The 69,491-nt window shown below is 49.0% G+C and overlaps 3 protein-coding genes across 5 annotated transcripts; 1 reads left to right on the forward strand and 2 right to left on the reverse strand.

Moving 5' to 3' along the window:
• Nucleotides 1-4,811: 4,811 nt before the first annotated feature.
• EXTL1 (exostosin like glycosyltransferase 1) lies at nt 4,812-20,559 on the forward strand. The gene is made up of 11 exons (XM_003415405.4): nt 4,812-6,587; nt 12,842-12,932; nt 13,243-13,350; nt 14,267-14,386; nt 14,973-15,105; nt 15,302-15,408; nt 16,196-16,291; nt 17,078-17,164; nt 17,601-17,761; nt 18,827-18,998; nt 19,166-20,559. Exons 1-11 carry the CDS (start codon nt 5,812-5,814, stop codon nt 19,340-19,342), a joined length of 2,028 nt encoding a protein of 675 aa, XP_003415453.1. The 5' UTR covers nt 4,812-5,811; the 3' UTR covers nt 19,343-20,559.
• Nucleotides 20,560-25,161: 4,602 nt separating this feature from the next.
• SLC30A2 (solute carrier family 30 member 2) lies at nt 25,162-32,839 on the reverse strand. 2 transcript variants are annotated; one of them, XM_003415406.4, is made up of 8 exons: nt 32,790-32,839; nt 31,874-32,094; nt 31,014-31,160; nt 30,171-30,324; nt 29,225-29,399; nt 28,356-28,461; nt 27,072-27,206; nt 25,162-25,779 (listed from the first exon to the last, which is right to left on the reverse strand). In XM_003415406.4, the coding sequence occupies exons 1-8, from the start codon at nt 32,837-32,839 to the stop codon at nt 25,634-25,636; spliced, it is 1,134 nt and encodes a 377-aa protein (XP_003415454.1). In that variant the 3' UTR covers nt 25,162-25,633. The 2 variants fall into 2 exon arrangements, with proteins under 2 accessions (XP_003415454.1, XP_003415455.1); XM_003415407.3 differs by lacking the exon at nt 31,014-31,160.
• A 6,549-nt stretch (nt 32,840-39,388) lies between these two features.
• TRIM63 (tripartite motif containing 63) lies at nt 39,389-55,709 on the reverse strand. Of its 2 annotated transcripts, XM_010595098.3 has the most exons (9): nt 55,417-55,709; nt 53,949-54,121; nt 50,648-50,816; nt 49,754-49,849; nt 48,446-48,679; nt 47,678-47,700; nt 47,227-47,351; nt 44,944-45,006; nt 39,389-43,885 (listed from the first exon to the last, which is right to left on the reverse strand). In XM_010595098.3, the coding sequence occupies exons 1-9, from the start codon at nt 55,573-55,575 to the stop codon at nt 43,875-43,877; spliced, it is 1,053 nt and encodes a 350-aa protein (XP_010593400.1). In that variant the 5' UTR covers nt 55,576-55,709; the 3' UTR covers nt 39,389-43,874. The 2 variants fall into 2 exon arrangements, with proteins under 2 accessions (XP_010593400.1, XP_023410152.1); XM_023554384.1 differs by lacking the exon at nt 39,389-43,885 and having other exon boundaries at nt 43,892-45,006.
• Nucleotides 55,710-69,491: the final 13,782 nt, after the last annotated feature.

The raw sequence follows: 69,491 nt of genomic DNA on the forward strand, positions 1-69,491 counted from the left end.
GAGATGCTCTCCAGGGGAGGGAAGCCCAAACCCCTGGTTGTGTCTAGGTGTGGCTGGTTAGAAGGTAGCTTTGGATTGACTGTAATTATTCACATGTGTACATACCTGTTCAGTGTACCAAGCCCTTTACCACATGTTATCTCATCCAACGAGCCCCACAATAAGCCTGTTAAGGACAAATTAACTTTGTGATGCAGTGAGTCAAGTCTAGGTTCTGTTACTCACTGCCTGTGTGGCCTTGGGGCAATTACTTCACCTCTCTGAACCACACTAACTTTGTCTGCAAAATGGGAGGGAATAGTCCCCCACCTAGGCAGTTTTGCTGTGGGGCTTAAAAGAAATTATGGATCTAAAAAGCTTAATGGTGCCTGGCACGTGGTCAGCAAATGTGACAGCCTCTCTTTCAAATTCTCCACTTCACAGAAGAAGAAAATGAGGCTGGGTGAGCTATCAAATTATAGTTTTCTAAATGTTAAAAGAATTGTCACACAAATACACAGCGGGCACCTGTCAAAGATGTGTTTCACGCATACATGGGGGAACCATCAGGACCAACTACAAAGCTTATTCAGAGGATTCACTGATGATAACCAGTCAAACCCAGAGAATGCTGGGATGAAACTGTCAGTTAGATTCAAAACCGGTGACTGCCCTACGGAGCGTGACCTATTACCTTTGGGGTTATCTTCTCTGCTGGTCAGAAGTCATTTATATCATTATGGGACAAAAATCATTTGTAATTTATCTGTTTCCTACAAATTAACATTTTACTTCTCAGACTTATCCAATGCCTGGGCCCTAATCCAGAGTGCATAAAAAGTCAAAGTTGTCATCCCTTAGGGCGTCACATGACCCTGGGTGGCTTGTTAGACAATGCCCCAGTGGGACAATGGAGGTCACATGGTCTCCTCATTTTCTCACTTCCAAGTTTTGGATACTTTTCCTTAACGAAGTTCAGTGTTGATTGGATGGGAGGGGGAAGGGTTGACCTTCAAACCTGTGTCAGGATTACTTCTGAGTAAGAATTTCAGAGCATTTTTGCTCTGAAAATCCCAGAAGATGACCTGGTCCTGCTACCACTTTAAGCTGATGGTAAAAAAAAAAAAAAAAAAGAAGACCCAAAAAAGGGTGTAACTGGTCCAAGGTCACACGGACATACTTGGAGGAGGAGCAGGGGCTGGAATTTGCTTTCCCTGACTCCCATTTTGGAGTCTCCTGGGCTGGGCCCCTGGCCTTGCCCCAGGTAGGGTCCAGGTATGAGTTATCCACTATGGGCAGGATATGGGCTCTGCATCCTGGTGGGAGCCACGGCAGGCAGACTTACTTGAGCTGGAGCTGAATTGATGCTCCAGGGCCCTGTGAGGTTCCTGGAGATTTGGGGTTAGCTGTGCTTGAGAAGGAAACCCTGGTGGCATAGTGGCTAAGTGCTATGGCTGCTAACCAAAGGGTAAAAAAGGGTAGGCAGTTCAAATCCACCAGGCGCTCTTTGGAAACTCTATGGGGCAGTTCTACTCTGTCCTATAGGGTTGCTATGAGTCGGAATCCACTCGACAGCAAAGGGTTTGGTTTTGGCTTTTGGTGCTCGAGAATTAAGAGCTCGGCTGCTAACCAAAAAGATCGGCAGTTCGAATCCACCAGCTGCTCCTTGGAAGCCCTATGGGACAGTACCACTCTGTCCTGTAGGGTTGCTATGAGTCAGAATCAACTCAATGGCAACAGGCTTGGGGTTTGGGTGCTCAAGAAAGTGAGAGCTGAGACTCCAGGGCTCTGGCAGCCTCTAGCCCCACACTCGTTAATTCTGCTGTGAGACACCTAGACAGCCTAGAGCTGGAGGAACAAACAGCAGCAGACAAGAGGCAGCAGATGGGTTTCCACAATGATCGCCTCTTGGAGCTCCCAGTGTATCTTTTCTTCTGGGCAGGGATGGAGGTGCAGCAGAAATAACATGGGTGCAGATGGAGGAAACCCAAGTCCTGTCCTGATTGGTCCCAGATGGACAGCTTGATGCCCTGGGCAAGTTATCTCATCTCCTCTTGGGTCAGGGACAGAAGGATACCATTTGTTAAGTGTTTGCTCTGTGCTGGGCAGGGCATACCGAATGCTGTGCATTCATTACCTCATTGAATCCTCCTCCCAGCAAGCCTTTGAGGGAGGAGCTATGACTATGCTCATTTTGCAGATGAGGAAATGCAAGCACAGAGGGATGAAGTAACTTGCCCAAGAACACACAGCTTCTAAAGAGCACTAGGGCTGTGCTCTTCACCACCAGCCCCCTTTCTTCCTGAAGACTAGATCCTTTCCTTTTGGCCATTTAGGGGCCCAGCCCTGGGAAGGAAGGGAGGGAGGCAGAGAGGAAATACTTCAAACACAGTATTGTCATTCCCATTTTCGGCCTGGGTACCTTGGCCAATCTGACACCTGACACCTCAGGCTGGGAGCAATCCCGTGTTCAGGCAGCCCCCAGGTAGCCCCCAGGCACCCACGACACCACCACGGCAGTGACACAAACACTGCAGTGCTCAGAGGCTCTAGGATGCCATCCAGAGTACCTTGTCCTCAAATTCACCCCAAGGCCTGCTTTGACCCTGCCCTGCAAGAAACAAGGCCTCTGCCTCCTCTGGGAAGCCTCCCGATGCTGAACCAGTACCCAGGTCATTGCCTCCTCCTCCCTGCCATCCACTACCTCCGGACCTGCCCCAAAGTGTCTGCTTCTGTCACATCGCTTGTAGACCAGGTATAGGACAGAGACTCCTGGTGGCTTTGACGAGCTCTAAAGAGCCCAATGGAGGCCTCAGAACCCTTGGTAGAGCCCAGAGATCTATTTTTAGGATAAGCCCTGCTAGCCCTGCCTGCCAGGATTCCCTGCTTTCTCTTTCTCCATCCAAGCCTCAAGGGTAACTTTGTGAATCACAATCCAGACAAGCCCAGGCCTCAGCAGGGATGGAGGTAGGAGTGAGCTTGTGCCCTGGGATAGGGATAGGGGAGCTGGAGCAGGATCAGGCACCACCGTAAGCCCTTCACCAGCCATCCTTGTCTTCCTAGACCTCCTAACTTTTTCCATTCATCCATCCGTCAGTCTGTCCGTCCGTCCGTCCATCCATCCATCTGTCCATCCATCTATCCATCCACTCATTCAAAAAGCCTTTACTGGACATTTATCATGCAGCCCTGGTGGCACAGTGGTTAAGAGCTTGGCTGCTAAACAAAAGGTCAGCAGTTCGAATCCACCAGCTGTTCCTTGGAAACCTGTGGGGCAGTTCTACTCTGTCCCATAAGGTCGCTATGAGTTGGAATCGACTCCAGGCAATAGGTTTTTTTTTTTTTTTTTTTTGGTGCTGGGGATGAGAAAGATGAGTGAACATGATTCCTAACCTCAGAACTGAATTCCCGGTCTTCTTCCCCACATTGCTCCTCTTTCAGTCTTGCTCATCTCAGCCGATAGCAACTCCATCCTACCTGTGCTCAAGCCAAACCTCACATCCAATCAGTCAGCACATCTGTCGCTTTGCCCTGGCTCAAAACATATCCAGATCCTGACCACTTCTCGCCTCTTCTGCCCTCTGCCACCCTGGTCCAAGCCACCGTCATGGCTCGTGTGCATTATGGCCATGGTCCGACAGGGCTCCCTGCTTCTGTCCCTGTCCCTGTGATCAACCTTTTCCCTACAGTCTGAGTGGTTTTATGAAAATAAGGTCGGGTCATACCTCTATGTCAGTGCTCTCCAGAATGAAAGCCAAACCCTTTGTAACAGTCTACAAGGCCCTACAATTCTCTGGCCTCCTCTCCTGCTTCTCCTCCTGCCCTCACTGTGCCTCTTGCATGGCAGGCCTGTTCCCCCTCAGAATCTGTGCCCTGGCTGTTCCCCCTGCCCAGAATGATCTTCTCCTAGAAATACACTCCGCTCACTCCCTCGACCCTTCAGGATTTTGCTCAAATGTCAGCTTTTCAGTGTTCTTGTGTGTCATCGAGTGGATTCTGACTCAAGTGACCCTATAGGACAGGGTAGAACGGCTCCATAGGGTTTCCTAGGCCATAATCTTTACAGGAGCAGATCATCAGGTCTTTTCTCCGGCAGAGCCAACTGCTGACCTTTAGGCTAGCAGCGGAGTGCTTAACCATTGCACTACTAGGGCTCCTTAGTAAGAGGTAGAGGCAGAGCTCAATTCCAGATCTGTGGACTCCACGGGGCCTCCCTCATCAGGCTAGAGCTCTTGGTAGTCAGGGTCTGTGTCTCCCTCATCACCCATTCCTTGACTCCTCTCACAGAGCCCAGGCCCAGGACCAGGGGAGCCCCTCAATGGAGCATGAATTAATGGAGAGTCAAATTCAACCTCGGGAAGAACCCCTCACCAGGACTAGAACAAGCACTAAGCCTTTCCCTGCAGAGCTCCAGGCAAGGGCAGACCTGTGTGTCTGAATGAAGGGGGCCAGGAGTGGGCCCTAAGAGGCCAGAGCTAGATGGAAAGAATGACTGAAGCAAGAGGGGACCAACCATGGGGAGAGTTGGGGGCGCCTTTCCCAACGTCCCCAGCCCCTTAATTCCTTCTCACTCATCTCATCTGTTGACTTTCCCTCCTGTTAATTTATAGACTCCCCATACTCACATACCCAGTAGGGGTAGCCAGTGGGAAACTCTAAGGTTTAGGGTCAGATGCTCAGAGTTGAAATCCCCACCCTACCACTTTTTACCTGGGTCACCTTAGGAAGATTCCATTCCCTCTGTGACTGTCACTTTGTTCATCTGTAAAAAATGTCTGTGATAAATCTCTGCCTTAGAGAACTACTGTGAGAGCTCGAAGAGATGAGGCTGTGGCAGCTCCTGACAAACTGTAAGGTGTGGTTATTATTATGAAAAATCGAAGAAACTGGTTTGGAAAGGGTTAAGTGGAGACTTTGCCTTCCAGCCAGAAGCGAATCAGGGCTGGCAGGGGAGGAGCCAGGCTGCCGCTGGGAAAGGAATCCAGACCAGCCAGATGCAGCCTGGAGAGGGAGCAGAGGGAGACACTGGCAGGGACTTGGGGCTTGGGGCAGGGGCTGGGGCAGGAGACCTGGCCTCTGCACCGTGATAGCTCCAAGTCAGAGGGTACAGGGCCAGCTGCCAGTGCTCAAGGGAGAAGAGGCAGCACTACGGGAGTGGGGACAGTGGCAGGGAGGAAGATGACCAGGACCCAGAGCCCTCCCAGCCCCCCAGGCAGGGGGCACCAGCCGCACCAAGGCCCTGACCCCAGCTGGCCCTGATGGCCTACATGGGGTGCAGGGTCTAATTTTAGCTCCAACCGCAGGGACCACAGTCCAGGAGTGCCTGCCAGCAGGCACAGGGGCAGCCAGGGCTGCCTAGGCAGGAGTGCCCTGAGGAGACCAGCCCTGCTTCCTTCCAGCCCTGCACCCTGGCCAAACTGCCCCCTGGGGAGTCCTCACGGGTCCCCCATGGCCTGGCAGACAGCCCTCCTCTCAGACAAGGGCAGAGTCAGGGGGTGCAGCTGGAGGGACAGAAGGCCACAGCCTTGCAGCCTGGACAGGGGTTGCATCAGCCTGAGCAGTGCCCTGGAGCAGGGGGGCTGTGGGAAGGGCAGAGGCTAGCTTGGCTGTCCAAAGGCCAAGGAAGCAGAGTGCTGACCACAGGAAGGCAAGGTCAGGAAGCTGGGTCTTACCTGGCCTCTTATGCCTGGCCTCAGTCTTCCTATCTGTACAATGAGGGCGCTGGACTAGAAGACTGATCCTAGCACCGGCCACCCACCCTCAGGCCCCTGCTCTTTCTGCTTCCTAGCCAAGGCCTCCTAGCTTCCCCCAAACCAGGCTGTGGGTGGCCACATGCAGTCCTGGAGAAGAAAGTCCCTTTGGCTGGCACTGTCAGCCTCCTGGCTCCTCCTCGTCCTCCTGGGGGTCTCCCCACTTCTCCGCCTGGCTGTGCCCCCGAGACCTCTGCCAGGAGCCCCTCAAGGCTGGCCCCGCTGGCTAGATACGGAGCTCCTACAGAGCTTTTTCCAGCCTGGGGAGCTTCCAGAAGAATCCCCTCGACCTTCCCGAGCCCCCAGCAGCAACGGCTGCAGCTGGGAAGCCTGCTTTGACACTTCCCAGTGCAGGGGTGGTAGCCTCAAGGTGTTCGTGTACCCTGCGGCAGAACCAACCTCTGAGATTCATCGCCGGATCCTGGCTTCCATCGAGGGCTCCCGCTACCACACATCCAACCCTGGTGAGGCCTGCCTCCTCCTTTTCCTCAGCCTAGACGCCCCTGCTGCAGAGGCCAGCCCAGTGCCTCCACAATGGAATGGGGGCAAGAACCATCTGGTCTTCAGTCTCCACCCAGCCCCCTGCCCCAAGACCTTCCAGCTGGGACAGGCCATGGTGGCTGAGGCCAGCCCCACAGTAGACACCTTCCGGCGTGGCTTCGACGTGGCTCTCCCACTTCTCCCTGAAGCCCACCCATTTCGAGGTGGGGCTCCTGGCAAGCTGCAGCAGCATAGCCCCCACCCTGGGGAGACCCTGCTAGCCCTGGCAGAGGAGAGAGGTGGGTGGCGCACAGCAGGCACCGACTCCTCCACATGCCTCTGGGATGGGCGCTATGAGCAGGACCCTGGACCTACGCAGTAAGTGGACTTTTCCCCTTTGGGGCTGTGGCGGGAGGAGGTGTGACAGTATGGAGCCCAGAGGCCAGGGTAGAGGGCAGGATTGAGATAAGAGAACCAACTAGTTCTGGCAAACTCAGGCCTCAGCTGCAGCAGGAGGGAGTCAGGTTAGACAACAGAGAACACTTCTACCAAGCTGATGATATGATGCAAGGAATGTCAACCACAGGTTTGGGAGTTCTTCCTTGGGGTTCTTTAAAAATGTAAAACATGACTCATCCCTACTTTCTCCATTTCCCTCATTCCAATCTCTCCTTCCCTGATATATTATTTAACATACATTTGGATAGTGTCTGCACTTTTATAAATACTAACTTTTTCTAAAATAATGATGATAATAAAATAATGTGAATTGCTATTATTTGTTTGTATACCAAACACTGAAGCTCAGAGAGGTTAAATAACTTGTCTGAGGCCACACAGCTAGAAAGAGCACAGCCAGTGTTTGAGTCCAGAATTGTCTGTTACCAAAGCCCTCAGAATTAGAATTCTGAGTTTTGAGAGAAAGTCTATGATCAGCCAGTCAAATGACTAAGAGGGGCCATGGAGATAAGTAATTGGTCACAGATGGAAGCTGCCCAATGTCTAATTTGGAATATTAACCTCTCAAGGAAGTAGTATTTGGTTATAGCAAGTATGACTTAGGTCAGACCTAAAGAAGAACTTCCTGCCAGGGAAGGTGCCTGAACACTATATAAGGAGCATGGGAGCCTGTACTCCTTGCCATTGAGTCGATTTTGACTCATAGTGGCCCTTTAGGACAGAGTAGAACTGCCCTATAGGGTTTCTAAGGCTTTAAGTCTTCATGGAAGCAGACTGTCACATCCTCCTCCAGTGGAGCAGCTGGTGGGTTCCAACTGCCCCCTTTTGGCTAGCAGCGGGGTGCTTAACCACTGTGCAACCAGGACACAGAACTGTAGGACGTGGAAAACTTGTTCAGAAACTTCTGTCCACTGCAGCTAGTTGGTGACACACCTCAGGTAACAAAGCAGCTAAGCCCTGAGCACTCTCTGCACCCCCTAGGAAGCCAGTAGTTTCCAAAGGCTGACTGGGCAGGCAAGAATTCAAATCAAGTCCTTCTGAGGTTGCCCAGGGCCCCCGCGGCAAAGGCTTCCCTCTCTATCTCCTGGGGCTGGCCCAAGTTGGAACCTGTCACTCGTATCCTACCCCAGCTCTCTCCCTCAGGTACTCCCCATCTCCCTGTTCTCTGCTAGAACAACAGAGGCTATTCTGAGCTTCACTTCCCTCCCAGGAATTCTGCACATGACCAAGCTCCTTTTATGCCTCTGCTTGGGGCTCCTGGGAGATCTCCCCAGGCACTGCCAGCTCAGAGCTCAGACAGAAGCTCACCTTTGGTGGCAAGTTTCTCCGTTTACCAGCCTCCCCCCTTCCCCACACTTTTCTGGCTATGTTGTTGTTGTCTTGTGACATCGAGTCGATTTTGACTCATAGTGACCCTATGTAACAGAGTAGAATAGCCCCATGGGGTTTTCTCGGCTGTAATCTTTACGGGAGCAGGTCTCCAGGTCTTTCTTCCGTGGAGCTACTGGATGAGTTTGGGCCACCAGCCTTTCAGTTAGCAGCTGAACACTTAAACGCTTAGCCGTTCTTGCTTACAGAAAGACCTTTTGGCTGACTTTAGTTACAGGTAAATGCAGTGAGTTATTGGTGAATCTGAAAGCTATTTTAGTCTGGATTTCTCTGAGAAGCTGAAAGTTAGGGACGCTGCCTGCATATACACACAAACACATCAACACACACGTACACACACATATCTGCGTGACCCCATTGAGAACCAAGACCAGACTTCAAGGTAAGACCCCAGATCTAACTCTGTATCCCCAGGTGGCTGGACATGTAAACCAAATGTTTGCGGATTGATCTAAAATTGCCCAGAAAACCGGCCAGGTTTTCTAATCAGCCTGGGCCACCCTCTGAGTAGCACGTTTGATAAGTCTGTGTCCGTGGGGTGAAGCCGGGCGGCTCTAGGGGTCCTCTAGAGGAACTTCAAAGAGTTCTATCTTCGGCCTCAGCCCCCCTTTGGGTGACAGGACTTATAATCTCTAGGGTAGCTTGAGCTTCAGTTTCCCTAAAGTGTCAGGCAGCTACCTGGACCAGACCGAGAGAGAAAAGAGAGTACAGGGGCAGAGTGAGAGAGAGAGGTCTACAGCCTCAGGGCCAGTCCCCAGAAGGTGGCCTGAATAAACAAGAGCTGGCTGAGAAAGAGGCAATTCACAGTCCCCTCCGCAGGCACAATTCACTCCGCTAGCACTGGTGGGAAAGTGGGAGGGGAGAGGAGGAAGCTAACATCCCCCGGGCCACACGGTTTGCCAGGCACTTTATACAAGTCATTGCCAATTCTTTCAAGCACCCTTCAAAAATGGTATTACCTCCATTCCAAGGAACAGGAAACTAAGGTTCAAAGAGGGCCTTTGGTGACAAGGTTCTCAATCCAGCATGGCCCTGCTCACTTCTGATCAGACACTTGGAAGCAGTGGAGCTGGGATCCAACCCTGCACTTCTGGCTCCAAAGCCCATGTTTTTCCACCTTGGTTGAATAGCCTCCTGTTGCTTTGGAATAAGTTCCCACCCATTTAAATTGTTACTTATTCATTTTTATGAAGGGGTAATTCATTGACCTGGTACAAAATTCACAGTGTACAAAAAGGGACACAGTAAAAAGTCTTCCTCCCAGCCTGTCTCCTGGCCACCCAGTTCTCCTTCTGGAGGTCAACACACAGTTTCTTGTACTTGTTTCCTGAGATGTGACTGTACAGGCAGTATGCATATATGTTCTCCCCCACTTTTTTTTTTTTTTTTAACATAAATTCAGTGTATATTTTACAGTCTCCCTGCCTGTATCGTTAGGCACAGGAGGCACAGAGCCTAGGGCACACGATACTTTTAGGGGCCACACAAATGTGTTCATTTCTTCCCAGATCAGGAAAAAAAAAAAAAAAAAGGACTTCTAGCCAGAAGAAAATGTTTTAATATGTGATATTATTTGTCTTTATACCGACTAAAACCAAACCTGTTGCTGTCAAGTCAATTCCGGCTCGTGGTGACCCTGTAGGACAGAGTAGAACTGCCCCATAAGGTTTCCAATGCTGTAAATCTCTATGGAAGCAGACTCACATCTTTCTCCCTCAGAGCGGGTGATAGGTTCAAACCTCTGATCTTTCAGTTAGCAGCCAAGTGCTTTAACCACTGTGCCACCAGGGCTTCTTGTCTTTATACCAACATAGTTATAAAATATAGTTTTTTTTTTAATAATTTTTATTGTGCTTTAAGTGAAAGTTTACAAATCAAGTCAGTCTCTCACATATAAACTTATATACACCTTATTACATACTCCCGTTTACTCTCCCCCAATGAGTCAGCCCGCTCCCTCCTTCCAGTCTCTCCTTTTGTGACCGTTTTGCCAGTTTCTAACCCTCTCTACCCTCCCATCTCCCCTCCAGACAGGAGATGCCAACACTGTCTCAGGTGTCCACCTGATACAAGTAACTCACTCCTCATCAGCATCTCTCTCCAGCCCATTGTCCAGTCCCTTCCATGTCTGATGAGTTGTCTTCGGGAATGGTTCCTGTCCTGGGCCAACAGAAGGTTTGGGGACCGTGATTGCTGGGATTCTTCTAGTCTCAGTCAGACCATTAAGTCTGGTCTTTTCATGAGAATTTGGGGTCTGCATCCCACTGCTCTCCTGCTCCCTCAGGGGATCTCTGTTGTGCTCCCTGTCAGGGCAGTCATTGGTTGTGGCCGGGCACCATCTAGTTCTTCTGGTCTCAGGATGATGTAAGTCTCTAGTTCATGTGGCCCTTTCTGTCTCGAGCTCATAATTATCTTGTGACCTTGGTGTTCTTCATTCTTTGATCCAGGTGGGTTGAGACCAATTGATGCATCTTAGATGGCTGCCTGTTAGCATAAAATATAGTTTTAAAAAATATTTTTAATGGAGGGAAGGGCCCACAGAAGTCACAATAGTGCCTTGCCCAGGGCCAGACCCCACTAGAGCCCTGGAGCCATGGGCTGTGACCTGGCTTCCTCCTTAGCACTGACAGCCCAATTCTGGGGCAGATACCTTGCAAGACCACAGATTCCTAAGACTTCATCAGTGGTCACCACCCACCCCAGCACCAGGTAATCTGCTTGTTTACTTCCACTGACAGGGAACTCACCACCTCCCGAGGCCACCCTCTGGCTCCATTCCCAGACAGCTTTGCTACTAGAATTTGTGCTGAAAATGTCCTCTTGAACATTTCTATCCATTGGCCCTGTGTCCATCCTCTCATGCCACATGGAGCATTCATTCACTTAACACTGATTGAGAAGCCAGTCTCTGTCAGGCACTCTGCTAGGCTCTGGGGGGTACTGGGATGAGAGAGGCACAGCCTCTGCTCTCAAGCAGCTCAGTCTTATTGGAGAAACAAACAAATCAATGGTTATGACATACATTGTTAAGTAGACTGAGGCCACATGAGCTGTCTACCTGGCTTCCCCGTGTAAGAGCTTCAGTTTCCTCCACTGTAAAACGGGGTAACAGTACATACCTCCCATCTCTTACAGCTGCTGTGAGAATGAAGTGAGTCAATGGATGTAAAGCACTTAGAACAGTGCCTAAAGCAAAGTCCATGATCAATAAACATTACCTTGGGTCACTACTATCACAGGAGCGAGAGGGCGATAGAAACACAGCAGAGGGAGCAATCAAGGAGGGCTTACCAGAGGAGGTGATGTTTGAGCTTAGACATTAAGACTAATAAGACTAAGAAGGCAGGGAAGGGCATTACAGGTGGAGAGAAAAGGCACAGAGGAGAGGGCAATAGATGTTAATGAGGGCTAAGGGGTGCAGTTTATTCAGCAGAGTCTTTGTGTCTTTGAACTCCCTGAAGCCTTAGCCTTAAGGGTCTTCCCTCCCTTAGAGCCCTGATGGCACAGTAGTTGAGCACTTGTCTGATAACCAAAAGGTCGAAGTTCAAACCCACTAGTCGCTCCATGAGAGAAAGATGTGGCAATCTGCTTCCATAAAGATTACAGCCTTGGAAACCCTATGGGGCAGTTCTACTCTGTCTTGTAGGGTCACTATGAGTCGGAATAAACTCGATGGTGCTGGCTGGGTGGTGCTGTGGCTCTTAATGAAATAGAAGGTGTCCTAGCGTTAACTTGTGGGTTCTTCTAGGGGGAGCCTAGTGGACACCTGAGCTTTAGGCAGAAGCTCTGGGGTGGTTCACATAACCCAGGGTTGGGAGTTGGCATACCTCAGTTCTGGTCCCATTTCTGTCCCAACCCTTTCTGTGACCCTGAGCCCTTGGCCCTCTTGGGGACTCCCCCCGCCCCCATCAAATGGGAATTGGCCCAGAGGCTGGCTAAGCCCTCCCAGGTCTACTTCTTGAAGTTTCAGGCTCAGAGCCAGGTGGCCTATAGCTGAGGAGAGCCCTAGGACCCTCTGGGCCCTACGCATCAGCCCTGCTCTGAGGGCCTGTGAACCCAGGGTTCCTGGGACCTCCACTCCCACTGGGTCATGGGCACTGGTTCTCTGAGTGGGGCAATCCCAGGAAAGGGCTCTGAGGAGGCTGTGACACCTGCCCCTCCCCTGACAGGCATACACAGCCTGAGTGTGGCCCTGGGGCTGAGGGGAGGGGGTAGGAGGAACAGAGGAGGCCTGTCCTGGTTGAGGGGGCCTGTGGACAGCAGCTTCCTGTGTGGTTCCAGGCTGGGGGCCCAGCCCACCTCCTGACAGAGAAACCTTTCATGGGCCTGTGGGAGGGCTGAGGGTGGACGCCCCTCAGGTGAGGGACGCCTGGAGACTGTGTGACAGAGTAGTGGCAAGGCACTGTGGGCAATTCCAAGTCAAACAAGGCCTTGGAAATGTTAGGCCCCCTCTCTGCATTTTGCAGATGAGGGAACTGAGGCCCAGAGAAGGGAAGGGAGACATCTACGGCCACCAAGGCTGGAGCCAGAGCTAGAACCCAGGACTCCTGCCTCCTATTCCACCCACGGATGAAGGGTGGGTGTGAGGCTCCCGTTTGTGTTAGTGCATGAGTGTGAGGCTGTGAGTGTTACCATCTGGAACATATTGGTGGGCTTGATACTGTGAACTTGGGAGTGATGATACAGGGTGCTGTAGGGCCAGTGAGGGAGCCAGCCCCCAAGTGGGGTGGAGGGCTGCTGTCTCAGGCCTCATGTGTGCAGGACCCCCTCATGTGCCTCCTTAGGACCCACCCCAGGGGAACGCTGCCCAACGCCACCTTCTGCCTCATCCCAGGCCGCCGCTCTGATGCCTTACGTTTCCTCCAAGCCCTGCAGGTACAACCCCGACTTGGACATCCCCCACCCTGTCCCCCCACACTCCTGAGCTGGCTGGCTACCCTGGGCCCAGGCCAATGGGCAGGGGCTGTGAGCTGCCCACTCCCTTACTTTGGGACTCAGCTGTGCTGTGGTCACATTCACCGCACCCTCTGCAGAACACAACTCCGCCCCCCTCCCCCAAAAAAACACTACTTTCCCCTCCTCTTTGCCTCTTGCCCTCCACAGCAGCAGCTGCTGGCTTGGAGGTGGAAGGGGCTGAGTGTGTGCAGGGTGGGACTGGGTGCCCTAGTTAACCCCTCTCCCACAGGCTGGCTGCATCCCTGTGCTTCTCAGTCCCCGCTGGGAGCTGCCCTTCTCCGAGGTCATCGATTGGACCAAGGCGGCCATTATAGCTGACAAGAGGCTCCCACTACAGGTAGCTCAGGGCCCTGCCCATAGGGTGGGGACTGGACCCACGACATGCGAGGGACTCTGGGATTCCAGCTCCCAGGATGGCCTCAGTCCTGGTTCCTATGCCCCATCTGTGTATGTTGATGAATTTGCCCCCATATGGGGCTCCCATAGAATCAAGTGGAAGCAGAGACTCCTGAGGGTTCATGGCAGTGAGCACTGGCTGGAAGTCAGGCGTCCAGGGTTCTAGACTTCTCCGACTCAGAGCAGTTTTCAGTCTTGGTTTTCCCATCTGTATAATGGAATAAGTTAGACCTCATGGTCCCTGTGGGCCCAGCTTCACTGGCCTATGACTGTTCAGATACCCAGTGTAAGGAAAGCCTACAGAAAATCCAAAATCAGAGACTGCTTCCAGGGGGCTGGGTTGGGAAAGCAAAATAACACAGCGATTTTTCCATCTGATGAAACAAATTTTGCCTGGCTTTGAAAAACATACACGTGAAACTGCCTCGAATCCCCTAAGAACTGAGACTATGTGGGAGGTTAATAACAGTAGTTATCATTTGTTGAGCCTCTACCATGTGCCAGGCACTGTGCTAAACTAGATAATTCATATTATCTAATTTTACCCTCACCATCACCCTATGAGGGAGGTACTACTATCCTCGTTTTACAGATGAGGAAACTGAGGCTTAAAGAGGGTAAGTGCTTTGCCTATAGTCGCACAGCTACTAAGTAGCATTTAATGACCCCTGAGTGACCCCTGAACTCTTGATCACTATGTTACCTGAGCTTAGCCAAGGGTGGCCACTGCAACCCACTTCAAGAGCCCTGGAGAAAGGGCTTCTGATTCCCAGGTCTTGGCCCCAGGCCCCCCACCTCAGAATCAGTCGGGGCCTGACAAGCTCTTTTCCTCCTTCTCTTCTCCCTCTGTGCCCCAGGTCCTAGCTGCCCTTCAGGAGATGCCCCCTGCACGGGTCCTTGCCCTGCGCCAGCAGACCCAGTTTCTATGGGATGCCTACTTTTCCTCAGTGGAGAAAATCGTCCACACCACTCTGGAGGTGAGGGGGGCCCCTCATAGCCCATGACTCCTGCCTCATCCCCATCCCATCTCCACACCCTCTGCCTAGACACATCTCCCCTGACCCAGTGCTTGAAGTTCCTCCTTGAAGATGCCTCTGGGGAAAATCAGAGGCTTCACTGTGAGACTGTGGACTAGTTCCTTCTCCAACCTTGGCCTCAGTTTCCCCATCTGTAGAGGAGACAGCTGTGGTAAATAGATTTCAACTTGTGCTAGCTCCAGCTGATCAGCAGTGGCTGCCTGGGGCTCTGTGTTGGGAAGGATTCTGAGCCTGGTAAGAATGTCATGACCTGTTGGTGACATCTGCCCCAAGTGAAGAAGAGAAGGGAGGCAGCAAGTTTGCCACCACCTGCCACCTTTGGAACACCATCACTGAGTGCCCCCTATTCAGCTTCTGCATCTGAACTCTGTCCCCAGGGACCAGGTGATGCTGCTGCTACCCTCACCACAGCCTGAAGGGGGCAGTGTGGGACTACACCAGTCCTCACTTCCTAAGACTCCACCTATAGGATCTGAGGCCAGGGCCACACTGGCCACCCCTCTACACAGCCCCTCTCTCATTTCAGACTATTCAGGACCGGGTGTTTGGAGCCTCTGCCCACCCCTCACTGATGTGGAACAGCCCTCCAGGAGCACTCCTGGCCCTGCCTACTTTTTCCAGAAGTCCCCGGGACTTCCCTTTCTACCACCTGCAGCAGGGTAAGCCCTGGAGATGGGACATCTTGAATCCCTATCAGCTGTCCCCATATCTGCCCCAGCCTCAACCACAGAGCCCTGCCAAGACACTTCCTGAGCCCCCCAACATCTCTCCTGACCCTCCAGGTCTTCCACTTAGGTCACTTTCCATGGGGTTTTGCCTGCTCCTACCCTGACGGCCTGTGTCTCATTCCCCCAGGCTCCCATCCTGTGGGCAGATTCAGCGCCCTGATCTGGGTGGGGGCCCCAGGCCAGCTCCCCCTGAAGCTCATCCAGGCGGTGGCAGGCTCCCAGCACTGTGCCCAGGTCTGCCCCCTTGCCAGCTCGGGTCCTGGGATCCAGGGTGGGAGCGAGGGTCAGGGAAAGGCCCCTAACATCTAGAACCCAAGAATGACCACACATTTTGGGGGGGAGGGGAGATTTCCAAGGGCCCTTTCTTTCTCCTTAAGTCCCAAGTCTTTGTTCCTCTCCCCCAAGTGGAGCTGATGAGGCCACCTGAAAAGTAGGCTCTGGGGAAGTAAATATTCGTTCATTCATTCACTCACTCACTTGGCAGTCATTTTCTGAGTGCCAGGCCCTGGGTTCAATGCTGAGGACTCAGAGAAGCAGCAGGAAAGGATTCTTCCCCCAGAGTTCAGATTCACTGAGCCTTTCCGGGCACACAGACTGTCAAATCTCACTTCCAGAGAAGGCAGCTAGACCCAGAAGAACACTGGCAGAGGAGGGAAACTGGCAGAGAGGGAAGCCATCAGCTCAGCCAGGGTGCAGAAGGAGAGGCTTCACAGACATGTGGACTGGAAACTATAAAGTGGGAGGAAGAGAATGAAAAGCTTTGAGGGAAGATGGGGACAGGCCCCAGGCTGGAGGCTACCATACCAAGTTGTAACACCACAGGTGGCCACCTTCATGTCACCAGAATTCCTACCTGCCAGAAGCCCAGAGACAAGGACAGAATGGCAACAAAAGGACCCTGGATTCCCCCTCAATGTGCATATATGCAGCTGTTGTACTTCTTCCACCTGAGAAAGCTGACTCCTGGAACCCCCCATCTCCTCCAGCTCCTGGCTTCAGGACCACCCCTTTTTCCTCCTAGATCTTGGTTCTCTGGAGCAGTGAGAGGCCACCCCCACCTAAGGAGAAGTGGCCCAAGACGGCTGTCCCCTTGACGGTCACTGAGGGGCACAGGAAGGTGAGGGATGGGGAGGGGTGTGGGGGGTGGGCTCAGCCACTGCATGCTGGGAACCATGGAGGGTACACACGGGGTGCTTTGCTTGGGTCTGAGCCAAGGCTGGACTTCAAGCTTGGTCTGAAGAAACCAGGCAGTAGGTTTTAGCTGCTGGCCCAATTTCTTCCCTCTCTGGTCTCTTGGCATTATGTTCTCAGGTAACTGGGGGTTTGTGTGATGAGAAAAGGTAGGGGGAGGGGTTGATGTCTCAGATAAGGAGAGGGGAGAAACCTGGGATTTGAGAAAATATGGACGGATGGCAAATTTGGCCAGGGTCAGGGAGGGGATGGCTTCTGAGAACCAGGAAGGATGTGAGCCACCTCCTTGCTGGATGGTTCTGGGCAAGTCACCTCATCTCTCTGGAACTGTTTCTTTCAAATGAGGGACATTTGGCGAGCCTTCTGAAAAGCAGGCACTGGAGAAGTAAATTTTCATTTCACTTATTCGTTTACTCACTCACTCACTTGACAGTCATTTCTTTGAGTATCTAATGAGACAATAGAGATATCCTGAGATGTCAAAACTGGAAGGGCCCCTAGAGACCAACTGCCCCTTCTCACCAAAGGGGAAATCGAAGCCCAGAGAGTTGAGTCGTCCAGGTCCCAGATTTGCTGTTGTTCACTGCTCTTCCCTCCACACCACTCCTTAGGGGACTGCTGGTCAGTGGATATTCAGATATTCAGATATTGGCTGTGGGAGGTCAGGGAGAGGTCCCACAGCTGAGTGGTCCTCTCTGTCCTCCCTCTGCAGGTCAGTGATCGCTTCTTCCCACACGGCACCATCAGCACTGATGCCATCCTCAGCCTCGATGCCCACACCAGTCTTTCCACAAGTGAGGTGAGGGCTGGGCCCAAAAGGGGCCCAGTGTGGGTGGGGACAGAGCCAGAGGGCCCTGGTGGCCTCACAGATTCCTAGAGCCGAGCGAACAAGAGATCAAGATGTCCAGCCTCCTGCTTTCAAAACCGCCCCAGCAAGTCAATCGGCCTCCTCACTAGAAATCTAATAGAGGCTTTCACAGACTCCTTCGGGAACATTGTTTTGGAGGCTCCCAGCTGGGAAAGCTCCCCTAAGCACCCCCGCCTCCCCCCCCCACACACACATACACTGAAGCATTCATGCTACACTTCTAGCGAGTTCCAGAGTCATGGCTGCTGTCTCCTCTCCCCTGAGTCCTGCCCCAGCCCCTCAGCCAGGCCGGCCTTCCCTCCATATCTCTGAACGTTCCTGGTTGGTTGGGAATCCTTCCTCACACCTCATTTCAATCCCTCCCCAGGTAGACTTTGCCTTTGCGGTGTGGCAGAGCTTCCCAGAGCGGATGGTGGGCTTTCTGACGTGGAGCCACTTCTGGGATGAGGCCCAGGGTTGCTGGGGCTACACTGCTGAGAGGGCCAACGAATTCTCCATGGTTCTCACCACGGCCACCTTCTACCATAGGTACAGCACAGGCCCTGGTACAAGGAGCAAAGGGCCAGAGACCCCACCCTGAACTGGGAGCAGGGTGGCATGGGAGCAAATAGCGCTCAGTTTAGAGCCCAAAGATTCAGGTTCTAGGCCTGGATCTGCCACATCTCGGTTGTGTGATCCTAGGCAAGCTTCCTCACCCCTCTCGAGCCTCAGTTTCCTCACCTGTAAAATGCAGTATATTCACCTCACGTGATTGGTGTGATAATCCAGTGGGGAAATCATGTAAGTTCCTGTTACCTAGATATTAACAAATGGTAGCTAAAGTTATTATTTTAAGTAGAGTTGTGCAGAGGGTGCAGGCAGTGTGTGGGTCAGAGTCTGGTGGTGGTGGTAGGTGGGGTACAAGAGAATGGTCCTGATGCTTTATAAATGTGTGTGTGTGATGAGCTGGGGATTATCCCAGGCCTTCCAAAAGCTGCCTAAAGCTCCCTGGTCTTAGAACAGGGACTGAATTCTGGAGGGTCTCTTGTGCTCTTTAAGGGGTTCTTTATACAGGTTTAAAACAACTGTGTGTAACCTGGAACCTCTTATAGATTTACCCAGGAGCTTTGCAGGGAATTCTTGATACAGTGAAGCATAGCCCCTAATGTGTGCATAGTGGCCCCAGATTGTTCTGTATGGGGTTGTGTGAAGTGAGGCTCACCTGGACCAGCGTCCGCCTGATTAATCCACAGCACCCCTGAAGCTGGACTTCCAGCTGCTGTGTCTGATGGCTTTGGAGCCACCTGATGCCTCCCACAATCTGGCTCCGTCTGAGATCAGAACTCAAAGCCCAGTTGTGGGGGCCTTGAGGAACCCATGAGGGAGGGGACAGGGAGTACACCATTGGCTGCCAACAAGCCCCAGAGTGGAGACAAACCCAGCACAGTGGAGAGCTGGTCACACTGCGGATGGGAACTCTGAGGCAGCCAGGCAAGAGGGATGGGGATCGAGGGCAAACGGAGTGTGGAGCAGAGCTGAGGTCAGGAAGGAAGAGAATGGGGTTTGGGGGTGAACTCAGCTGCTGCAGCCTCACTGTCCTCCTCCCCTACCCAGATATTACCACACTCTGTTCACCCACTACCTGCCCAAAGCTCTAAGGAGCCTGGCAGAGGAGGCACCCACCTGTGTGGACGTCCTGATGAACTTCCTGGTAGCATCAGTAACCAAGCTGCCCCCCATCACGATGCCCTATGGGAAGCAGCACCAGGAGGCCAGACCTCCACTGGTGAGGAGGGCAGAGGGGAACTGGCCTGCGCTGGCAGGGCACTGGCTGGGGGAGGGAGGAGGAGAGAAGGGAGAAAGGATTCCCTGTCGGCATAAATCCTTCTTGCTGGGGGAGGGGGTGCAGAAGAACAGAAAAACCTTCCATCGCATTTCTCCATCCTCTCTTAGGCATCTGGGGGCTCAGGGCCAGAGCCGCAGCCCCCCGACCCGGACTGCATCAATTTAATGGCGGCAGGGTTTGGCCACATGCCCCTGGTGTCCTCTCGCCTTCGCCTGGACCCGGTGCTCTTCAAGGACCCGGTATCCGTGCTGCGCAAGAAGTACCGCAGCCTGGAAAAGCCCTAGGAAGGACAAGTGGAGACCCGAGCCCTGTTCCTAGGGGCTCTGCACCTGCCTTAGGGGCTCAGCCCCTCTGCCTTGGGACATCTGAGAATCAATGAGGCAGCTAGTTGGCTAAGCGTCAGATCCCTGTTGGCCAATCCCAGCCATAGCCCTCCCATCTGTGAGGGGCAGGGCCTCTACCCTCCCCAAAAGCCTCTGCAGGCAGTGCCCCGGTGCCCTGCGCTTGCCCTGGGACGCTAGGCCTTTGCATATGTCGATCCCTTTGCCTAAAATGCCTTTCTCTGCTTCTCCACCAAGCTAACATCTACTTGCCTCACCCCCTCCAGGAACTTGCCTGACCCCCATTCCCGCCCCCGGATGGGGTTAGTCTCCTTCTTGGTGCTCCCACAGCCCAGTGTTTCCCTGCAGTCCCGGCTCTGTTCTTGTTGCCTTGCAATGTTTACACCGTCATGGCCCAGGATTGACCTGTGAGAGCCGAGAGGACTGGGTCGTGCCCTCTTCTTCTTGACCATGCAGGTGCACGATAAATATTTGAGGAACACATAGATGGAACACTTAACTGGGCGCCTGCTGCGCGCCTGGCCCTGTGCCGGCGGTGGCCAGAGCGTGGACAAGGTGCAGCGTGAGAGACAAAACTCCGCCCCCCGCCTCCAGGGTTCTTGGAGGAAAACATCTACTCACAGATGCCTGGGTTGCCAGCGCAATCCTCACGCCCCAGGAAGGAGCAAAAGGTGACGGGAGGCCAGTTTCGGGGCTTCTATCGGTCCGGGTGTGGGGAGAGAAAGGGAGTGGGAACGTAGGTGGTCGGCCCCAGCCGGGCCTGGGACCCTCTGTTCTGGCTCGGCGGCCCGCCCTGCATTACCAGCGTGGACCACTAGAGGACAGCCACGCCGCGCTCCTTTCCCCGAAAGCGGATGTTTTTTCGCACCCACCCAGTCAGAGGGCGGCGGCGGGGACGTGGAGGGGTTCTTGGCGAGTGCAGCCCGAAGTCTGAAAACTCGGGTGAGGAATCTGAAAGAACAGCCCCGCCCCTTTTGCCCCGACACTTGGGACTCAGTAAGAAGGGGCCGTTTCTAGGTGGGCTGAGTGGGCGCAGGGGCTTTCTAGAATGCCCTGGCGGTAAGGGTGGAGTGAGGGAGGGGATGCTGGGTTCTCCCGCGTTCACCCACCTGGAACTGGAATTATCACTTCGGAAATAAAGCGCGTGTCCTTGCTTCTCACGCTCAAGCTATAAATACCCTTGCAGCAGCTGCACGGGGTGAGGGGATGGGGGGGACTCTGGGCTCGCCTGGGTGGGGGGCGGGGCAGCGACGCCAGAAAGGTGGGGGTGGTGGGTCCAGCCAAGGTCCAGGGTGTCAGGTGTTTTCCTGCTTTGATGGCCTGGCTGCTTTGGAAACTCCCGTGACAGGCTTGCTAGCTGGAACATGCCGTCCCCCAAGGCCTATCCAAGGCCTCCCACCTCCATCCTCCAGCTTGACCTCTGGCCTCTGGATGACTCAGGTCCTCGCTGGAGTCAGTCACAGCTGGGGATGCAGAGACGTCTCTCCCTTGGGAGGCATGGAACTGGGAGATGCTTGGGAAGGAGGGAGGACTGGGAACTAAAGAGGAGGGCAGCTGGCCCAGAGTCAAGAACAGTTGAGGGTAAGGAGGAAGCACACACCTGCAGCCCAGACAGCCTTCCCAGGATGGCCTAGCCAGGGAAAGAGGCACCTTTCCCCTCCTCAATCATGGCTTCGACAACCAGGCCACTGAACAGCCAGGGCATGGCCTTGCCCATGGGGAGGGCACACACCGGGGGCCCACACTGTACCAACAGGCAGCCCAGAGCAGGTCCCCAGCCCTGCTGGAGAGAGAAAGCCTAGAGGAATGAAGCAGAAATCCAGTCCTACCTCACTCTTGCTGTGTGACTTCAGGCAAGCAAGGTTATCTCTTTAAGCTTCATTTTCTCAACTGTAAAAATGGGGGGGGGGGGGTAACGACTTGGCACACAGGCTCAACTTGAATCAGATTGGCTTATGACTAAAACCTCTATGGTTATTATGGAAACCCTGGTGGCGTAGTGGTTAAGAGCCATGGCTGCTAACCAAAAGGTTGGCAGTGCTAATCCACCAGGCGCTCCTTGAAAACCCTACAGGGCAGTTCTACTCTGTCCTATAGGGCTGTTATGAGTCAGAATCAACTCAACAGCAGTGGGTTTGGTTTCGGTTTTCCTAGTTATTATAGAGTGTCAGCAAAAAAGAGAAAGACCCTCAATGAAATGGATTGACAGTGGCTGCAACAATGGGCTCAAGCGTAACAATTGTGAGGATGGCACAGGACCGGGCAGTGTTTCATTCTGTTGTATGTAGGGTCACTGTGAGTTGGAACTGACTCGAGGGCGCCTAACAACAGCAACATGGTTATTTTAGGAGCCCTGGTGGCACAGTGGTTAAGTGCTATGGCTATTAACCAAAAGGTCAGGAGTTTGAATCCACCAGCTGCTCCTTGGAAACCCTGTGGGGCAGTTCTTCTCTGTCCTATAGGGTCGCTATGAGTCAGAATTGACTCGACAGCAATGGGTTTGGTTTTTTGTTTTAGTGGCACAGTGGTTCCTCTCCTTGGGAGAAAGATGTGGCAGTCTGCTTCCATAAAGATTGTAAAGATTACAGCCTTGGAAACCCTATGGGGCAGTTCTACTCTGTCCTATAAGGTCAGAATGAGTGGAATTGACTGGAAGGCAGTGGGTTATTTTGGGTTATGGTTATTTTAGGGTTAGATTATTCTCTCTAGGAACTGATCAGCATTGCTTTGAAGAATTTTAGTTGTCAGACCTAAGTCCTGTCCATGCTCCAGGTTCCAGGTTCTAGGGCCTGACAAACCCACTGACTGAGATCATAGGCAGCCCCTGACAACAGTCCTGGAAATGCACAAAGAGGTCGTTTTACAGATGGGAAGAGAGAACTCAGAGAAGGTGAGAAACCTCTCTCACATCCTTTCCCCCTATGAGTCAGGGCAGTCAAGTTGAATTCTGTTGCTGTCCATGGGGAGGCTGGGAAGCCCACCTGCCATGAGCCCCAGAGTTCCCTCTTTCCTGGATGATGATAAAAGTAACCACTACTCTTCAACCACCAGGTGGTTCACATACATTGATTCTAGCCCTCACAACAACTCTTGAAGTGCGCATTAACATTATCTTGTACAGGTAAATCCTGGTGGCATAGTGGTTAAGAGCTACGTCTGCTAACCAAAAGGTCACCGGTTCATATCCACCTAGGCACTCCTTGGAAACCCTATGGGCCAGTTCTACTCTGTCCTGTAGGGCCACTGTGAGTCGGAATCCACACGATGGCAAGAAGTACAGATGATAACAGCCATAAAAAGGCCTATTTGCCGAAGGGCCAAATCTGGTTCCCATCAGCCATCATGACTCATGCCAACCCTTGGTGTGTCACAGTAGAACTGTGCTCCATAGGGTTTTCTTTTTTCCTTAAACATTTTACTTTAATCAAAACATATAAATATACATGTAATCATTAATTTTCTCATACTTTTTTTTACATGTGTACAATTTATTGACAGCAATTACGATAATTGGCTGTGCAACCTTACCCTTAATCAATGAGATATTTTTATTACCGTTAACCCTCCATTTCCCCCTCCCTCTCATCCCTGGTAACCACTAATAAACTTTGTTTTCTATATATTTGCCTTTTCTTGTCTTTTATATAAGCGAGGTCATAAAATATTGGTCCTCTTGTGATTGACTTATTTCACTCAGATAATATCTTCCAGCTCCATCCACATTGTAGCACGTGTCAAGACTTCATTTCTCCTACTGGCTGAGTAGTATTCCATTGTATGTATGTACCATATTTTGTTTATCCATTCATCTGTTGATGAAGCATTTAGCTTGTTTCCACCTTTCGGCTATTGTGAATAGTGTTGCAATGAACATTGGTGTACAAATCTGTTTGAATCTTTGCTTTCAAGTCTTTTGGGTAAATACCTAGGAGTGGAATTGCTGGGTCATATTCATGTTCTATTTTTTTTTTAATTCGTGTTCTATTTTTAGTTTTTTGAGGAACTGCCACATTGTTTTTGTTTTTCACAATGGCGGTACCATTTTGCATTCCCACCAGCAATGGGTAAGGGTTCCAATTTCCCCAGATCCTTGCAAACATTTGTTATTTTTTGTTATTATTACTTTTTTATCTTAGCCATCCTAGTGGGAGTGAAATGGTATCTCATTGTAGTTTTGATTTGCATCTCTAGTGATGCTGAGTATCTTTTCACGTATTTGGCGGCCATTCCCATGTCCTCTTTGGTGAAATGTCTATTCAAGTACTTTGCCCATTTTATGATTGGGTTATTTGTCTTTTGTTAAGTTGTCAAAGTTGTATATATATTTTGATTATTAGATTCTCGTGGGATACATAGTTTCCGAAGATATCCTCCCAATCGGTAGTCTTTTCACTTTTTTGTCAGCCTTTTGATGAAAAGAAGTTTTTACTTTTTAGGAGGTCCCATTTATTTATTTTGTCTTTTGCTGTTTGTGTTTTTGTTATTATATTAGATAATCCATTGTTAAAAGCTAGGACTGACAGTGTTGCCCCTGCTTTTTCTGCTAAGAATTTTATCGTTTTGGTTGCACTTTTAGGTCCTTAATCCATTTTGAATTTGTTTTCGTGTATGGTGTGAGGCATGGACCCTGTTTCATTTTCTGTGTGTGGAGATTCAATTTTCCCAGCACTGTTTATTGAAGATCCTCTTCTTTCCCCATTGAATGGACTTAGCACCCTTGTCAAAAATCAGTTGACCATAGATGTGTGTGTTTATTCCTAGACTCTCAATTCTGTTCCATTGGACTATGTCTCTATTGTTATATCAGTACCAGCCTGTTTGATTACCATAGCTGTATAGTGTGTTTTAAGATCAGGAAGTATGAGTGCTCCTACTTTCTTTTTCTCTTTCAACATTGCTTTAGCCATTCAAGGCCTCTTCTCATTTAATATAGAGCTGAGGATTGGTTATTCTATGTCTATAAAGAAGACTGTTGAAATTTTGATTGGGATTGTGTTGAATCTATAAATCACTTTGGGTGATACTCCATAGGGTTTTCAGTGGCTGATTTTTCAGAAGTAGATCGCCAGACTTTCTCCCAAGGTGCCTCTGGGTGGACTTGAACTTCCAACCTTTTGGTTAGCAGCCAAATGTGTTAGCCATCTGTACCACCCACGAACTTGCTTATAAGGGCAGAGAGACCATTATATTTGGGGCTGCCTGATAACTGGGCTCTTGTCTCTGGAAGACTGAGGACAGGTGTGCCTTCTTGCATTTTGTAAGCACAAGCCACCCTCTAATTCAGGAATCTTCACACACAACACCCAGGAAGCCAGTGTCTCCTCTCCTGGTTGGTCCCTGGGCTGTGTCCAGCCCCTCTGTGTCCTCCATCCCTGGGCTGTGACCAGGTCTGGCCACACCAAGGACAGAGCTGGCCCAATCATGTCCGTTTCAGGCTCCTGAGCCCTGGGACACCATCAGGGCAAGAGAAGTAGCCCAGGGGTTGCAGGGCTGTTAGGGCAAGGCCGACGCTGAAATCCCTGCCCCCTCCCTCCCCCTGCAGCCACCTGTGGCAAGGGCATCTTGGTGTTGGCCCAGCTTCCTGGGCTGGGGGAATAAGGAAGGAGGAAACCCAGCCAGTGTCTTACCTAGTAAGATGCCTGGCCCCTCCAGGAAAACGGAACATTGGGCTCACAACTGAAGTGACTAAGACACAGACAAGTAAGTCTCAGGTGCCCCTGCCTCCTCATTGAGAGGGTGGGGTCCTCACAGCTCCCCAACCCCCATGGCCTCCTTCAACCATATTGTTTTGGGCAGAAGGAAGGGGCTCTGTTCCAGGGATTCATTACAGATTCATAAGGCAGAGGCTAGGCAGGGTGAAATGGGAAATGAGGGAGGCAGGCGAGGGGATATTGAGGTGCCCCATTGCCTTGCCTGCTGCGGGGGGTAAGACAGCATTAGTTCAGAATTAGGCCCAAACCCAATCCCACCAAGAGCTGACGCAGGAGCTCGAGGAATGGGTCACACTGGATTTATACTGGCCAAGTCCCCACCCCCGGGCTGGCCATAGTCAGATGGGGGAGGCAGGGGAAGAGCCCCATTCCTAAGGTAGGGCAAGGCTCCCCACTGAACATGGAGCAGAGGTCAGGAGTTTTATGAAGCAGCCTGGGTAGTGAAGTCCTGGCTGGGCCTGGGGCACTCAGTCCTGCCACCTGCAGGTCTTGTCCATACCCCAGTCGGTGCCTGGCCAAGCAGTCAGTCAGAGGGGCCTTGGCACTTCTGACAGTCCTTCATGTCCTCAGAGTAGTCCTCAATCTGGATGGTCATCGTGTGGAAATGGAACTTCCCCTGGAGCCGGGTGCTGGCCGCCTTCAGCACAGCCTGGGCATCTGCGTTCTGAGCTGGGGGCCAGGAGGACACACCAGGGGAGACACCAGAACTGTTTACTCACCCTTGTTCCCTCAGGAGAAATCGGCAGCTCCAGCCTCATACCCTACCCTCACCCCCAGCAGAACAGGAAAGGGGACCATGGACATCAAGAAACCCCCAGGAACAACTGACGACTGCCCTGACAGGGAATGCAACAGAGAACCCCTGAGGGAGGAGGAGAGCAGTGGGATGCAGACCCCAAATTCTCATAAAAAGCCCAGACTTAGCGATCTGATCTGACTGAGACTAGAAGGACCCCAGAGGTCATGGTCCCCCGACCTTCTGTTAGCCCAAGACAGGAGCTATTCCCAAAGCCAATTCTTCAGACAGGGATTAGACTGGGCTATAAGACAGAAAATGATACTGGTGAGGAGTGAGCTTCTTGGCTCAAGTAGACACACGGGACTATGTGGGCAGCTCCTGTCTGGAGGGGAGATGAGAAGGCAGAGGGGGTCAGAAGCTGGCCAAATGGACACGAAAATAGAGAGTGGAGGGAAGGAGTGTGCTGTCTCATGACGGGGAGAGCCAATTAGGAGTACATAGCAAGGTGTATATAAATTTTTGTATGAGAGACTGACTCGATTTGTAAACTTTTACTTAAAGCACAATAGAAGTTAAAAAAAAAAAAAGAAACCCCCAGGAAAAAAGAAAGAAAGAAAATTGAAAGATATGTTACACTGAACGCCCATATACCCACCTATGTGAATGGAGAGATATGTGATGAGGCACGTAGGGCAAAATGTTAATAACTGGATCCTAGTTTGACAAGATTTTCTCAGATAAATTTTCCTAAAATATCAGTTTACTAGAGGAAGAATGAAGGCTCCTCCTTCCATAGTAGATTTGCTGATATTAAACTGTCTGCTATTTTTGGAATAAAATATACTTGGTCATGAAATAAAAGGAAGCCCCCAGATTTCCCTCCCCCACCAGGCAACCCTCAGTCCGCAGACCCAGCGAGACCCTGAAAGCCGGAAAAGCCTTGGCCTTGGGGCTGGGAATCTGCCTTCTTCTGCCACTTATTAGCTGTAAAAACCTGAGCAAATGACTTCCCACACCTACCTCACCCTTGGTTTCTTCATCTATAAATGGGATTTTGAGGATCAAATGAAATAGTGCCTGTTAATACTCAGCATGGTGCCAGATTCAGTACCTGGGCAATGCAAGCATCTGGGACCAGCTGACCCACGGAGGAAGGCCCTAATCCATTGGCTGTCTCTTCCCTTCACCGCAGCCCCAGCCCCAGGTGTCCCCGGCCACTCACCAATGGCAATGTGGACAGACAGGACAGGCTGGGCCACGGTCAGCGCCCAGATATGCAGGCTGTGCAAGGCTTCCACCCCCTCCACCGACAGCAGCAGATCCCGCACAGCTGTGAAGTCCACGCCCTTGGGGGTCCCTGAGGAGAGCAAAGACAGAGGCTGGAAGGAGACTGGGCCCTCCTATCCATCCCATCTGTGCAGAGCTGGCTCCTGGTCCTAAATGTTACTTCCTCAGAGAAGACTTCTTTGACCACCTGATCTAATGTTGCTCCCACCTCCCAAACTCTCCATCATATCACCCTGTTGTATTTTACTCTTCACACTTAACACTGTCTGCAATGATCGTATTTGTGAATTTGTTTATTTTCTGTCTCCCCTTTTAAAACGGAAACTCCGTGAGAGCTGGAGTTGTGCCTAGAACAGTGCCTGACCCATAGTAGGTGCTCAGTAAATTGTCTTTGAATGAAAGAAAAGGAAAGAAGGGAACCTTGGAATCCCTGGGCCTCGTCAACAATACCAACATCATCACCATCACTGTTATCTGGGTCAATCAGATTCTTGCAGAAAAAGCTCTGACCTGCAGCCAGACACTCCTGCTGACCCCAGACCAATACCCAACTCCAGTCTGATCCTGGCCACACAGAGACCCATGACCCTGACCCAAGACTGAAGACCTTCAGGCACAAGAAAAGGGGAATGAGTGTGGTCACTCAGTGCAGGCCATTCTCCATTACTGAGCAACCCCCTCAAATCCCAGCCATGTCCTCCCAAGGCAGGGACATAGTCTGGTCCCTCAGATGTTGTGGAAAAGGCCTGAGCTGGGAGTGGATTCAGTTGCCTTGCCCAAGACTGATTGTCCTTTTCTGAGCCTCAGTCTGCCCCTCTGTGCAATGGGAAGCGTAATCCTTGCCCCCTCCCTCTGCCTGAGGAAAGGCTGGGGAGGCTGAGAAGGTGTATGGGGAAAGCTGAGTGCCAGGTGCCACAGATATTACCCAGAGCCTACCTGACTAGGCAGGAGGATGCATCCCAACAGGGGAAGTGGCACTCTTGGGGCTAGCGGCTGGGGAAGGGAAGGCATAGACCAGGGTACATTTCCAGGAAGTGCCCAACCTCAGGACCTAGATTGATGCCAACATTGGCTTGGGGTCCCAGAAGGTTTCCAGCCTATGCCAGACTCCAGACCATGGTTCTGTCACCAATGTGCCGGAATTCTCGAACACACCTTAAGTTGAGGGCGATAAGACCTAGAGAGCCAAGAGCAAAAAAGAGTCCAAAGCCCAGGTTACCTTCCATCAGCACCAGGATCACATCTCTCAAGATGGTCAAGGTCGTCCCCAGGACGAGGATGGAGAAGAGGAAGGTGCAGATAGGGTCTACGTACTTGTACTCCGGCTAATAATAAATAGGGGAAGAAATAGGGGAAGGCAAAGCTGGGGCCCACCACGTAATACTCCAGCTTCCCTTCTCCCCTCCCAGTCCGCACAGTGGCAGGGAGAGGGGCTCTCTCTGCAGGCTGGACACCAGCCTCACCCTGGCCCTGCTCCCAGTTCTCTGTCCTTTATTCCATGTCCTGAAGAACAGGCAGGCAGACCACAGCACAAGGTAAGGCACAGTCAAGGGGCTCCTTGCTCAAGGGGCTAAGGCATGGACAGAGCTAAAAGGGACCTTAGACACCATTCAGTTCAATGCCCTCACTTACAGATGGGGAAATTGAGGCTCAAGAAGAGGAAATGGCTTGCTCAATGTCCCATAGCTAGCAAGGGGTGGAGCCAGGCTTCAAATTCAGGCCTGACTCCAATGCCTGCTGTTTCCTCAATATCTACATGATGCGCGATGCCCAGGGCTTTGGTACCACACAGTCCTGGGTTTGAGTCTGACTCTACAACTTACTAGCTGTGTGACACTGAGCAAGGCACTGAACCTCTCTGAGCTGCAGAAAACACCACCATCCATATCATTCAGGGTTGTCATGAAGATCTCAAGTGCTAACACTTGGTAGGTGTTGAATAAATGCTAGTTCATTCCCTCTCCCGACCTGTGTCCCCAGAGCTGGGAGGGGGCTGGAATTGGGTAAGGGTCCAGTGCAGAGAGGAGTCCCCAGACAATCTACAGCCTCCTGCTCCCCAGCCTACCTCCCTCTGCCCCCAGCTCTGACCTTGAAGTATAAAATATAGGCTGCCACCAAGACGCCCAAGCTCTGCATAAAGTCCCCAATCACATGGACAAAGGCAGCTCGGACACTGGGGTTCTGCTGCTGCTCACTGGTATTGTGGCTGTGGCTGTGGCCGTGGCTGTGCCCATGGTCAGATTGGTGAAGGATCAGCCCCATTCTACAGAAATGGAGACAGGACTGAGTGATTCACTGAGGTAGCAGGTACAGGCCGCCATTATGGCTGGCCTTCCTGCGGGGCAAAAACACCCTCCCCATCCCAGACTCTGTGGGATCCCTTTGGCCATGTGAGTGGCCCAGCCAACATGGCCTTGCTTCAAAGTCCCACAGGAGAAAGGGCTCAGCCCCAGTGCCAGGCTGAGTGTGAGCACACTGCTGGCCCAGTACCGAATCTCAGAGCAGAAGGGCACATAGGAGGCCATCTAGTCCCCTCTCCACCGCATGTCACAGATGGGGAAGCTGAGGCCTAGAGACAGGAAGTAGCTCGCCCAAGGCCACTGAGCAAGGGAGAGAAAGAGTCTCAGTGAGACACCAATGCTGTGCACACCACTGCTACTCACAGAGACTAATTTCAGGAACATCAGCTTGAAAGGACTTGGATTTGATTCTGGCCCAGAGACATCTGTTCCTGCAGGTAATAGATTCCCCTTCCCCCTCTTCAGGTATGAAGCCTCCAAGGTTATTTACTGACATGTATGGGGGAAGGGAGGGAAGGGAATTGATGGTGGCCCAGATTGCAGCTCCAAAAGGCCTTGGGCTAGGCCTAAAACAGGACCCAGGTGTCCAAGGTGCCAGAGCTCAGATCACCGGGGAATTTCTGGCATGGCCGCTGGACTGTGGCATGGCCTCCTTCCACCAAGAGTGGGCACATGGGTGTGTGTGTGAAAGGTGGGGGGAAAGGGGACTGTGGGGTAACTGAAGCCACACTCACATGATGTTTACAGCCACTGCACAGCCCGATGTGATCAGCATGGTCCCCCCCTCAATCTCATAGTCCCCAGAGATTAGCCGCTCCACCGCCAGGTACACCAGCACCCCGGTCACCACCCAGATGGACAGCACAGACAGCAGGGCTCCCAGGATCTCTGAGGAAGAACCAGACCCCCAATACCAACCTCAGCGTGTGGCCCTAGGGCTGAGGGAGCCTCCCCTTCCCTCCATGACCTCCCTCACCCCAGAATGCAAAGTCAGGGCCTGGGTGCCCCTGGACTCTGCTGAGGGTACAGGTGGCACATTGCACCTCACCCTACTACTCATATAGCTGAGGACATCAGAGCTAGAAGGGACTTAAGAAGTCACTTGGGTCAAACTATTTTGTTTGACATGTTTAAAAAAAAAAAAAAGGACTTATTAAAATATATATGTATTGGTCAGCTGGCAAACTGAGGCTTCTAAGGAGAGGCTGGACCATCTCCAAGAGGAAAATGACAATGCAGCCCAGAGGTGAATTAAAGAAGGTTTAAAGCCTGTATCTTCCAGAAGGCTTTGCTGACCTTGCCCTCCCCCTAGAGCTGATCCATAGAGTTCCATACAGGATTAATGCCATAGTCATATGTTTTTGAAGTTGGCTGTTGTACTTCTCAGGAATGTGATCTCTCCTTCCCTACAGACTGGGAATTCCCTCAGGACAGAGACCAGGGTTGACATCCTCTTCCTCCACCCAGGTCACCCTCCTGGCCTCATTCAGGGCTCCACCAATTGCAGCCACCTGAGAATCCAGGTACTGACCTGTCCCCTCCCCCAAGTCCATCTCCAGCCTGACCAGGGCCCTCACCAGCTCGCTGCCAGCCGAAGTTCATGGTCTTGGTGGCCGGCCAGGAGGACAACCAGAGGGAGAAGAGGCTGATAAGCATGCTGGCAAAGTCAGTGAGCAGGTGGGCTGCATCGGTCATTATCGCCAAGCTATGTGCCAGGTACCCACCTACATGGGAAGAGCCATAAGGATGGAAGGTCCTCATCAGCTCCCCAAGGAGCCAACCCCCCCCAGACTATGTGTGCAATGGAGAGACCACAGACTCTGGAGACAGACACACTGAGTTTGAGACCTCTCTACCCATTAGCTGTGTGACCTTGGGCAAGTGACTTACTCTCTGAGCCTCAACATCCACATCCACAAAATGGGGATAATAACATCTACTTAGAGGATGAAAAGCATGGTAAACCCGTTGCTGTTAAGTTAATTCCAAGTCATAGCAACCCTATAATACAGAGTAGACTTGCCCCATACGGTTTCCAAGGAGCAGCTGGTGGATTTGAACTGCTGACCTTTTGGTTGGCAGCCAAATGCTTAACCACAGCGTCACCAAGGCTCCAAAAACGTAATAGGTACTCAGTAAATGCTCTCTCCTAGGCATTCAGGCCCTCCCTTTCCTACTAGTTGTGTGTAATCTTGGGCAAGTTGCTGACCCATAACCTGCCTCAGTTTCCTCTTCCCTAAAATAGGGAAAAGAGCACCCATATGACAGACAGCATGAGTTGTGAAGACTGCATGAGATAGTGTGTATATAAAGGGCTTAACACAGTGAGTGTTCAATAAATGAGGCTATTAATGTTACTGGGAAAATCCAGGAGAAAAGTCTTTTGGATCATCCAGTCCATGCCCTTACTTCACTTAATTAGCACAGAAGTTCTTACCAACAACTTCCCCAATCATGAACACCAGGCAGATGGCAGAGGCCACATAGAGCTGGCTCCGAGCTCGCTCCTTCTTGGGGTCGTAGTGGCTGCCAGGATCATTCTGAGCATGGCAGTAGTGGTTGCTCTGGACGGCCAGCTCAATGGCCTGCAAGTCTAGGCCACGCTGGGGCAGAGGGATCCAGCCAGCCCCATCCTGCCGTACAGATCCCATGTATGACCTGGCCAGAGAGGGAGGGAGAGAGGAGATTCAGCTCTGTGATGGGGCAAGGAGGCCTGACTCTGCCCCAGCTTGCTGTGGGCCTTGGTGTCTCCATTGGACACATGCAGAGGATGGCATTGACCTCTGACAGTCCCTGAGGAATGAGGAGAAGGTGAGAAGACAGAGCTGGGGAAGGAAAGACTGGGGGAATGGCCAGCGCAGGAGTCTTGGGGGCCTTGGCCTGTGCGGTTACTCTTCCTCTATCCCTTTCTGGGCCTGGAGGAAGCGGAATACTTTGGGAACTGGCCAAGGGGCTGGGCTGGTTCACCCGAGCGGAGCTTGGAGAAGGAGCAGAGCTCAGACTTCGGGGAGAAGCGCAGACCTTCCCTCCCTTTTCCCCTCCCTCTTCCGCGCACTTGGGGGCACAGCGCCTCCCCAGGGCAGGGCTGCCAGGGAGCAAAGTGCTGAGCCAGGGGCGGGGCTCCGAGCAGCCCACTCTCCCCTCTCCCTTGGCCGGCTGGGGTCAGGGTCTGCGCTCGGCCTCAAGGAAGGTATGATCCCCGGGATCACGTTCGATTTCCCCATTCGCCCACCTCACCCCATCCTTCCTGCGTGATCCCAGTTCAAGATGCCGCCAAAACTGCCAGGATGGCTAACGAGGAGGTGCATCTGATGCCGCGCAAACTCCCGCTCCTCCCCAGGCTCCCGCCTTACCGAGCTTCAGGCCTGGCGTCCAACAGATGCTGCTTCTCTGTGGCCTCCATGTGGCACCACGCGCCCCGCGCTGGGTCCTGCCGCCGAGCGCCAGCCGCCCCGCCGAGTGTGCCTCAAAGTTGCGCTACGGACACTCCGCAGCGCGCGCGCAGCCACCTGCTGGGAGAATTCGAAACCCACCAGCCGGGAGGGCCCCGCGTGCCCGCTCCCGCCACCCAGGCGTGTGCGCCCCCAGCCGCCGGCTCCGCCGCGCGCCCGCCGGTGCCTTAGTCGTCCCGGGCCAAGCCGCTGCACTCCCGGCTCCAGCGCAGCGCTCTCGCTCTCCGCCCGGGCCGCTGCGCCCCGCACCTGCCCTGCTTTATCCTGCCCCACCACCCCGTGTGAAGCGGCCCGCGGCGCGTCGTGTGCAAAAGCCTGCAGGGAAGGGGGAGGGGATGATCGGCTGCAAAAGGCGCCCAGGCGTTGCCCCCGAACAGCCGTCCCCTGCGCCCACGTGGCCAGAGAAGCCAACCTGGTCTGTGACGAAAAGCCCGGCTGCCTGGGCCCAGCTCTGCGGTTGAGTGTTACTGAGTTAGTGCTGGGCGAGTGCTGAGCCCACTCTCCTCCGCCGGGCTGGTCTCATCCCACGAAAAAGTTCTCGGACCCTGGTCTGTACAAATCCCCTTTGGGTTCTCGGAGGGCGGGAATGTGGCTCCTCACCTCGGAATAGGGGCTCCTGAGGCTAGGGTTCTGTCTCCCTCCCGCCCCCATACACACGAGAGACTCCTGTGGGCTTGATCCTTTTCCACCTTCAGACTAGAGGCTGCTCAGGCTTGATCATATTTCCCCACTTTTGGTCTTCCCCTCAGACTAGGGGGCTCCTAGGGGCAGGGGTATGCCTCTTCCCTCACACTGGAGGCAACGTCCCTCCTTAGGGCTGGTTGGGACTGACAGACCCGTCCTTGCCACTCCCCTCCTGCAGGCTCAGATCAGGTGAGGACTGGCTTTATTTCCACTCCTACATACAAAGAGCAGTGTCGCGCTCCACCAGCAGTATCACCCCCACCGTCACTACTTCCCCTCTCTGGGACAGCAGCTTACAGGAGCCCCAGGAAGCGCAGCATACAAACACCAGGCAGACACAGGTAGAACGTGCTGTACTTCGACCACGGGTTGTGGTACCGCGGGAGAATTAGCAGGCTTAGGCCCCACCGGCTTGAAAGAGCATTCTCCCAGGGAGATTCCTGAGGGTTCGGGAGCTTGTGCGCCGGACACTGGCCTCTAACAGGTGCCTTCTGTATAGAAAGAGATTCAAGTTGGTAACCTCCCTAACCAATCGCCCCATTATCGTAAGTGTCCTTCCTTGTCACGAGGACCAAGCCTTGGCGGATGTGGCCCTCCACAGAGAGAAGAGTGGACTCAGGTCGCATTCCTACACCACTGGGGAAAAGGAGGGGGATCCGTCAGTCACTCCGCCCACTGGAGCCATCTTAGTCAGAGACAAGGTGCAAAACCTTTCCCTTGGGCTTCCTGAATTTCTTAAAGTACAACTGAAGGACCAGCAGACTCAGCATGACCTAGAGAAGGTACTAAAATAAAAGTTGCAGGTCCTCACCTGAGACCACCTGAATCAGAATCTCTAGGTGTGTAGAGTAGGAATCTGGGGATGGAGTCAGCATATTTACAATATTCGCAGAGAATTTTCAGCACAGTAACATTTGAGTAAGGAGGTCTCAGATATACCTTCCCACTAAATTATATAAACTCTTTAAGGACAGGGATGTATCTTGTATTTCCATTACATTTTAACTCAGCTCTGAGCACCGACTGGACTGGAATAAAGAAGTAAACTAGTATGTTGTTATTTGCTCCTGAGAAGTTGGCTCCGGCTCAAGGCAACCCAAGTAAAACAGAATGAAACAGTGCCTGGTCCTGCACCATCTTCACCACTGTTGGGATGCTTGAGTCTATTGCAGCCACTGTATTTTGAGTGTGTCATGGATTGAATTATGTCCCCCCAAAAATGTGTGTATTAACATGGTTAGGCCATGATTCCCAGTATTCTGTAGGTTGCCCTCCATTTGTGAGTGTAATTTTATGTTGAGAGGATTAGGGTGGGATTGTAACACCACCCTTTCTCAGGTCACCTCCCTGATCCAAAGTAAAGGGAGTTTCCCTGGGGTGTGGCCTGAGCCACCTTTTCTCTCTCAAGAGATAAAAGGAAAGAGAAGCAAGCAGAGAGTTGGGGACCTCACCACCAAGAAAGCAGCGCCTGGAGCAGAGCGTGTCCTTTGGACCTGAGGTTCCTGCACTGAGATGCTCCCAGACCAATGGAAGACTGATGACAAGGACCTTCCTCCAGAGCCAACAGAGAGAAAACGCCTTCCTCTGGAGCTGATGCCCTGAATTTAGACTTGTAACCTACTAGACAGTGAGAGAATAAATTTCTTTTTGTTAAAGCCATCCCCTTGTGGTATTTCTGTTCTAGCAGCACTAGATGACGAAGACAGAATTCCTTCCAACCTGGGGAGGTTCATCTTCCAGCCCTATATTGGGCAATATTCTGTTGTGATCCATGGGGTTTTCATTGGCTAATTTTCAGAAGTAGATCACCTGGCCTTTCTTCCTAGTTTGTCTTAGCCTAGAAGCTCCGCAATGGGTGACCCTGCTGGTATCTGAAATACTGGTCACCTAACTTCAAGCTTCACAGCAACATGCAACCCACCACAGTATAAGCTGACAGATGGGTGGTGGGTTGGTCATTTAATCAGAGGAGAGGGACCGAGGTGGCTTCTGCTCCCAGGAGGAGTTTTTACTGGACAATCTCAGTCACATGTTATAGTTTCAAACTCTGCCCTATACTCAGAACCCTCTCTTACAACCTACTTGAGGGAAAAATAGTTATGCTTTATAAGCATATGTCCCTCTTGTACCCCTTAATGCAAGGGACATCATAAATTCTCCAAAAAAAAAAAAAAATTCAAATTTATAAATTGAATCCAGCTACGTACATTCATTAAGAAAAAATATTTAAGATTTCTTTTAAATTAATATTTTCCCATGATTCATTACAGTGGATTTGCAAGAGTTCAACTGACCAAAAAGTTATTTAGTCAAGACTTCAGTATACTGAAAAATACCAGATCTATTTGTATTATATACTTGGCTTCTCCAAAGATGCCCAGTAGGTCCTACACAGAATGGCTAGCAATTCCCAGATCTCAGCATCACCTGAACATTGTTACTTGAAAATATACATAATATTCCCTCATTCCACAATTAGAGCCCAATGATTCATTCAGTAGGTCTGGAGTGGAGCCTGGGAATCTGTATCTGAAAAATCCTTCTCTGTGTTTGACGCTATTGTGGAATTATTGTTCATTTCTTATGGTATGTTGTTAGTTGACGTGGAGTCAATTCCAACTCATGGTGACCCCATGTGTGCAGAGTAGAACTGCTCCATAGGGTTTTCAAGGCTGTAAATTTTCAGAAGCAGATCTCCAGGCCAGTGTTCTTAGGTGCCTCTAGGTGGGTTTGAACTGCTAACCTTTCAGCTAATAGTTGAGTGCTTAAACATTTGTGCCACCCAGGGCCCATTTTATGGTATAGTTGTTATGATTTTTTAAAAGAACAGTTATCTAAAGTATTGAAGGATAAATGATATGCTGTCTGGGACTTTCCTTAAAATAATCCCAGTGGGGTGAGTGGGTAAGACTATAGAAGAACCAAGATTGATGATGTGTCAAACTGTTGAAACCAAGCGATGGGTACATGGGGGTGCATTATACTATTCTCTCTATTTTATAATATGTTTGAAATATTCCACAATTAAAAGTTTGGAAATAAAATAAAACTTCCCTGGTGATTTTTTTTGCAGTAGTCTATGGAACTGTATTTAGGATTCATTGGAATAGCCCCCTTTGAAGCCAGTTCCTCTCTCCAGCATGATGTTAAGGGAAGCACATTGATCAAAAGCCATATTTATCACCCTTAAGTGTTCTGCTTTGCAAGGACTGGAGAATCCTTTAGATGGCACAGTAGAGATACCCTTATTTGCAATTAGATATTGTCTTGGAATTTAAGCTTTAGCTGATTACAGAGCCTTGACTGTCCTCTCCCTCCCCCAGTTAAGTTACAAGCTATTGAGATGCTTGTTTCCCAGGTAATCAGTAACCTGGAGAAGCAATCTAGAGACAGGACGTGGATTAGATTCTTGACTTGTCATTTAGGCCTCTCTCTTTCTGGCCTCAAATTCTTTCATAGTTCTATGGGAGGAGACTTTGGGAGATAAAACTAAAGAAAACCAAGTGTGTGGTTATCAAAAAAACACAGGATAGTGACTTATGGATTGAATTGTGTCTCCGAAAATATGTGTTGTAAATCTTAACCTCTATGCCTGTATATATGCACGTGAAAGCTGGACAATGAATAGGGAAGACCAAAAAAGAATTGATGCCTTTGAATTACAGTGTTGGTGAAGAATATTGACTGCTAGAATAACAAACAAATCTGTCTTAGAAGAAGTACAGCCAGAATGCTCCTTAGAAGCAAGGATAGCAAGATTTCATCTCACATACTTTGGACATATTATCAGGAGGGACCAGTCCCTGGAGAAGGACATTGTGCTTGCTAATGTAGAGCATCAGCAAAAGAAAAGACCCTCAAGGAGATGGATTGACAAAATGGATGTAATGATGGACTCAAGCATAACAATGATTATGAGGATGGTGCAGGACCAGGCAGTGTCTCCTTGTCTTGTACATGGGGTAACTATGAATTGGAACTAACTTGATGGCACCTAACAACAACATGCCTGTGGTTGTAATCCCATTTGGGAATTGGTTGTCTTTGTTGCCTTAATGAGGCAGGATTAGTGTAGGGTGTGTCTTGAGTCAATCTTTTTGAGATATTTTAAAAGAGATTAAACAAGCAAGCAGAGAAGCCACATGAAGCCAAGCCACATGAAGATCATCCAGGAACAGAAGCTCAAAGAGACAAGGACCTTCCTCTAGAGCCGACAGAGAGAGAAAGCCTTCGCCTAGAGATGGCACCCTGAATTCGGACTTCTAGCCTCCTAAACTATGAGAAAATAAATTACTGTTTGTTAAAGGTACCCGCTTGTGGTATTTCTGTTATAGTTGTTGTTGTTAGGTGCTGTCAAGTCGGTTCTGACTCATAGTGACCTTATAGGACAGAGTAGAAATGCCCCATAGGGTTTCCAAGGAGTGACTGGTGGATTCAAACTGCCAACCTTTTTGGTTAGCAGGCGTAGCTCACTGTAACTTTTAACCACTGCTCCATCAGGGCTCCTTCTGTTATAGTAGCACTAGATAACTAAGACAGAGTTTGGTAATGAGAGTAGGGTGCTGCTCTAACAGATACCCAAAATGTGGAAATGGTTTTGGAGCTGGGTAATGGGTAGAGGCTGGAAGAGTTTTAAGATGCTTAGTAGTAAAAGCCTAGATTGCCTTGAAGAGACTTTTGGTAGAATTATAGACATCAAAGACCATTCTGGCGAGGTTCAGAAGGCAGTGAGGAGAGCTATAGAAAAATTCTCTATTGTCTTAGAGAATACTATGGCGACAGCAACAGAATGTTGCTAGAAATGCGGATGTTAAATGTGTTTGTGGTGAGGCTTTAAAAGGAAACGATGAACCTGTGACTTGACAGTGAAGGAAGGGTGATGCTTTTTATGCAGTGGCAAAGAATTTGTCTGAATTATGTTCAAGTGTTTAGCGGAAGGTAGAACATGTAAGTGATGAACTTGATATTTGACTGTGGAGATTTCTAAGCAAGATCTTAAATGGGCTGCATGGTTTCTCCTTGCTGCTTATAGTAAAATGAGAGAAGAAAGGGATGGACTTAAAATGAACTGTGCATAATATAAGCAAAAGCTAAAAATTTGGAAAATTCTGTTGTACAAACTAAGGACATGTGTCTTAGAATTTTTTACCAAGGATGTGGCTACACAATCTTGGTTAAAGGGAGTAAGCCTGTGAATGACAGATCTAATCAATTACCCCAGCAGAAAACACATCATATTAGACTGAAGAAACCAAAAACCCAAAACCACTGCCATCGAGTTGATTCTGATTCATAGCAACCCTGTAGGACAGAGTAGAACTGCCCTATAGAGTTTCCAAGGAGCGCCTGGCAGATTTGAACTGCTGGCCTCTTGGTTAGCAGCCTTAGCACTTAACCACTATGCCACCAAGGCTTCCATTAGACTGAAGGGGATAGGGAAAGGACAAAAGGGAAGAACACTGTCTGCCTCTTGGAATTCTACCGGCAGGAAACAAGCCAAAAGGAGCTACGTCTGTTGTCCTTCAAGAAAAGAAAAGGATCGTCCTTGGAGCAGTTCAGAGATCAACAGAACTGCTGGAAGGAGCACAGGAAGCAGGGCTGCTTTGGTTTCAAAGGATGGAGTCACAGCCTCCTAGGTTTAAAAGAGTCAGATCTTCACCAACCTGGCACCAGAGTGTGAGGCTGCTGTTCACGAGTGCCAGGGGGATGGGGCCATGCCCATAGCTGAGGGGGCAGGGATACCATGCCCAACAGGCAGAAGAATGGGGCCTGCTGGGGCCGAGGGGGTGGGGTCACCACTCAGACTAGAAGAATGGGGCTGCCCAATGCCTAGGGAGCAGAATCACCATCCCAGTGGGCTTGGAGGAAACCCTGGTGCCATAGTGGTTAAGTACTATGGCTACTAACCAAATGGTCAGCATTTCGAATCCACCAGGTGCTCCTTGGAAACTCTATGGGGCAGTTCTACTCTGACCTATAGGGTCACTATGAGTTGGAATCGACTCCACGGCTATGGGTTTAACGGAGGGCCTAGAAGGCAGAGCTGAAACCCAGGGCTGAGGGGCCTCCACCCAGCATCCAGAGGATATGGCCAAGCCCAAAGTCTGGAGGGCACGGCCATTGCCCAGATGGTCCCACAGAGGATTATTTTCAAGACTTGAGAGCTAATGTAAATTGTTCTGCTAGGTTTCGGACTTGCTTGGTGCCTGTTATCCCTTCTTTCCCTCCAATGTCTCCCATTTGTAATGGAAATGTCTACCTTGTGCCTGTTCCACCGTTGTACTTTGGAAACACATAACTTGTAGTCTAGATTTTACAGGTTCACAGATGAAGAGGAATTTTGCCCCAGGATAGAATACTTCTAAAGTCTCACCCATATTTGATTTAGATGATTTAGAAGGTGAGATTTTGGACTTGGAGTAGATTTAAGACTTTTGGGATGATGTGATGGGGTGAATGTGTTCTGCATATGGCAAAGACATGAATTGGGGGGTGGAGGGGCCAAAGGGTGGAATGTTATGGATTGAATTGTGTTCCCAAAAAACACATGTTGTAAATCCTAACCTCCATGCCTGTGGTTATAATCCCATTTGGGAATGGGTAGTCTTTGTTATGTTAATGAGGCAGGATTAGTGTATCTTGAGTCAATCTCTTTTGAGATACACAAGAGATTAAACACGTGAGCAGAGCAGAGGTAGGGGAAGAGAGATGCCAAGCTACATGAAGATTGCCCAGGAGCAGAGGCTCAGAAGAGACAAGGACCTCCCTCTAGAGCTGACAGAGAAAGTCTTCCCCTAGAGCTGGCACCCTGAATTTGAATGTCTAGCCTCCTAACCTGTGAGAAAAAAAAAAGTTTGTTAAAGGCACCCATTTGTGGTATTTTTGTTAAAGCAGTACTAGGTAACTAAGACAGTGGCTTCCAAGCAGAAGAAGGAATTGTGGTGGAAGGGAGTCACAGGGCCTCTGCCTCTGGGGGCTGGCAGTGTTGTTTCTTTTGACTTGAGTAGTGGTAACAGAGGAGTTAAATTATAATAGCTTACTAAATTGTACAACTAGTTTTGTGAATTGTGTGTTTGTGTAACATAGCAGACAATTTTTTTTTTAAGTTTAAAAAAAAAAAAAAAGACTTCAGAGCTAAGAAGGGACTACAAATGAGAGCAAAGTCTGATTTCCCTGAAATTCAAAATTAGAGGCTGAGGTAACCTTAGAGAAACTCCTAGAAGTAAAAATGAGCAGAGGCATGAGGGTTTAAAAACACTTTCATACAATGAGTTCCACAGAACACTAGTTCTGGTGGATGTAATGTGAACAAATAAATTGAGAAATGTTGGATCAAATATTCAATTCACCAAAAAAAATTCATTAAAAGCCTTAAGGATCAGGAAGTATCCTAAGCCCTGTGAACTCGATAAAGTATTCCTTTTCTAAACTTACATCCTTCTCTAAAGTTAAATACTATCCACAAGTTTAAGGAGCCCTGGTGGCACAGTGATTAAGTGCTCAGCTGCTAACCAAAAGGTTGGTGGTTCAAACCCACCAGGCGCTCCATGGGAGAAAGGTGTGGTAGTCGGCTTCTGTAAAGATTACAGCCTTGGGAACTCTCTGGGGGCAGTTCTACTCTGCCCTATAGGGTCGCTAAGGGTCGGAATTGACTCAACAGCAACGAGTTTGTTCTTGGTATCCATAAGGTTTACAATATTTGGATGTTGAGTCCACACCCACAACGAGTACGAAGATGTTATACATAGGTTGTGTGAGTCAGAGTTAATTTGACAGCAATGAAGAACAACAAAAGCTAAATACCTTTTTTCACTGCAGGACTTCTCGGAGCCCTTAATTTGCAACTGGGTTCTGAATGTCAAAGACAGGACAGACTACAGTGTTCCCCAAATTTATAAGGAGTAAATTTTTTTTTTTTTTTAATGGGTGATGGGGCTGGGTTTCATTTTGGTTTTTTTGTATGGGGCCCAATTAATGCACTACCTCAGACCCGTCAGCCTTACCTTTTTCCCAGACCCTTGGCAGCTTGCTCATGGAAAGCCTGGCTGCTGCTGCAGTTTCATCACCCCCTCATCCACTCCTACTGATGGCTGTCTTGGCCTTCCCTAGAGTGAGTCTGGCCTCCAGCATAACTCCATTGTGCTCACTGCAGTGGGGGCAGTAACAGCTCCAGCCTCCATGCCTGACCCAACTGGACCACAGGGTCTATGGCTCCTTCTACCTCTTCCAGACTCAACTGAACCACCGCACAGCGTGACACGCAACCTCGTTTCCCCAGCAGCTCCCCCAAATTGCCAAGCAACGCAACCTGGAAGTTCAGGTGAATGAACACTCTATGAAGCAAAGTTCAACCATGAGACAGATAGAAGATGGAAAGGAGCCAGCAGACAAAATTTCTCTTCTTCCCTCTGATGAACTGTTGAGTCATGGTGGGTTGTTTAAGCTAGAAACATCTCACATGACTGAGCAATCAGACTTGTCTTAGTGAAACTGTGGCCAGATCAGTAATATGATACTCCGTATTGCTTCCCTCTTTCTCTGCCTTCCATTTTCCTGCCCTCCTTCCCTGCCTTGCTTCCATTTCCCTTCACTCTGGCTGCCCTGGGATTGCACCTCCTATTAAAGCATTAGCCTTTAAGCTTTGCCTCAGGCTCTGTTTTCTGGAGACCCAGGGCAATAACATGCCAATGTTTTTTTGCGGATCACTTTGGGGCCATTTTTCCATGGACCTCACACTGGGAAATGCTGGTTTAAAGAATTCTTGGAGGTTGCCACCATATGAACAACTGCCTTCTTTGCCATCAAGACCAGATAAACTGGATGACGCCTGGCTACCATTACTGAATTGTTTGATCAAAAGGGGAAATAATGTGGAATAGAACCTTAAATTCTCCTGGAACCCAGACTCTCTAGAGCCATTGAGGATGACTGACCCTTAACTCCCCCAACTACTGTGCTGAGGAAATCTTTAAACCTGAAACTATCCGCAAATAGTTTTGCATAATTAGAAGAGAATGAGCATTGTATTCTTTTAAAGAATTTTCTGGAAGAGATCAAATCAACAGCAATTCCAAAGGTTAGATGAGAAGTTTCGAGGGCAGCGAGTTGGTGTTCACAATGGCAAACAATTCAGAGAAGAGTATGGAGAAAGGCAGCACAACTTGAAGAATGTAACCAATGTCACTGAATTGTACCGCGGACATCATTAAGTTGATATTATGTTTTGCTGTATATATCTTCACCAAAAATAAGGAACTCTTGGAAGGATAAGCCTAGCCTTGCCATCACCTTCTACCTCCTGCCACAAATTTCCTACTAGACCAAACCAAAAAAAAAAAAACTGGTTGCTGTTGAGTTGATTCAACTCATAGTGACCCTATAGGACAGAGTAGAACTGCCCCATAGGGTTTCCAAGGAGCACCTGGTAGAATCGAACGCTCCTCTCCAGAAACCAAACCCGTTGCTGTCAAGCTGATTCCAACTTATAACCTCGTAGCAGCCCTAGAGGACAGAGTAGAACTGCCTCAAAGGGTTTCCAAGGCTGTAATCTTTAAGGAAGCAAACTGCCACATCTTTCTTCCACGGAGTGGCAAGAGTGGCGGGTGGTTCGAACTGCTGACTTTTCAGTTAGCAGCCGAGCTTCACTACTATGCCAGCAGGCCTCCCTCTCTATGCGGAAGGAGGGAGGAGGAAGGTTGAATGAAAGCCCAGCTCTTTTGGTAATAACAGGAAGAGAGAGCACTGTGCATTTATTAAAACGACACATAACACAAACTTAGTAACCATCCCACATGTCAGGGATCGGCACTGAAATATATAGTACTTTATCCCTTTCCAGGCCTATGAGTACTACCCAGCCTCCCACTGAGCAAAGGAAGTGGTCAGATGCATCAATCTGGCTTCCTTCCCTTCTAACAATCACCAGTCATACAATGACCAGGCATTATCATACAAAAGTTCCTTTACAAAAAGCACCAAATCGGCATACATATACAAGTATATACAAAAAAAAAAAATCACATTTTAAAAATGTACAAAATACTCCATTTTGCACCATTGTAAAAAAGTGTCCTGTGTGGTTGTTTCAAGCACGTTTCCAATTCCGGTTCAATGGCTGCTAGACCCAGTGGTGGGGTCCTACTCCTACCTAGTCCCTGCTCTTTGAGCAGAGGGAAGACACCTCCTCATTGCCTCTCCAGAGGCCCCAACCCCTCCCACCCCGGGCCTGTCACCAAGGCAGCTGGGCCCATCCCCACCCTCCCCAGTCTCTTTATATCTAGAGGGTCTTATTCATCCAGCTCCTTACTGGTGTCCTGAAATAAAAAGAAAGAGATACATGGTGAGACAGGGACTCAGGGGATCCAGGGCTTACCAGGCTGCAGTGAGAAATAAAAGCATCTGTCTTCAGCTCCCAACACACTACGGACTGCACTTCCAATACAAAACTCCAAAAGACAACTCTGTATTCTTCAGTTGGATTGGAATTTAGTTCTAGTAACTACAGCACTGGGTTTCACTATGGCTTGAAAACTAATTTATCAGCAAATATGTATTGAGTTTTCCTATGTTAAATGATTTACGAACATTATTTAATTTACTCCCCACCATAACTTTATGAGGTCAGTACTATGAAATCCCCCTGCTCAGATGAGTAGCCCAAGCCTCAAAGAAGTTGTAAACTGTTCAAGGTCACACCGCTAGTCCTCAGCAGAGCAGAGATTCAGAACCAAGCTCTTATCAGCTCCGCCAGGTTGGCAAACTCAGTTGTCTACTGGGGCCAGCAGATAACATGAAGGAGTGAAGCAAGCAGACTTGACAGTGGTGGGGTGGGCAACCTGGTGAGTGTGGCTCCATCTCCAGGGGGCGGCCCTGCCGTGGTCCAGCTCCCTGGGGTCAGGGGTAAGTGCAAGTCCAGGAAGGAAAGTGCAAGCTCTTCCCAAATGTTCACAAGAAGGTGGAAGCCCAGATTCCTAGTTGAAATCTCCTTTTTTTTCCTAATCTATTTTTTAAATGTGGCAACTAATTAAAAATACTTAAAATGGGCTGGCAAAAATGACCACAGAAAACATTATTGATGGGGCAAGTCTGGCTTGTGAGCCCCATCTTTACCTCTGCTATCTTGTGTTGTCTTTCAGTTAGGAAGGTCACTGAGATGTAAAACGGGAATCTTTTTGTTATGAATAGTTTGGGGGTTTTTATCTAAGGGTAAAGGTAACAAGAGTTCGTCCTTAAGGTGTTTAAAAATATATGTTGGGAAAGGACTAAGCCTCATCCCTATTGCCTAGCACAGTGCTTTGTACACAGTAGGTAGCTCATGTTGTTGAATGAAAGAGTGAATGAATGAACAAATAGAGGGAGATGGGTTTCTTACCTTCTTTCCCCTCCATGGGCTCTTCCTCATCCTGATCTTCTTCAATGACTTCTTCTTCCTCTTCTGTGTGTGACAAAGACAAAAAGTGTTAGAATGAGGCTGGTTCCTCAAAGGGGAACCAGGAGCTAGCACTTAATCTAAACCGCTTTTCTTGCCCATGTCGGTCTAACGGTCACAGAGGCAGAGAGGGCCTGGGTGTGAGGGGCTGGCCAAACCCAAGCTGATTGCTTCCTCATCCCCCTGTCTGCCGTCCTCCTCCCACACTCCTCCAAGGGACTGAGGCAGAGGCTCCTTTGTTCCAGAAACAGTGGTTCCTTCTATCACCTGATCATCCGTGATCAGAGAGGGGACTGCGGGGAAGCACACTGTGTTCTTCTGCACATCTGTCCCTTAGACAGATAAGCGCCACTGGGGAGAACAGGCAAAAATTCCAGTTCTCTGGGATCAAAGTCCTCGGCCTGAAGGAATTTGCTCAGCCTTTGAAATCAGCTTGCTCAGCAGCCCCCTATCCTGTTTTCCTCATTCCTTAGCCTACAAAGGTGTAGGCATGGGGTGGGGAACTCCTCTAGGCCATCTCTATTCACGAGCTCATGAAAGAGGGCTTATGATGGAGCCGCAGCCTGTGTCCTTGCTTTCCCATCCTGGAATGTCACCTTTAAGTTCTACTAACAGGGAACACGCCCCCCACACCCTCCTAAAGCCACTTTCTTAACCCCTCGGGGCCCTGAGCGGGTGACCACAGAGTCAGTGGAGTCAGAGCATATGTCAAGAGTGTGTATGGGGCTTGAAAAAGTTAATACCTCCAAAATGACAGACAAAAGTCCTGCCAAGTAGCTGAGATCTGTGCATAACCTTAGGGAGTCTTGCTGCTGTTGTCGAACCATCATCACAATTACTACTCAGCATTTGCTGAGCGCTTATTCTGTGCCAGGTGTCCCTGGGTGGTGCAAACAGTTAATACACTCAGCTACTAACCTAAAGATTGGAGGTTCGAGTCCAATCAGAAGCACCTTAGAAGAAAAGCCTAGTGATCTACTTCTGAAAAATCAGCCATTGAAAACCCTGTGGAGCACAGTTCTACTCTGACATGCATGGGGTCACCATAAGTTGGAATCAACTTGATGGCAACTGGCTTACTATGTGCCAAGAGCTGTACTAAGTGCTGTACACACTTTGTCTCATTTAATCCTCACAAGAGCCTTGAGAATTAGGAATGATGAGATGGCACAACCAGATGGCCCTTGATGAGATCTGTGTGGGCTACTTGCTAGCTGAATAGCCTTGAGCAAATTGCTCACCCTCAGCTTTCATTCTCTCCACTATAAGATGGAGATGATAATAACAGAACCTGCCTCATAAAGATGTTGTATTAAATGATAGTTTATGTAAAGCGATTAGTGCCTGCGACATAGAAAGTGCTCAATAAATGATAGCCGTTGGGTTGCTAGGAGTTGAAATTGACTCAGTGGTTTGGTAGGTATTCTCTCCATTTTACCGATGAGGAAACTGAGGCTCAGGGAGGTTACAGAGGACAGTGTGGGGCTTCACAGTGTTATCATGTTCACACAGTACAATCTACTCTTGAATCTCTTAGTTTAAGGAGGGTGGCGGTGGAGCAGATGATCTACAGCTATGGCTATACTTGAGTCCTTTGGTATCTTGGCTTTGGGATGTGTTTTGTCCTTCCCCATGATTGGGGTATATCTGGGATTCTGAGTACAGACTTAACCAGATACTGAAGGCTTGCAGGAAATCTGACACGGGAGGTGCCAAGAAGCCTTTCTCCTTTTCACTCCAGCCCTTTTAGTTCTTCCTTCTTCCTGTGCACGCCTCTCTTCTGTCTCTAAAGTTGCATCTCTCAGACCAATGCAACATTCAGTCAAATTGGATCTGCCTTCTTCTCTAAGAAACCCTGGTGGTTTAGTGGTTAATCACTTGGCTGCTAACCAAAAGACTGGAGGTTCGAACTCACCAGTTGCTCCACATGAACACAGGATAAAGATGTGGCAGTCTGCTTCTGAAGCTCAGAGAGGTGGAGGGACTTGCCAAAGGTCACACAGATAACAAGTGGCAGAACTGGGATTTGAACTCAGGTCTCCCTGAGTCCAGACACCACACTTTTTCTACTGTCCCAAGATGCTTTTCTCCCCTGGATCCATATGTAATTTCTGTGCCAGGCACTATGCTAGGTTCTGGACTCATCCAAAAGTTAATTCTCTGCGTTTACCTTTAAGTCAGTTTCCAAGGGTCAAGCAGGGAAACAGACACACACACCTTCCTTACCTGTTCCAAAGTCAATGGCCCTCAGGGTGTCTGCTATGTGTTCTAAGTTCAGGGTAAAGTAGTCCATGTTCTCGAAGCCCTGCTCTATCTTCCCCAGCTGGCAACCCTTGGAAGCTTCCACAATGCTGTGGGGAAGAGAGAGAGGCAGGGTGAGATCTCCAGGGCTTGATGTGGGAAGGGGTGTCTTAGCTCCAGTTCACCCGAGTGCACATGCTTGTGCCCACACTCAGGCCTTGCACCTCGAGGCTCCTCCTAGAGGGACGGGGTACTTTCTGTCCAGTCACAACCATAATGGATGATCCAAGAGAGTAGGGTATGCAAAGGTCAGGAAAGCCAGCCTATGGTGCGACCCTCCCAGTGACCTAATACAAAGGAGGAGGCCCACTGGAAAGAAATCAGAGATCCTGTGGGAGGTTAGGGGCTTGGATCATAGCCCTGGGGAGATACCGACCTTTTGATGAGTTGCTTGGCACTCTGTGGGGGGAGAGTGAGAGGAAAGAGTTAGGACTGCAGAAGGGACAGCTCCAGGAAATCAGCAAAATGGGTGACGGGGTATTATATTTGGGCACTTCATGCCACTTCCTAGCCCAGGGGTGATCTGTTCCCCTCCCTGAACTCGACACCTCTATCCATGATTCGAACAGGTTTTGGTCATCACCCTAGGACCCTTTCATTGCCCTAGCAAAAAGCCCAAACATTTCTAAACCCTGAAATCTCTGAAAAGATGACGGTGTCCTAATCACCTTTTTATACCCCATGCCTACCACAGAGCCCACCCCCCACGGCCTAGCACAGAGCTCGACCCTGACCCTCGGTAGGTACTCAGGAAATTTTTGTTGAAGTGTCAAGTTTTATAGCTGAAACCCTTTCTGCGCACCCCCCACCCCCCACCAGCCAATGCGCTCTTTTAGGGCAAGGCTGGATCTTGTTCATTTCCACATCTCCATCTCAATGTCCAGACTACGATTAATAGCCTCTTCCACGGACATTGAATTTTGCAGCTTACAAAGTCATCATCCTCTTACTGGATCTTCATATAATCATTAGGAGGAAGATAGGAGTTGCTACATGCCTATTTTACAGATAAGGAAACTAAGGATCAGAGAGGTTTAAATGACTTGTTCAAGGGTACATGGGTGCTCAGTGGATAAGCCAAGACTCGAACTTTAGACAGAGCTGTTGATTTGAAGAAACCTGCCCAGATCCTGGTCCTGCTCACCAAGAGGAAGGTGGCCCCACCAGGCTCATCCATGGACTGGATGGCCGTCTCCACTAGTTTGGTGGACTTGTCGAGCTGCTCCCGGTACTGCTGGATGAGGGCCTCAATGAAGCTGAGCTTCTCTTCCTGCTCCCTCGTGATCTGCTGCAACAATTCACTCTTCTTCTCGTCCAGGATGGCGTACAGTACGTCAAACTTCTGGCTCAGCTCTTCCTTCACCTGGTGACTGTTCTCCTGAAGACAGAAATCTTGGAGTTACATCCTGTGAAATCCTACTCCCTACCCCCAACACTTCCTTCCTGGGGTAGGTGTGCCTAGGAAAAAACTCTAAAGCCAGAAGGAATTTTACCGCACCCCCATTTTACAGAAGAGGAAATAAAGGCTTAGCAAGAAGAAAGCACTTGCTAAGGCCTCACAATTAGTAAAACAGTAACATTTGCAGGCTGGTGTCATGGGAAACAGCCATCTCCTCCCTTAAAAAAAGTAGAGACTCTCAGGTCAGATGGGATGGCATATTCCGAGCCTCCCATGGACCCCCAAGTCACACTCTTCCCCCTGTTTTAAGACCAAGACTGGATTCAGAAAAGTCTGCATCATTCTGTACAAGGAGAGTTAGAAGTAGCTCCTCGCCTAGTGGGCTACTTTTTGAGGTTCCCTTCTCTCCAACACAGATGTTACACCTGAGTTTCCATATCTGTAAAATGGGTATAACAATAACACCTCATCAGACTTGGGACTCTAGTGTCCTCCATCAGATTGGGGTCCTCCCATGGGAAGAACAATGTCCCCCTCCTCCCTTTGAGCCCACCCTGCACGAGGCTTCATCCACCAGCAATAATGATGACTCCTTCCCCATCTCATCTCCAGGTCCTCACTTCAAGTAGAGTTGGAAAATCATGGATACTTATTCAGGATTAGGAAAGTTCCCTTCCACCTTCTACAGCCTTGCTATTCAAAGTGTGGCCTGGGGGCCAGCAGTTTGTACAAACCCTTGGGGGCTTGTTAGAAATGTAAAACCTCATACCTCATTCCACACCTACTGAGTCAGAATGTATATTTTAACAAGATGCACATGCCCACCCCCAGCACCTCGAGCACTCCCCGACATACAGCTGAGCTCCAGAATCATTTGTTGAATAAGAGAATTTATGAATTTGTCCCTCCCCTGCTGTCCTGGCTTGGCCACCCCAGGCTCCAGGCCCCAACCTCTAGCCACAACCCATGGGTGAGGCTTCAGGTCTCACCAATGAGAGTAGGCTGCACTAGGAGACTTCAAAGCACCAGGCAGGACTCTTGTGTCTCCCTCACCTTAGTTACTCGACAGGAGTCCTCCAGCTGAGAGATGATAGTCTGCACACGGTCGTTCCCAGCCACCAGCATGGAGATACAGTTACTTAGTTCTGTCTAGATGGGAGGGCATGGGGGATCAGTAAGCAGAGGCAGAAATAGTCTCAGGGTCTGCCCTCTCTCTCAAGCATCCAAGTGGTACCCTTACTACCCTCTCTACTAAAAAGAGCCTCCAGTAGGGGTCTGGCCCCTCTTTCTGGGGCTCAGGGCAGGCCCATAATAGACAATATTAGAGAGATAGTACATCCCCTTATTTTACAAATGGGGCCCAGAGAGGGAAAGTGAGCAACCCAAAACACACAGCAAGGTACTGGTAGAGGAGGGACTTGTTTCTAGGAAAGAAAGGGATGAAGAAAAGTAAAAGACTTGGAGAGTTCTAGAAGAGAGAGACCAAGAGAAGGGTGAACAGAAAGAAGTACAGAAAGAAGGGCCACAGCTCACCACAGGGGCAGGATGGTAGGGCTCCCATAGCACAGAGGCCCAGGAGAAGGCTTTAAGCTGCCTCTTGCTGAGGGGGAATTTGAGGTCTGCAAGATGTGAGGGGCAAAGGAAGAGCTATCTGGGGCCCAAAGCATGCTGGCATGGAGAAGCCATGGCCTGAGAGGGCCCTGGTGGCCTGGACTCTCCCCTGTGGCCACACCCAGGTGCTCTCAGATGGCTCTAAGTATAACCCATGAGCTCAGCTACCTCCCCCAGGAAGGCAAGGGGTGCTGTCCCTGCGACCTGGGAAGACCCTCAGAGGGACTATTCCTGAAAGGCCGGCTCAGCAGATCTACGAGGATCAGATCCACATCCTAAATCATCGGCCATGCTCGGCAGGCCCAGGCTGGGAGCAGAAGCGGCTCAGGCCAGTACCTTTTGTCCCTGGAAGGCATTCTGCAGCGGGGCCACCTCACAGGCCTTGTGGACCCCGAACACCTTGCACATGGAGCAGGTGGGCACCTCGCAGGTGAGGCAGTAGATGTTGATTTTCTCATCTTCATGCTCCTTGCACATGGGGTGGCCACCCTTCTTCAGGGGCCGACTGAAGTAGAAAACAGTTGCCAGTCATGGAGGGGTAGCACCACCCAGAGTCCCTGCCTCCTTCCCCAGCTCCGGTCAGAGGAGGCTAGCCCAGATCCATGGCCCTAGCCACTGGCACTCAGTGGCCGCTGCCTTTTCTTTTTACCCTCTGGGGACCCAGGACCAGGGAAGCCAATGACACCAACACTATCCCACATCCAAGAACTCTCAAACCCCAGTTTCCCCAGTGCAGATGACATGGGAAGTGTCATAGAATTCCAGAGGGTCAGAGCTGGAGACATTTGAAAGAAGAAGAAAATGGGGCCCGGAAAGGTGAAATGACTTGTCCAAGGTCACCTGGCAAGTCAGGGAAGGGTAGGGCTGAGTACATTTGCTCTAATTATAGGCACCATAGTTCTTGGTTATTGTGGGCCAGGCTCTGAGCTAAGCATTTTATACTCATGTCCTCATTTAATTCTATATTTAATCCACGAGACTGTAACTTCCATCAAGGCAGGGAAGGTTGCCTGCTTCTTCACCCCTGAATCTACAGTGTGTGGTGCCTGGCATAGTGGTGTTGGTAATAAAATAAAGGTACCAAAAAACCAAACCCAGTGCCATCGAGTCGATTCCGACTCATAACGGCCCTATAGGACAGAGTAGAACTGCCCCATAGTTTCCAAGGAATGCTTGGTGGATTCGAACTGCTGACCCTTTAGTTAGCAATCGTAACACTTACCACTACACCACCAGGGTTTCCTAAATATAGGTAGAAAGAATAAATCAATAAGCATGCCATGAGGGTGCCCCAAAGCTCAAAGGAGGAAGCAAGGTATCTGTCCCAAGTCACACAGCTAGAACATAGGGGACCCATGGCTGTTCAACAGTCTAGCACAAGCCTTGACTCCTAGTCCAGAGATTCTTCCCAAGGTCCAGAGTCTCTTCCTTTTCTCCTTCCCAAACACACATTCTCAGGATGCCTTTCTCCCTTTATCTTGCTGTCCACATAGGGCCTCAGCTATGTCACTTGTGCTTCTCTTGAAGTATCTGTCACTTCCTACCCTAGCCTCCATTTAGAGCCAACACCATGTCTACACTGTCTTATTGTCCAGCCTCTAACACAGCAGGCATCTCATAAGTGTCAAATGGATGACTGTCCACAATCAGTATGAATGCCTCACCTCCAAACAGCCTTGCATGACCGATTGCACCCCAGATTTATTGTTGCACCCCAGACTTACTGTTGCACCCCAGACTTATTGTTCTTTTAAGTTATTAAATAAGCCCCTTTCCAGATTTGTCTTTTTACATCTTTAGCCCAGGGCCCCCCATGTTGAGAAGGGTCCCCCTTTGCCACCTGACTCTGTCCTCTGGGAAGGGAGCACTGGGGTGGCAGTGGGTGCTGAGGGAGGCACAGATCCTGCAGGTCTGGGGCCTTGTGCCCAACACCCTCCCAGATACCCAAACTCCTGAGCCCAGGCTTTAGCATCTGGATTCAAATCCAGATTGTTCCGTCACTCAATTTTTGTGATCTCAGACAAATGGTTTCACCTCTCTAAGCCTTGGCTTCCTCCCAGGTCTACTGCAGTCATAGCAGGAGTTGCCTGTAATGAATGTGTAATGCCTGGCACAGAGCAGATCCTCATAAAGGACAGCTATCATTGTCATTCAATTATTCAGAAAGGTCTAGAAAGGTTCATGCACACTGTGCTCTTCATAAGTTGATACTAGATGGGTTAATATTTTGATGTGATGTCAGTTTTATTATTATCGTAATGATCAACCATACATTTGTGTTATTGTAATATTGAGCTCTATCAAAATGAGAGGCAATCTGGCATAGTGGTTAGGAATATTCACCGTGGAGTCGATCAGACTGGGATCTCTCTCTCAGCTTCATCACTTACTTGCTGTGTGACCTTGGAAACCTCTGCCCCTCTGAGCCTTCATTTCCTCACCGTGAAATGGGGATAAGAGTACTTTATAGGGTTATTATGATGATTAAATAGGGTAATGCTTAAAAAGTACTTAGTACAGCTCTTACACATAAAACAAAAACCAGACTCATTGTCATCAAGTCAGTACCGACTCATAGCAACTCTATAGGACAGTACAACTGCCCCACAGGGTTTCCAAGGCTGTAAATCTTTACAGAAGCAGGCTGGTGGGTTCAAGCCACCAACCTTTTGGTTAGCAGCCAACTGCTTAACCACTGTGCCACCAGGGCTCCTAGTACCCCACACATAAAAAAAAAAGTAGGTACTTAATAAATATTTGGTATTTTTTTAATCATCGATATCCTATTTCACAATCACAATAACGGATCTCACTGTCCCCTTTTGTAGACGAGGGAAATGAAGGCCCAAAGGCCAGTGCCTGAGTGCGTTAGTAACAGATTCAGACAGAAAGGCCAGGGCTCTTTCTCAGCAGGCCTGGTCTGCCACCCTCCCTCCAGCAGGGCATTACCAGTAGCAGGTGCTCAGTAAAGGTTTTGGACCACAAGGGCTGTGGGATCAGGCTCCTGGAAGTCTTGTCAGGATGTCCTGACTGTATGTAAAGCTCTCTCCGGTTTGAAGCCTGACACTGTGTAACTTCTACCACTCACAAATTCTGCCTGAGACTGAGCTGCTCTTTCATAAACAGATTTGGAACTAGATCAACTGTGTCTCCTTCTAGATCACCTACTTCCACAACCTTGGGTAAATGGATTCACCTCTCTGAACCTCAGCTTCCTCATCTGTGAAATGGGGATAATAAAAGTTGTGGCCGATCCATAGGATTGTTAAGAGGTGCCGAGAAGAAGCATCCCAGTGCTGGTGCCTGCTGACCCACGGCGGGTAACTACTGGCCGAATTCTCCCTGGGTGCTTTCTCTTTTCAGGGCCGCTTAGCTGGCCCGGGTGCCTCTCTCTCCCTCTCCCGTCTCATCTTTCCCTTGCTTTCTGTCTCAGCATCTCCCAGAAGGGCAGCCTGCTGTCTGGACTCCTCCTTATTCACTGACTGATACTGAGAGCCAGGGTTGGGGCGTATGTTCCTCAGGCAGAAGGAAATGGCTCTCTGGACTGCTGGGAGGCCGGATCCTGAGCGGAAGTAGGAAGAGAAGGACAGCCGGGGAGAGCTGGTACAGAATGGCAGAGGTGGGAGGATCAGCTGACCTGGAACACTCCTGCTTGTAGATGTCGATGATGTTCTCCACCAGCAGGTTCCTCTGCAGGCCGTACACTCCATGCCGGTCCATGATCACCTCGTGGCGACAGGAGGGGCAGCGGAAACGGCCACCAGACATTGACACCGAGCCACTCCGGTTGGTCCAGTAGGGATTTGCAGCCTGCAGATGGCAAGGGCAGAGGTGGGGCCTGGGATCCCTGGCCAGCCCTTTCCCTTTCTGATCTCCTGTTAGCCGTCCCCACCCCTGCCTACCCCAACCATTCTTGTCGAACCATATGACCTGCCAGAGGCCTAACTAAGGTATGGTAGGTAGGGCAGTGCCCTGGGTGCCACCTGAGGAGGGGTGCTAACGAGCAGTTTTGATTCCACTGGCCATCCGCCATTGCCGTTTCCATCGCCAGCTGTGAGAGATCATTCAACAATTTAAAGCTAATTGCCATAGGCGCTGTTTTCCACAGACAGGCCCCTGCGTGGAGCTCCCCATTCTGACATGAGAACCAGCCCATTTTACACATGGAGCACCTGAGAAGCAACTAAGCAATCAATAACCACACAAGATAATATACCTGCTTTAAGAATCAGTGAACCTGGGTTCAAGTTACATTTATTCGATAAACGACTTCGAATAAACAACAACAAAAAAAACCCAAACCCATTGCTGTAGAGTCACTTGCAACTCCGCAACCCTTTAGGACAGAGTAGAACTGCCCCACAGGGTTTCCGAGGAGCACCTGGTGGACTCGAACTACTGACCTCTTTTGGTTAGTAGCCATAGCTCTTTAACCACTACACCACCAGGATTCCCATGTGACTTTGAACAAGTAACCTTATCTAAGCCTCAGTATGCCCCTTCATGAAATGGACATTATAATTAGAGCAAGCTCCTAGGGTTGCTACTTTGAAGATAAAACAGCGAAAGAGCGTTTATGTAAAGTGCTCCTGGGGAAACTTGATCCCCGCTTCCCAGCCAGAAGGTCCACTCTGGTTCCTTTCTTAGGGCGGCTGGGCACCCCCACCCCTCCACAGGATTACAGGGACCAACCTCAAAAGGGAAGATGCCTCTACCGTCCAGTACCTCCCCACCACCCTCCTCCCAAAGCTCCGGGCCCCCTGCCACTGTAGAGCTGGCTCCAGCCCCAGGGGTCTGGTTTCTCTCTCCTTTCCGCTTGCCTCCCCTACTTATCTCTTGAGGCATTTGACTCTTGATCGGAAAGTCAACTGCCTTGCTTAGGGCAGGGGTGGGGGAGCTGTAGGCCTGATGGAGAGGGGAAACGTGCGTCATGGAGAAGGACTGGAGTGGCCAGAGCAGCCTCCCTCGCACCCCTCAGCTGAGTCCTCAGGCCTCTGCACGGGGGCGCGGGGGGGACTCATTTTGCAGGGGACAGAGCCAGCAGCAGTTTGGAAAGGTCCTGGGCTAGGTGAGAAGGGTTTTACTAGACCATGCCGGGCACTGACCTGGAAGATGTCATTGGCACACTTCCGGCAGAGGTTGTGCTGACACGGCAAGATGACCACTGGCTTGGTAAACATCTCCAGGCAGATGGGGCAGATGAGCTGCTTCTCCAAGTTCTCCATGGGGTTCCCAATCTGGATCAGACTGGATTTATAATCCATATTGTCGGTAGGTATAGGCCTACCTGGCTGCCTCCTTCGCCTGCACCTAACTATGGGCAGACCTGGGGCTCTTGCCTTTGTCACAAAACACCCGCACAGAGCCTCTTTGCCTCCTTCTTCTGGCGCCCGAATTCTGTCTTGGGCTGAGGCCCCTCTGATATTTATAGCTGGACCCTGGTCACATGAGCCCCGGGAGGGAACCAGCTGAGCATTCCGATGCCAGTTGGCTGCCGGGGTTTGAGTTTCCTCCAGGCCTGGAAGACTCACCCTCTCAAATCACACGTGGGGATGAGCAATCGCTGTTCTCCCAGGATGGGGGTCGTAAACAAGAACAGCCTGTTCGGAGGCAGGCCGCAGGGAGGAATGGGTACTCAGAATTGTCTCCAGAAATTGGTTCTCCCCCCGACCCCCGGCTGGGGAGGCAGGGCTGGGACTCATCCAGCGAACCATTAGGATTCAAGGGGTTAATAGCCAGTGCCCCCTCAAAGACAGGAGAGAAACCCTCTGACCTAAATCAAGTCCTTTCCCCTCAGGGCTTTGAACCTGATCTGTCCCTTTTGAACCCCTGCTGAGAATTTGCACTTCTAACAAGCCCCCCCCCCCCGCCCACCCAGTTATACATAAGAATCACCTGGGGATCTTGCTAAACTATAGATTCTGGTTCAGTGTATCTGGGGTGGAAAAGCAAATCCTCAGCAGAGAACTTGTTAGAAATGCAAATTCTCAATAGGTGTTCAAACCCCAAGTTGGAAGCCCTGTTTCTCTTCTCTGGAGTCCTGGGCACCTCCCAAGATGTGGGGTAAGGGAGCCCCTCTTTCTGAGCCCATCCCTCTGCCTCGGACCTGAGCACAACATTTTGCTGGAGACCTTGGAGTCCCCATCCTCTATCCCTTGATAGGGACCCCATCCTTCCATCAAATCTTCTTGAGTCTCCTAGCCAGTCCCTCCATCCCTTGGCCACCAACTCCACTTTCATGTTGAAAGGGCTCCCTGGAGCTCATCCAGTCCTCTCACTGTATAGATTTTGAAACTGGGATTTGGAGAAAGAAAGGGTCTTGTCACTTGAAAAGTAGTAGGTGGCAAAGCCAGGAGCCTTATTTATTCATCAAACATTTTTCTGGCTATACATTAGGCACCAAGGTGACAGGTAAATGAGTAATCCCTTTCCCTGCCCTGAGATGCTCACAGCCCAGGAAGTGAGACAAAAATAACTATCATATTGGAGCCCTGGTTGCTCAGTGGCTAACAGCTATGGCTGCTAACCAAAAGGTCAGCAGTTCGAATCCACCTGCTGCTACTTGGAAACCCTGTGGAGCAATTCTGCTCTGTCCTGTAGGGTCCCTATGAGTCAGAATCAACTCAACGGCAATAGGTAGGTAGAGCCACAGATTTCCTAACCTAGATCCATAGAAGTTATCCAGATGTTGCTCTCTGCACAAATTTTAGAGTTTCTCCATGTCCTTCTGGACATCTTCCATGTTGGCAGGTTGCTGTTGTTGTTATTAATTGCCATCAAGTTGGCTCCAACTCATGGCAACCTTATGTATAACAGAACAAAACATTGCCTGATCCCACATCATCCTCACAATTGTTGGTGTGTTTTAGCCCATTGTTGCAGCTACTGTGTCAATCCATCTCGTGGGGGGTTTCCCTCATTTTCACTGATCCTCCACTTTACCAAATGTGATGTGCTCATCTAGTGATTGGTCTTTCCTGATGACATGTCCAAAGCAAGCAAGACAAAGTGTCACCATCCTAACTTCTAAGAAGCATTCTGACTGTACTTCCTTCAAGACTGAATTGTTTGTACCCCTGGCGATTCACAGTATATTCAATACCCTTCGCCAACACCACAATTCAAATGCGTCAATTTTTCTTTGGTCTTTCTTTTTCATTGTCCACTTTTCCCATGCATATGAGGCAATTGAAAAGATCATGTCTAGAGTCAGGCGCACCTTAGTATCAACGTGACATCTTTGTTTTTTAACACTTTAAACAGGTCTTTTGCAACAGATTTTCCCAATGCAATATGTTGTTAGATCCTTGACTGCTGTTTCCATAGGTGTTGATTGTTGATCGTTGATCCAAGTCAAATGAAATCCTTTACAACTTCAATCTCCATCAATTCCTGGAGCTTTGGTTTTCTCTAATGCCTTCATTACAGCTTGAATGCCTTCCCTCAACACCAGCAGTTCTTGATCACATGCTACCTCCTGAAATGGTTGTACGTCAGCCAGTTCTTTTTGGTACAATGACTCTGTTTATTCCTTCCATTTTCTTTCGGTGCTTCCTGCATCATTAAATTTTTTGTCCATAGAAGTCTTCAATATTGTAACTTAGGCTTAAATTTTCTTTTCAGTTCTTTCAGCTTGAGAAATACATATCGTGTTCTTCCGTTTCGGTTTTCTAACTCCAGGTCTTTGCATATATCATTATAATTTTCCTTGTCTTCTCAAGCCTCCCTTTGATATCTTTTGTTCAGCCCTTTTACTTCTTCTGTTTGCTTTAGTTACTCTGTGCTTAAGAGCAAGTTCCAGAGTCTCTTCTGACACATTCATTTTGGTCTTTTCCTTCTTTCTCTTAACTATCTTTCACTTTCTTCATGTATGATTTCTTTGATGTCATCCCTCCCACAACTCATCTGGTCTTCAGTCATTAGCATTCAGTGCGTCAGATCCATTTTCAGATGGTCTCTAAATTCAGGTGGGATGTACTCAAGGCTCTCATGGACTTGCTTCGATTTTCTTAGGCTTCATCTTGAACTGGCATGCAAGCAATTGATGGTCTGTTTTTTTCTGTAATCAGCTCCTGGTTTTGTCTTGACTGATAACATTGAAGTTCCCCATCATTTCTGAACACAGGTATAGTCGATTTGATTCCTGTGTAATCCATTTGGTGAGGTCCATGTGTATAGTTCATGCTGTTGAAAAAAGTGTTTCCAGTGAATAACTCATTGGTCTTAAAGAATTCTGTCATGCAATCTCTGGCATTGTTCCTATCACCAAGGCCATATTTTCCAACTACTATTCCTTCTTCTTTGTTTCCAGCTTTCAATTCCAATCATCAGTAATTATCAATGCATCTTGATTACATGTTTGGTCTATTTCAGACTGCAGCAGTTCGTAAAAATCTTCAGTTTCTTCATCTTTGGTATTTGTGATTGGTGCATAAATTTGAACAATAGTCATATAAACTGGTCTTCCTTTTAAGCATACGGATATTAGCCTATCACTGACAGAGTGTACTTCAGGAGTGATCTTGAAATGTTCTTTTTGACTGTGGATGTGACACTGTTCCTCTTCAATTTGTCATTCGCGGCATAGGAGACCATATGTTTGTCTGATTCAAAATGGCCAATACCAGTCCATTTCAGCTCACTATTGCCTGCAATGTTGATCTTCAAGCATTCAATTTTATTTTTGATGACTTCCAATTTTCCTCGCTTCATGCTTTATACATTCCATGTTCTGATTATTAATGGATGTTTGCACCTCTTACTTCTCATTTTGAGTCAAGTTGGCAGGTAGAAGTCATTAAGGCAGTTCCAGTGGTTGTTTTTAGGGTAGAATCTCATGCAAAGGGACTTTGAAGCTACCCTGTATAAAGTGCTGGAGCAGGAGAGTGGGTAGAGTTCAGGAGCAGTGGCATCAGACATCAGGATGAACCTTATGAGGCCATGGAACATACAGCAGGCATATCAAGAAAAAGGTACAATGGGAGAATAGATTTGATCACATCAGTCCCAAGAAGATTTGATGACTGAAGCCACAAGACAAGGCCTAGTGAGTAGTAATGGCAGAGGATCTAAACTTGGGAAAAGGAGGAAATGGGAGGGAGAAGATAAGGAGCCTATCTGAAAAAGAGGAGACCTAGAAGACAAAGGGCAGGAGATTTTCAAGGGGAAGGTGGTCTCCATAAAATGTTAATATCTAGTTTTTGCTGAACACTTAGGTATTGTGTGCCAGGCACTGTGCTAAGTGCTTTGTATGTATCATTTCATTTCGTCTATATGTAATATTTCATTTCATCATCTCAATAACCAATAATATAAGAACCATTGTATCCTCAATCCACAGATGGAGAAACTCAGGCAAGGAGAGGCAAAAAACTTATATGTGGTCACACAACTAGTAAGAAGTGATTCCAGGACATAAACCCAGATATGCTCGACTCAGGAGCCCAACTCTCTCACCTCTCCACTGAATAACCAGTCAGCACTACCAGGCCAGCCAGGGGTCAGAGAGGGATAAGGATTGAGAAAAGTCTATCCTAGCTTCCTTACTCGCAAAATTCCTGTTTTGTTCACGCGTCGGCACCACTATGCTCAGGGAGGAGAAAGCTTCATTCCTGCCTTTGAGTGGAGTTGTGAGAGGATGGGGTGGCCACCATCTTGTAACCATGGGGGGACAAGCCCAAGGAAGAAATCAACACCCTGAGGATGGCAGAGAGGAACTATAGAAAACTGCTGGGTCATTGATGCCCTCATTGTGCTGCCAGTTTATTCAACCCTGAAGCTGCCTACTTATGGATTACTTAAGATGTGAAACAGCAAATGCCATTGTAGTTGAATTATTCTCTTACTTGCAACTGAAACCATCCTATATACATTTATGATTCCAACTCCTATCTGCCAATGATTCCTAAATCTCTATTTTCAGGGCTTCTCTCTTCCCTAAGCTACAAATTTGTTAGAGATCCCTACTGGGGATGTCCCAAAAGCACCTCAAACTCACCATATCCTAAATGGAACACATCATCTTGCCCATGCAATGCTCCTCCTTCTCTTTTCCCTGTCTTAGTGAATAGCACTACCATCCACCCATTTGCACAAACTGAAAAGCTGGAAGTCCTATTATGGCTCCTGCCTTCCTCCCATTGCACACCCAGCCGATCTCTGCATCAGGCATGGCTTCATCTTTGTGTCTCAATTGTCGTACTGTTATCATCTGTGAGTTTGACTCTTCAGATTTTAAAGACCTGTGGGTGCCTGTCTCTATTCATCTCTGTACCCCCAGTGCCTGGCACACAGTAGGCACTCCACAAATGTGTTTTAAATGAATAGATGAGTGAATGAATGAGTTAAATAAGGGAGCAGCACGCTTAGCAGAGATTAAGGTACTTGAGCAAGATTTTTGGCTGAGATAGTGGAGCCAGTGGAGGGAGAGCATTGGAAGATGGGGAAGAAGGCTGGCTGAACAAATTCTAGGGCCTGGGGAAGGAAGAGCAGTGCTCCACCCTCTGAGATAGGAGGACGGGAGAGAGCAAACAATGGAGGTGAGGATCAGTGGTGTTGGAAAGTAGAGACAGAGGTGCTCATATTTGATGACCTCGATCAAGAGAGAATTGAGGCCAACTTCTGAGGCTAAGGCTGGGGAAAGGGAGCATGAGCATGAGAGGATGGTGGGAAGAGTTTGGACCATTCAGTGGGGAGCACAAGAGGAAGTGCCCTAGAGACCACTGGAAGGACTACCTGGGAGCAGAAGAGTCTCACTGATGTTTGCCAACGTGGATTTGTCGTTTGCGAGGAGCCATTCACACTGTTCTGTTGACTTTCTCCAGTCACACTTGGCAGTCCAGGTGCAATGCCAAGCAAATGGACAGTGGGATTGACTCCAGCCTGGGGATTGGCAAGCGCAGCACTACTGAAAGTCAAGAGGTGAGGAAGGGAAATTCCACATGGGCCAGGCTGGGCATCAAAACATGTCTTGTCATTTAATCCTCACAACAGTCCTGCAAGGGAGGTATTATGATCCTCGTTTTTCCCGTGAGGAAATAAGATTCAGAGAGTTAATTGGCTTGGCCAAAGCCACACAGCCCCAAGTGGCAGTGGGAGAGCCAGGCAGAAGTTTACATCCAAGGTAGGCTGACTCCTAAACCTGTGCTTCTCCCCCAGAAATGTTTATTGAGTGCCTTCTATGTGCCAGGCACTGTGCTAAGCCCTTTATGTTCATCCTCTTGTTCATCCTTCAAAACAGCTCAGTGAAGCAAGGGCCATGATCTTCCCTGTTTTACAGCTGAGCTACAAGCAAGTGACTCAGAAAGGGTAAGTCTCTTGGCCAAGATCCCCCAGCCTGTGAGTGGCAGAGCCAGCATCAGAACCAGGAAGCTATAAACCAACTTCATTTCCAGTTATTAGAACATACTTGAAAGCTATGGTACTGGCAGATGAAGAAACAAATAGGAGATCTCAGTGGTGTACCTGGGCCCAGAGCTCATTTTACGGCCTCTCTACAAGTCACCTCATTGACTTGTTTCTAGTGTTTATTAATGAAAATTTCAAATATGCAACAGTAGAGAGAATAGTATAATGAGCCCATGTAGCCAAATCCAGCTTCGTCTCTTAGTATTTCTCCAATCTTATTTCATCTACGCTCCACACACTTCTTTTGGGGGGAATTTTTTTTTCTTTTTTGAGTTTTCATAAAATCAAATTTATTTAATATAAAAGGACCACTCTATATTCTGAAGTTGTCTCCCTTACAGTACCACTTTAAAAGTAGTCTATAGAAAAATAAATGATAGTTTTTTTTTATTGTGCTTTAAGTGAAAGTTTACAAATCAAGTCGTCTCTCATACAAAAATTTATATACACCTTGCTATATACTCGTAATTGCCCTCCCTCTAGTGAGACAGCACACTCCTTTCCTCCACTCTCTATTTTCATGTCCATTCGGCCAGCTTCTGACCCCCTCTGACCTCTCATCTCCCCTCCAGACAGGAAATGCCAATATAGTCTCATAATGTCTACTTGATCCAAGAAGCTCACTCTTCACTAGTATTGTTTTCTATCCCATAGTCCAGTCCAATCCCAGTCTGAAGAGTTGGCTTTGGGAATGGTTCCTGTCTTGGGCTAACAAAAGGTCTGGGGACCATGACCTCTGGGGTTGGGGGAATATTTTAAAGCAAATCTTAGACATCAAGTCATTTCATCCAAAAATACTTCAGTATACATTTCTAACTGAGAAAGGATTTTTTTTTTACATAATCACCATGCCGTTATCATAATTAACAAAAATAACAATAGTTTTTTAGTATTATGTAATTCTCAGACCATTTTCAGACCACTTTTTTGTCTCAAATCAGATCCAAAGAAGGTCTTACACATGGCATTTTGTGTTTTTTGTCTCATGAGTCCCTTTTAATCTGTAAGGATCATCTTCCCTACCATTCTTTTGTGCCATTGATTAGTCAGAGAACAGTTCAGGGTATTATGATTCTTATTTCTATATCAGGAACTGAGGTTCAGAGAGGTTAAGTGACTTGTGGCAAGTCACCCAGCTGAGGTTCAGGTTATTTCATTTCAGACTGCCCCTACAGTTTGTGTTGCTAGTGGGAGGAGTTGCAGGGCCTGAGAAGTTCCCATCTCCTTGGCGGGGCAGGCAAACAGCTCGGAGAATGTCCTGAGCCAGGCAAGAAAAAGGGAGAAGTGGAAGGTAGTAGTAATTAGTATAATAACTGCCATTGAGTCAGTGCTTACGTGTGGCTGGCCATTTACTAAGTGCCCTACAGAATTATTTCAGGCAGTTCTCACAACAACCATGAGTAGGTCATGTTTATTATCCACATTTACAGATGAAGAAACTGAAGCATGCACTCTTGTATGACATTACCACAAGTCTTGGGCTGGAATAAGGAGAGCTGAAATAGGCATGTTTAACCTCAAAGTCTATGTGCCAGTGTTTGTGGCCAGAGAGGAGACTTTTCAGAAACCTGAGATTTTGAGACCTCTTGATTCAAGGGAGAAAACCCTGGCCTGAGGCCTGGACACCTGGGCTTCATCTCCAGCTCTCCCAGAGATTCACAATGAGATGCGTGGAGCCACGCCTACCTTCAGTTTCCTCATCTGCCAAATGGGGCAATGGTTGGAGATAATCCCCCAGGCACCTCCGCCTCCCCAGTGGCCAGGTTCTCAGCCTGAGGCATGCCCAGGCGGTGGTGATGCTGGAGAGAAAACCATCCTCCCTCTCTCCCCTTTCACATCACAAGGTCTGGGCTTGTTGAAATGCTTCCTTGGGACACCATGGAACAGACCTTTTTCATGTGCATGTGCTTGTTCTTCCCCTACCCCGCCCCCTTGCCTCCCCTGGAGGGGGGCCTGTCCCTCCTCCTTCTCTGAATTTCCCCTTGAGCTTCTGCGGTCCCTGGAGCACCCTCAGAAAGGGAGGGGTAGGGGAGTGGAGTGTTTTTCTTACAGTTTGAAATTCCTGTCACATGCTTCAGTGTCATTCTCATCGAGGAATCATCCTGGATCCCAGAATCAAACTGATGGGTCATTTGATCTAGAAGTAGAAGCCAGAGCAGTTGGCAGAGGCAGGACCATGAGGTTTGGGTCAGGATGCAGTGCCCTGGATGCCAGGACAAAGCCCACAGGCCTGGCCACACGCCATGGAAGGGGAGTAGAGCAACCTGGGTCTCACCACTCAGGGCCTAGGCCAGGAGACCCATGGGCCTCCTCCCTCTGCCTCCAGGCCTAGACAAACCATTACTACAAGATCCTGAGAGGATACCTGGGGAGTAATGGATCTGACTTCAAGTTTAGGCTCCTCCATGTATCAGCTGTGCTACCTTGGACAGGTTACTGAGCCTCTCTGTGTCTCAGTTTCCTCATCTATAAAATAAGGGTTGGGTAGGATAACGGAAGGTGGCACAGTGGTTAAGCTCTCAGCTGCAACCAAAAGGTCAGCAGTTTGAACCTACCAGCTGCTCTGCAGGAGAAAGATGTGGCAGTCTGCTTGTGATTTACAGCCTTGGAAACCCTATAGGGCAGTTCTACTATGTCCTATAGGGTCACTATGAGTCAGAATCGACTTGACGTCAATGGGTTTTCAGAGGAATTGTCTCTCCAGGCCTTCCTAGGCCCAAGAGTCTAGGGTTCTGTGTGAATATCCTTCCCCAGCACACTATCCCTTTCTGAAAATTGATAGCACAGTTGTGGGAGCCCATTTTCCCAGGCTCTGGTGCATGGAGACATTCAACAAATGTTGTTATCAAGACGGTTGAGGGAATACTATTAGCTAACATTTATTGAACAGTTACTACGGGTGTCCCCATTATCTGCATATTTGTTATCTATTGCTATATAATAGATTACTCTAAACTCTAGGAGCTTAAAACAATACCCAAACCCAGTGCCATCGAGCTGATTCCAACTCATAGTGACCCTATAGGACAGAGTAGAACTGCCCCATAGAGTTTCCAAGGAGCGCCTTGCGGATTTAAACTGCCAACCTTTTGGTTAGCACCCGTAGCACTCAACCACTACACCACCAGGGTTTCTGCTTAAAACAATAGTAAACATCTATTATTATTATCTCACACAGCCTCTGTGGATCAGGAGTTCAGGACAACTTAGCTGGGTGGTTCTGGCTCAGGGTCTCTAATGAGGTTGTAGTCAAGATGTTGGCTGGGGCTACAGTTTGGTTTATCTGGAAGAAGTACTTCTAAAATGGCTCACTCACATGGCTGGCAAGTTGGTTGGAGGCTTCAGTCCCTCACCACATGTATCTCTCCATAGGACTTCTTGAGCATCCTCAAAACATGGCAGCTGGCTTCCTCCAGGGCAAGGGATCAAAAAGAACAAGGCAGAAGTAGCTAAGTCTTTATGACCTAACCCCAAAAGTCTCACACTATCACTTTCACAGTAACACAGACCAACCCTGATACAGTATAGAAGGGGACTACACGAGGACAATGAATAATGGGAGGCAAGAATTACTTAGGACTATCTTGGAGGCTGGCTATCACAGTGTGTTCTAAGTGTCATATCTATTAATTCATTCATTAATACATGAGGTCAGTACCATCATCATCCTCATTTTACAGGTAAAGAAACTGAGGCACAGAGAGACTAGGTAACTTGCCTAAGATCACACTTGTAGGAAATGGTCTGGGGCATTGAACTGCTTAGCTCTTGCTCTTAAGCTTTCCCTCCTCTATTGCCCCATTAACACTGGCCCTGAACACTCCCTGATTCCTGCCTGGCCCCTGGGCTGGGATGAGAAACTCTCTTCACTGAGTGGGGCCTGGGGTAGCATTGGGAAGACTTGGAAACAGGATTGGAAGAAGCCACCATAGCAAACTCAAGGTCCAGGGGCTCAGCGCTGATCCAGATGTTCCTTTGCTTGTACCCCAGAGAGAGAGTCTTGGGGTCCAGCTGTCCACCCCACCAGGCCTGTTGCTCCCCACCCCAGCAGCTTGATCCTGGGGGTTGCCACATACACCCTTGGGGACTATCCAGATCATAAACAGTGACCAAGAGGAAAACTATATTTAAACTGGCCGTTGCTCCGTAAACAGAGCTAAAAGACAAGTGACCAGCTGGCAGAAAACGCTAGAAACACATGTGACGACAAAGAGTCAATATCCATAATACATTAAAAATTAAAAAGGACACTAATTGAGTCCATGAACAACCGGCTCCTTTGCCATGAGACCAGAAGAACTGGTTGGTGCCCAGCTGCCATTACTGAACATGGCAATCAAAGATTCTAGAGAAGAATCTTGATCAAAAGGGAGAAAATGCAGAACAAAATTTCAAATTCTCATGGAATCCAGACTTTCTGCAGCCGTGGGGGCTAGACGAACCCTGAAATTATTGCCCTGAGATAATCTTTAAAATTTAAACCAAAAATATTCACTGATGTCTTCTTAAATCCAAACAATAGTTTAGCTCAACTAATGAAAAATGCCTGCATTGAGCATTATGCTCTTTTAAGGACTATCTATACAGGATCAAAGTGACAACAGCAATTCAAAAGGTTAGATAGGAACTGTAGGGGGCAGTGAATTTATGTTAATGGGAGAGGAACAATTTGGAAAAGAAGGAAGAATGAATGGTTGCACAACTTGAAGAATGTAATCAACGTCACTGAATTGTACATGTAGAAATAGTTGAATTGGTATACGTTTTGCTGCATATATTCTCAACAACATAATAAATTTTTTTTTAATTTTTTTAATTAAAAAGCATGCAAAGCTGAGGGCAATGGGGACCATGGTCTTGGAAATATCTAGTTCAATTGGCATAACATAGTTTATAAAGAAAATGTTTTACATTCTACTTCGGTGAGTAGCATCTGGGGTCTTAAAAGCCTTGAGTGGCCATCTAGGATGCTCCACTGGTCTCACCCCTTTGGCAGCGAGGGAGAATGAAGAAAACACAAGGGAAAGATTAGTCCAAAGAATTAACGGACCACGACTACCACCAACTCCACCAGACTGAGTCCAGTACAACTAGATGGTGCCTGGCTACCACCACTGACTGCTCTGACAGGGATTACATTAGAGGGTCTCAGACAGGGCTGGAGAAAAATGTAGAACAAAATTCTAACTCACAAAAAAAGACCAGACTTACTGGCCTGACAGAGACTGGAGAAACCCCAAGAGTGTGGCCCACAGACACCCTTTTAGCTCAATAATGGAGTCACTCCTGAGGTTCATACTTCATCCAAAGATTAGACAGCCCATTAAACAAAACAAGACTGAAGGGGCACACCAGCCCAGGGGAAAGGACGACAAGGCAGGAGGGGACAGGGAAGCTGGCAATAGGGAACCCAGGGTCGAGAAGGGAGAGTGTTGACATGCCATGCAGATGTTAATCATTGTCATAAAAAAATATGTGTGCTAACTTTAATGAGAAGCTACTTTGTTCCGTAAACCTTCATCTAAAGTACAATTTATTTTTTTTTAAAAATCCAGGCAAAGCATAAAAAAGGCAGTTCACAGAGGAATAAATGCCAATGCCGTCTCTAAAAATGAACAAAAAAGGTGCTTATCCTCACTAATTTAAAAAATCACATTAACACCACTACTAAAATATTTATCTTTAATATTTTTGTCAATCTCATAGAAAAAAAATCTGATTTCTTCTATTAGATTGACAAAAATATTAAAGATTAATAATATCCAAGGTTGGTGAGGGCATAGGTAAATGGGTACGGCTGCTACTCTTGACCTTGGTGGGGGATGCAATTGATAAAATCGGAATGGAAAGTCTTCATGGATGTGGCTCAGCAATTGTACTTCAAGGGATCTATCCTACAGAAAACCTAAAAAAAGGACAGAAAAGAGCTAGCTAGCTAGCTAAAGTAGATATAAATAAACCCTTTGCCATCAAGTCGATTCAACTCCTAACGACCCTACAGGACAGAGTAGAACTGCCTCCGTAGAGTTTCCAAGGAGCGCCTGGTGGATTTGAATTGCCTGCCTTTTGGTTAGCAGCCACAGCACTTAACCACTATGCCACCAGGGTTTCCTAAAATAGATTATAGATATCCAAGGGGCTCTGATGGCATAATAGATTATTAAGCACTTGGCTGCTGACAGAAAGGCCAGTGGTTTGAACCCATCAGCTGCCCTGTGAGGAAACGATGTGACAGTCTGCTTCTGTAAATATTTACAGACTTGGAAACCCAATGGGGCAGTTCTACTCTGTCCTATAGGGTAGCCATGAGTCGGTTTGGTTGTACAGATATTCAGATATGTAAACCTATTTGCACTCAAGGATGTTTTTGCAACATTGTTCATAGTGACAAAACCTTGGAAACAACCAAACTTCTCTCAGTGGAATGAATAAATAAATTGTTGTGTGGTCAGATAGTGAAATACTATACAGCAATGACAGGGGAGAAACATTGTCACATGCAATGACATGGATAAATCTCATAAACAGAATGTTGAGCGAAAGAGGACATACTGTGTGATCCTATTTATGTAAAGTTCAGAAGAAAGCAAAACTAATATAAGCTGTTAGAAGGCAGGATAGTGGTGCCCCTTGATGGGAGGGGTGCAGTGAGGGGACCAGGAGAGGGCCCAGGTGAAGGGTCCTAGAGGTGCTGGTCATGGTCTGGTTCTTGAACTAGGTGCCCATTCCCCTCACGTAGGTACCTAAGGCAGCTACACTCACTTTGTGAAAACACCTCAAATTGTACACTTAGGAATTGTGTGCTTTTCTGAATCTAAATTATACTTGAAGAAAAAGTGTACTGAAAAACAAAAGCACACGCCAACAAGCATTCCAACTGTCTGTGCATAAGAATAAATAAATAAACATATACAAAAATATCCCTTCAATAGAAAAAAAAAATGATATTGCGCCTTGGGAATACCTCAATGAAACGCTGTCAGCAGGAGATGGTTAGACACAAACAGTGATGTAACCTGATTCTTTTCTATTACAAAGTACTGTATGTGTAGGTATGGAAATAAACAGACATATCGAAAATGCTGCACAGGCGTAGAAATGGTTGGAAAGAAATCCCCCAACTGTTAAAAAGCGGCTATTCCTATGCAGCAGAACGGGAGGCGCGAGGGATATTCAGTTTTTAATTTATTTCAGTGAATTGTTACTTTCAAAAATGAAAGCAAAATAGACTAAAAAAGATAAGATCAAATGGGCACCCTCAGGGTCAAGGCAATTGAGGGTCCTTTGTCTACCGTCTTATGGAGCATGCACCCTTCAGGTTATTGGGTAAGGGCTCTGGCGCTCTCTCTCTCACACACACACACACCCACACACACACCCCCCCCCCACACCCTGTTGAGGCTCTCAGAAGAGGAAGTCCTCTTATGAGGAATGGGGGAAGGAGAAGGGGACCAAATGGGTCTGGGAGCCAATGGCTCAGCACCCCTGGGCCAGAGAAGATCCCAGACTGCCATAAGGAAGGCCCCAAGGCCATCTCCTTACCCTGCTCTCAGGCATGAGGTGCCCTCCTGGCTCAGGAAGGAGTGGAGAAGTGGAGACAGGAGGGAAGAGGGAAGAGGGTGGCTTCAAGATGCAAAACACAGAAGTCAGCTCAGAGCCAAGAGGGTGTGAGAGACGGCAAAGGAGGGCTGAGCTGTGGCCTGGGAGATCCAGGAGGCTAAAGGCGAGAGCAGGAGGAGCCAAGAAAGAAAATACAGAGAATCAGAGAGAGTGG

The sequence above is a fragment of the Loxodonta africana genome, chromosome 3 (genome assembly GCF_030014295.1).
Source record: "Loxodonta africana isolate mLoxAfr1 chromosome 3, mLoxAfr1.hap2, whole genome shotgun sequence".
In the NCBI taxonomy this organism is placed as follows: domain Eukaryota; kingdom Metazoa; phylum Chordata; class Mammalia; order Proboscidea; family Elephantidae; genus Loxodonta; species Loxodonta africana.

Excerpts from the sequence above, each read along its gene's own strand:
- EXTL1 (XM_003415405.4), top strand. The coding sequence starts at position 5,812 with ATGCAGTCCTGGAGAAGAAAGTCCCTTTGGCTGGCACTGTCAGCCTCC. Across the intron at positions 12,933-13,242 it reads GTTTCCTCCAAGCCCTGCAG|GCTGGCTGCATCCCTGTGCT; the intron begins GTACAACCCCGA and ends CCTCTCCCACAG. Across the intron at positions 17,165-17,600 it reads CCAGTCTTTCCACAAGTGAG|GTAGACTTTGCCTTTGCGGT; the intron begins GTGAGGGCTGGG and ends ATCCCTCCCCAG.
- SLC30A2 (XM_003415406.4), bottom strand. The coding sequence starts at position 32,839 with ATGGAGGCCACAGAGAAGCAGCATCTGTTGGACGCCAGGCCTGAAGCT. Across the intron at positions 31,161-31,873 it reads CATGATTGGGGAAGTTGTTG|GTGGGTACCTGGCACATAGC; the intron begins GTAAGAACTTCT and ends CTTCCCATGTAG. Across the intron at positions 30,325-31,013 it reads CTTCGGCTGGCAGCGAGCTG|AGATCCTGGGAGCCCTGCTG; the intron begins GTGAGGGCCCTG and ends GTTCTTCCTCAG.
- TRIM63 (XM_023554384.1), bottom strand. The coding sequence starts at position 55,575 with ATGGATTATAAATCCAGTCTGATCCAGATTGGGAACCCCATGGAGAAC. Across the intron at positions 50,817-53,948 it reads TACAAGCAGGAGTGTTCCAG|TCGGCCCCTGAAGAAGGGTG; the intron begins GTCAGCTGATCC and ends TTTCTACTTCAG. Across the intron at positions 49,850-50,647 it reads ATGCCTTCCAGGGACAAAAG|ACAGAACTAAGTAACTGTAT; the intron begins GTACTGGCCTGA and ends CCTCCCATCTAG.